This window comes from Coenobita brevimanus, chromosome 63 (assembly GCF_032717465.1).
Source record: "Coenobita brevimanus isolate Jiangsu-jjx chromosome 63, ASM3271746v2, whole genome shotgun sequence".
In the NCBI taxonomy this organism is placed as follows: domain Eukaryota; kingdom Metazoa; phylum Arthropoda; class Malacostraca; order Decapoda; family Coenobitidae; genus Coenobita; species Coenobita brevimanus.
In genome coordinates this window covers 43,706,335-43,778,423 of record NC_137016.1, presented here as the reverse complement: position 1 = coordinate 43,778,423, position 72,089 = coordinate 43,706,335, and the positions used below count along the sequence as shown (strand labels likewise).

Genomic DNA, 72,089 nt, shown 5'->3' with positions numbered 1-72,089 from the left:
AAGGATTTTGGTGTATGGTTAGGTTGGATTAGAATACAGTTTTTTAAGGGGAGTGAAAGGAGTGACCGTATTTTGGTGTTGGGTTGGGTTGAGTTATAGGTTAGGTTAAGTTATAGGTTAGGTTGGAGTAGGTTATGTTAGGCAAGAGTTAGATTCGGTTAGGTTAGATTTGATAAGGGCACATTTTGAAGTTGCAATGAAAGGATTTATTTCCGTGTGTGATGGTTAGGTGGTGATGGGAAGCTTGGTTGGGAAATTAACCTGTACCTAACTTTTACATTTTTTCCTTACTAAGTCTACCCATTTAACTCCTTCAGCCACAATATGGCATTTTTGTTTGGTTTTTGTTGGTACGAGTACGATTATATTGAGCTTGAGACAGCTCTTGTGGTTGGGAAATGGTTAATCAACGTTGTATCAAAACTCCTTTGAGGAAAATCGACGTGGGAGAGACAGATTGTAAATATCACGACCCTGGACAATAGGACTTCGTAGTGGTAACGATGGTCAGTAAAGTCAAGGTAATAGTCCTCATCAGTAATTCTTTTCATCATAACTTGGCCCAGATTTTGCCCCTTGGTAGCTTCATTCACGCATCCCAGTGACAAGCAAAGACAGTAGTCCTTTATCGTGGCTGGCATCATATTTTAGTGTTGATCTGGTTGTGGTGTGGATGTGGATGTGATAGGAAGCGTTATGAGGAACACACTGAGGTGGTTTGGCCATGTGGAGAGGATGGAGGGTGAAAGACTGACGAAGAGAGTGTATGTGAGTGAGGTGGAGGGGGGAAGAGGGAGGGGGAGGCCGAGGATGAGATGGAGGGATGGGGTGGAGAGGTATATGAGAGAGGGGGGTGTGAGTTGGGAGCAGGGCAGTGAAATGGCGGGGGACAGGGCGACTTGGAGGCGATTTGTTTGTGGCCACCCCAAACGGGATTGAGGCGTCTGGCAATAGATAGATAGATAGATAGATCTGGTGTTACAAATTAGCACTAAAAGTGGAAATTTTGGCCGGGTTAAAGTAAAATGTCTGTGCCATTTTCTTCATCCTTGGAATCCGGTGACCTGATTATTGATTTTGCAGCTTTTGGACGATTTTATTTTACTGTGAGAGGGATCTGTGAAGTGATTAATAAAGGCTGTGTCTGACCACTTCATATCGAGATAGCAATCTGGAAGGTACCCAAGATAAAAACAAAAAGATATGTAATCGCACTGAAGGGTATTGAGAGACCAATTAAAATCGATACATAATCTCATAGGTACAATATAGTCTTACAGGCCACATGCAACATGCACAGGTATACATAGTCTAGTAAAATATGGTGAATCATTATACAGGCAATTAATGGCTGAGACGATATTTCATCAGGTTTTTCTTAAGCACACCTCTTGCCACCTTTACACTTGAGGGTAAGGCTTTCCATAATTTAGGACCCATGACTAAATCATTGTGAACTATAAATAGTACTGGTTCTTGGTTCACAGTGAATGTTTTGTTGCTTTGTGTTTACATCATAAATGTTCTTTTGACAGTAGGAAGCCAGTTAGGAAATCTCTCTCTCTCTCTCTCTCTCTCTCTCTCTCTCTCTCTCTCTCAATAAGTTAGGAATCATTATACGTTGCTCAAAAACACATTTCTGAGATACTTTTAACGTTATAGTTTATCAAAGAGTGAAATAACGTTGCCAAACTTAGCTGTTCCACCCACTGCTCTTCTAGCAGCAAAGTTTTGTGGTTTGTGTACTGTACTCGCATTAGTTGGACCCCAAGTTGTCATTTCATAATTAATAATTAGCCTGAAAGCCTGTCTTCTAACTAATGAAATTCTAGTTTTCTTGATTACTGTAGCTTCACAAAAAAATTTCATTCCAGCAAAAGTTATGACAAAGAGCTTCGGTGATAGCAAACAATCCTCTTACGATGAGATGAGATGAGATAAGGTAAAGAGATCATGCTTCGTCAGATTAATGCTCTCAGGTAAAAGAAGTTGTGAAAGAGAGGGAGAGGAGAAGGAAGGAGGAGACTGCAAAAGAGAGGAAGAGGAAGAGGAGGTTATAGAAGAGGAAGAAAAGAGAGGGAAGGTGAGGTAATAAAAGAGAGGTGGAGAAGAAGGTAGTTATAGAAGAGTCAAAAAGGAGGAGGAGGCTATAAAAGAGGAAGAGGAGGAGAAGTAGGTAGAGGAAGAGGAGGAGGAGGTAAAGAATTTAGACGCCTTGAAGCTACATGGACCTGAAATAAGGGTGGAAAAATGTAGTATTAAAGTTTATTGGGAAAAGGGAGGTGAATGGAGCACTATTTGAGGAGGAGGAGGAGGAGGAGGAGGAGGAGGAGCTTGCAAAAAAGAGGAAGGAAAGAGTGAGAGGAGGTTGTAAAAGAGGAGGACGATTAAGGGCGAGAGCAGGTTGTTTATAAAAAGAGGAAGAGAAAAAGAGTGAACGGAGGATATATAAAAGACTGAGGAATAAGGGGTTGCTGTGAAAAGGGGAAAACGAAGAGAGTAGGTTGTAAGAAAAGTGGAGGAGGAGAAACTAGGTTAAAGAGGAGGAGGAAGAGGATCAAGTTTAAGAAAAATGGGGATAATTAAGGGTGAGAGGAAGTAAGAGTGAGTAAGAGGAGATGAGGGTATGTAAGAGAGGAGGAGGAGGAGGAGGAGGAGGAGCAAGAGTGAGACGAGGTTGAGGAAGAGGATTAGGAGTGAGGGATCAAGAAAAAGAGAGGATGAGGATCAAGTGTGAGAGAGGTTATATGAAAGAGGAGTGGAGTATTAAGAGTGAGAGGAGGGTGTAAAAGAGAGGAGGAGGAGTAAGAGCGAGAGGAAATTATATGCAAGTGAGGAAGAGGATTTAGATAAGGGTAGATTATGTAAAAGATGAAGATTTAAAGTAAGAGAAGGTTAAATGAAAGAGGGGGAAGAATAAGAGTAGGAGGAGGATATTTGAGAGAGAGGGGAAGGATTAAGAATAAGAGGAGGATAGTAAAAGTAGAGGATGAAGAAGAGTGAGAGGAGGTTAAATGAAAGAGAGGAAGCTATATGAAGAAGAGCAGGATTGAGAGTGAGAGGAGACTAAAAGAAAAGAGAAGGGAGATTGAGGGTGGGAGGAGGTTATTATGAAAGAAAGGAGGATTAAGAGTGAGAGGAGGAGAAGGATTTGGAATGAGAGGAGGTTATAAGAAAGAAAGGAGGAACAATAAGAGTGAAAGGAGGTTCTTTGAAAGAGAGGAGGAGGAGGAAAATTAAGAGTGAGAGGAGGTTATAAAAGAGAGGAGGAGGAGAATAAAGTAAGAGAGAGAGAGAGAGAGAGAGAGAGAGAGAGAGAGAGAGAGAGAGAGAGAGAGAGAGAGAGAGGATGATTAAGAGCGAATCATAAGAAAATGAGGAGGGGAGGAGAGAAAAGTTATATGAAGGAGTGAGGAGGATGTAAAGGAAAGGTAGCAAAAATATACTATGTGACGTATAGTGATTGAAAATAAGGGAACGGAAGGAATGGAAGAGTGACAGGTGCAGACAAAGCAAGAAGCGGTGCCAAGGCACAGCAGACCCGTCCCGGGCTGTCATTTTCGTGCTGACGTATAAACACAACAGGATATCTAGTCAGAGGTGTCACATATCAAATATGGAGTAAATCGGGTGAAAATTGACGATTTTATGCCCATTTGAAATTTTAGGCCCGACCCACCTGATATTGACCCCCCTGCCGCTAAGTAGGGGGTGACGCCCCTGATGTAATGAGGCATGTTATAGGATTTAGAATTTGAAAGAATCATCTTTAGGTTTTGGTTTCAAGTCGATATGACGAATTTGAAAGTTTTCTTTTTTTTTTTTCTTTTTTTCTTTTTTTGTGTGGCCTTCCGCCCAGTTTGGCCCAAAATTTAACCAGACGATCAGAAGGCCATAGCCCATCATCTCTGTAATGTTAGTCAAAATCGCACCACTAGTTTTCGCGTAAAGTTGTTAACAGACAGACACAAACAGACAGACAGACATACCAAGTGAGAACAATACCCGTCCCCGAGCGCCTCCGGAGCGGGGCCGGGTAAAAATGACAAGCGACTGGAGAGAAAAAAGAAAGATGAAATGGAGAGGCTTATGGAAGGGGAAAAGAAAAGGGAGGCAGGAAAATAGAATGATTAGAACAGTAAAAACGTAAATAAACCAGAGAAACATATGATTTCAGAAGGAAATGTAAATAAGTGTAGAAGAAAGGGAGCCGAGTTGTTTACATTTTAGCTGATCAGACCAGGGAGGGGAATACAAGAGAGAAAAGAAAATATGCGAAAGAGATGACAGAAAAAAATACGTGGATGGACGACAAAGAGAAAAAGGAGAGGAAATGATACAGATAGAATGAGAGAGAGAGAGAGAGAGAGAAACTCATATAGTACACAACCTTTTGTTTTGATTTAAAGACGTAGAAAGGGGAGGATGGGAAGAGTCAGCTGGAGAGAGAGAGAGAGAGAGAGAGAGAGAGAGAGGGAGGGAGGGAGGGAGGGAGGGAGGGAGGGAGAGAGAGAGAGAGAGAGAGAGAGAGAGAGAGAAGAAGAACAAGAAGAGCAAGAGGAAGAGGATGATTCTGAGAGTTGGTTGGATTAAAAGCTGGTAATATGAAGCCCTGGAAGATTATACTTCTCACAACAGAGCCAATAATCCCGGTATTTACAGCTTCCCTCCCTCCCCCGCTCCCTCGTTTTCCCCACCTGCTCTCCTCCCTCCCTCTCTCCCCCACACCTTCTTTCCCTCCCTCCCGTCCTCTCTACCATTTTCTCCTCTCCCCTCACGCTTTATTCTCCTCTTACCCCTGCCTTCCCTCCTCTTCCCCATCTGCTATCCCTCCCTCTCTGTCGTTCCCTTCACCCGCTTTCTTCCCCTCCTTCTTCCCACATTCTTCCTCTGCCGCTTCCCCCTCCTTGTCTTTCTTCTCAGTGTCTCCTTCCTCTTCCTCCCTACATACCTTCCTTTCCTTACCCCCTCTTCTCCCATTCCCCACTCTCTTTCCCGTCCTCTCTTCTCATGAATCTCCACCCTTTTTCTCCACTCCCTCCCCATGCTGTATCCAACTCCTCCCTACTGGTTTTTCTCGTCTCATTATCATACTCTTTTCTTTGTCTGTCGCTTCCTTTCTCGCTGTTTTCCTCTCTGTTTTTATCTGTCTCTTCCTCTCTCTCTCTGTCATCCACTTTTCCTCCTGTAGTATCCCCCTTTTCTTCTTGCCTCTCTTTGTTTCATCCATACCAAGTCACTTTTCTGCAGTTGCTCTCCTCTTTCGAACACTTACTCTTCGCTCTTTTTTATCACTCATTTCTCTCTCAGCTTCAGTTACTTTGTTCAGCTTTTGTTCTTTAATTGCTCTTCTGTGTTCTTCAGTTACTCTTCTGTGTTCTTCAGTTACTCTTCTGTGTTCTTCAGTTACTCTTCTCTGTTCTTCAGTTATTCTTCTCCTTTCTTCAGTTACTCTTGTGTCTGTGCTTCAGTTGCCTTTTATCCTTTCTTAGGTTACTCCTCTCTGTTTTCTTCATTTACTCATGTTTCTTTTTCAGTTACTTTTCTCCCTCCCTTAGTTACCTTTTACTCTTCAGTTACCCACCTTTCTCTTCTTCATTTACAGTCCTCTCATGCCCTCAAGTTTTCTTAATGCTGTTGTGTTTATACCAATCCTCTGAGAGTCTGACTTTCTTACAGAATTTCCCTTTGGCATTTAATCATATTTGGTGCACCTCTTCCCTCTCCTCCGGTTATCTTGTCGACAGAAGGGGAGGTAGATTGAGAACATCTTACTATTATGTATGTATGTGTGTGTGTGTGTGTGTGTGTGTGTGTGTGTGTGTGTGTGTGTGTGTGTGTGTGTGTGTGTGTGTGCGTTGCATTTACGAATGAACTCATTCCCGTCAATGTTGCCACAGACGGACGATTTCATTCAGCGTAGGGTCGACATATCAAAGTTTTGATGTAAGAGTCAGGATTCATTAACACATTTACTATGAGAGTCCTTTGCTGTCTTAAGTAAAATTGTTTGGATTTAATTGTGTTGGTATGGTTGGTGTTGTTTTTGTTGCTTAACCCTTATGTTTGACTGGGCAGACCCATTGACCACAGGTAAGCAAGTGCTTCTATTGGAAAGTGTTACCGTGCAGTACATACATTGTGTAGGTATCCGTGGCCCTCTTTCAGTAGACAGCACCTCACATGGGAAGGACCAGGGCCCGTCCCATGGCAAACCAGTGAAATGGGGCTTCGCTTTGGGTGGATGCTGCAGCTGCTGAGCATCCAGGGTGCACAGCGCCACTGTCTGTAGGTTTCTTGTCAGCGCCTGGGGTTGATGTTATTAATTTTATACGTACCCACTGGCAGTCGTACAAAAATTCCCTTTCCAACATTTTAGTTGTCGGGTGGGTGTAGAAGGCGTACCGTTACCCTGTGTTGTGTACCTGGGGACACTCTCTTCTTCACCTCAAATTAAGGCCGACCCACCTCAAAGGGAGTACGGTTTGTGTGGCGTGTGTATCTGTAACGTAATCCTACTGAAACCCTATGCATCGCCCGTTTTGTGGCTTTTCGTTTTCTCTGCCACGCTTTTCCTTGTCTACTCACCTACATGTCAGTTTCTTTCTTTCTTCGTCTACTCTTTTGTCTTCATTTAGCCTGCACCCCCCCCCCCCTCTCTCTCTCTCTCTCTCTCAAATTTCTGCTCTCCATCCCACTACCCCTTCTTTCTTGTTCACACTAACAGCTTTTCTTTACCCTATCACTACTTTCCTCATAACTCTATTTTCATCTTCCGTTTCCTCCTCCTTTTTCCCTGTTTCCCTATTACAATTTCTCCTCCCTTTCTTTTTCCTTCATGTTTCGTTTTTGCCTCCCTACTCTGTCTTTCTCGACTCATACTTTTATCACCATTTGTTTCATCAAACCCTCTTTGCCTCCATTTTTCTTTCCCTCTCTTACGTTTTTCTATACAATTTCTCCTACGTTCCTCTCTCTCCATTATTCATTTTTCATCCCTTCATCTTATTTTCTACCCTTATGTTTCTCCAATCTTATCTCCACTCGTCTCATTAATCCCTCTCCATCACCCCATTTCTTTCATCTTTTCCTTTATTTTTCCAACAGTTTCTCCTTCCTTCTTTCCTCTTTTTTTCTCTTTTGATTCATCCGTCAGTCTCTTCATTCAGTTAGCATTTCTCTTTCATTTATCTCCTCTTTTGTATTTCTTATTTCCTCCCCCCCTTTAAATTTTTCACCCACCCTTCTTTGTAACGTCTTTTCTCTCTCTCTCTGTACCACTTCAGTCTGTATAGGTACGCCATCTTTGTTTCTGTAGTCTTGATTTGTGTCCTCCTCACTTAATTTATTTTACTGGACTCTCCTTTCACTCATTTAATTTGTAACTCCTAACTTTTTTCTGTCTGAACTTTTCAATGTTCTCGTCGCCCTCGCTTCCAATGTGTGTGTGTGTGTGTGTGTGTGTGTGTGTGTGTGTGTGTGTGTGTGTGTGTGTGTTTACCTCTATCTTCTCCCCTTATCCGTTTCCCCTTCCCCCTATTCTTCATTCTCTTTCTCTGCGTTGCATATAACTAACTTCTCATTTTTCTCTGTCCCGTCTTCTTTCTCCTCCTCCACATTTCTCTTGTTTTCTTTGCCTCCTCGTCCTCGTACATTTTCTTTTGCCTCACCTATTTCTTTCACGCCTACATCGGGTATCCGTCTTTCTGCCCTTATTCCACTTCAGTGTCCCTTCTTTCCTCCCTCACTCTTTCTTTTCCTCCTCCCTCTCCCCTCCCATTCCCGTACTGCACCCATCCCTCTCCCTATTCATCTTTTTTTCAGTCCTTCTCTCTTCCCCCTTCCCACTATACCTCTCCCCCATCCCATCTCCCTGTGCCTTCCCTCCAGCTCTTTTAGGTCATCCCTTCTCTATGTACCCCTTTCTTTTCCATCTCTCCCCTCCTTGTCCTTCCCCCTCCCATCCATTCCCCTCTCACCCCATTCCTCTCTTCATCCCTTCTCTTTGTACTCCCTCCTCTCCCATCTCTCACCTCCCCTTCCATCTTCCTCCCATCCATTCCCTCTCCCACCCCATTTCCCCCTTACCTTCCTCCACCCAGGCCTCCCCCTTTCAATATTACTGCCAGACAATATGAGAAACAAACGCCATTAAAGTTTGCTCTCAGACGACATCAGGACCTATTTTTTCTCTCCTTTTTCTCTCTCCTCCGTTACCAGTTTCTGTTTGTCTCCTCCGTTACTTCTGTTGGTCTTCCCTCTCAGTCGTCCGTGGGGGCAGGAGTTTTACTGTTTTATTTTTCGTGTTTTTCTTTGGTTTTATTTACTTGATTTGGGGTTGTGATAGTGATTTTTTTTTTTTTTTTTTTATCTAGGTAATTTTGTGCGATGTATTCTCTTGATGCTGCATTAGAAAAAGAATCTCTCTCTCTCTCTCTCTCTCTCTCTCTCTCTCTCTCTGGAAGGGACAGTCTTTTGCCGGCGTTGAAGCTTTTTTTTTTTTTTTTAATGCATATTACAAGATGGTTCAATAGTAGTAATCATAGTAGTAATCATACAACTGTACCTTTCATTAACATAAATCCCGCTGTGTATAAAAACCAAGACGCATTCCCCATTTTTGTTTTAAGATTGTACAGTATTTTTGGCGGCTTGGGAGGCTTCGGAGCACTTCTACAGCGATCTGTTGCATATTACACCTTTTCTTTGTATGCTATATAGATCGTTTTAAAATCATCATAGTTTGTATCAGTAAGAGAAATCCTGAAGTATATATTGTTCGGAATAAGTGACTGAGGAGTAAGTGTTACGAAATTTCCAAAACTACTTAAAACTTCAGATACTTGACGCCCAAAGCTAAATGCAGTCAAGTCCATCTCGATATTAGATTTGGCTACTGAGAGAGCCAACGAGGTCTGGCCCTACAGTATGTATTGTGACCCGTTTTCTATGTTGTCTCCACTCCAGACCTATATATGCGTGGGGTTAGAAGGCTCCCTAACACCCCTTCCTTACTGGGTTCATCCCGTTTATAGCACGTTAATACATTCTTACGTGCCATATATACAAATTATGCTGGTGATAAAAGCAGACATACGTTGATATTTAAAACAGGAAATTAGGGATAAGGGATACGAATATATTAAGGTGTAGTACCGTTTGTAGAATAAACGTTAAAAATTGAGCCGTAATTTAGTAGGTATTCGAGTCTTGGTAGTGCCTCTTCCTCAGCGATTTTTTTTTTTTTTTTTTTTTTTTTTTTTTTTTTTTGCATATCACACCCTATGATACATTTTTAATATCGACGTTGGACCTCCACCCCCCCAAAAAAAAAAAAAAATCGAGTGGATATTGTGAATTAAACAGAATAAACAGCTTAGAAAGGGGTGTCAAGGAATTCTGAAACTGCTTAGAGTACGACCCACAGAGTTTCTTTTAAGTCCACGAGAATACGACCCTTTCTTGTCGTCCTCCTCCAGACGCCATTTCTCGACCGTAGCTGGGTTGAGACAGGCCCATTTGAGGTAAACAAAGCCGGAGAGAGGAGGAGGGACAGTCTGGGCTCGGGGACGGCACTTAAGTAGGAGAGTAATGGCTGAGAGAGAGAGAGAGAGAGAGAGAATGCTGACTATAAAATGTACATAAACCAAGAAAAAGAAAGCATACGAGAAATACATTAACGCAGCAGAGAAAGCTAACGAAGAGCAGGAAATGATAAAGTTAGAAAATAAAAGATAAAAGGTAGAGATTTGATAGAGTCGTGGGTAAAGAAAGTATGTTGTAGAATGGTGATGCTAGGAATAAGAAAGAAAGCAGAGACTTGAAGATAAATGACCGAATGAAGAGTGGAATGGGCAGTGAGGTGATAGGAGCAGATATTGGCAAAAAAATAGTAATGAGAGTCGAGAGGAGCTGATGTGGGTATAAAGTTGAGATGTAAAAAAAATAAATAATAGTCACAGTGAGGGCGGGTGATATGATGGACCCAAATGAAAAAAGAGAAGAGCGGATGAGACGAGAAAATTAGACATAATAATAATAATAATAATAATAATTATAATAATAATAATAAGGCTGAAATGTGATGAAGTTTGTCACGGATGAAGTAGTAGAGACAAAGACAAACACTGAGGAAGAAAATGCCAGAGGAAGGGAGGGAGAGAGGGAGGAAAAAGATAAGAGAAGAATGAGAAAACGGGAATTGGAGATAATATGCCGAAACGATGATGATGATGATGATGATGATGTAGTATTATAACAAAGGAAGGAACAGGTTTAGGCAGTGATGAAAAGGGAGACGTGTTTAACCTCTTCATTGCGATAACACATGTAAAAGAATCTTACTGTTAGGTGCCACGAGTCGCCTTTACTTACCTTAGAAGAAAGTAAGGTAATAACAGGCTGGGAAGAAAGGTAGGGATGGGGAGAAAGGAAGGAATGAGCACAAAAATCACAATAAGAAAGAAGGAAGGAAATCAGTAGGTAAGAGGGAACAGCGGATAATGGAGGGAGAAAAGGAAGGTAGGAGTAAATGATTAAAAAGAAAAGAAGGAGGGAGTAGAGATAATATGAGAATTAAAGATGGAAAGGAAGGGAAGAATAAATGAAGAGGGAGAAGAAAAGGAGAGCGGAAGGTAAGAGGGGAGGAGAAGACAGTGAGGAGAGGAGGGAAACAAGGAGGAAACTTATCTGGATGTCCGACTCGCAGAGAGGGAAAAAAGAGGGGAAAAATCTAAGCAGCAAGAGCAATAAACCCCAGATAACTCCTTTCCCCCCCCTCCCCTCTCTCTCTCTCTTCCTCCTCCTTCCCCTCTTTCATACTCTCTCCCTCCGTTCCTTCGTCTCCCTTTTCTCGCTTCTCACTCCCTTCCCGCATCTCTTCATTCTCACTCCATCCTCTCCTTGTTTCCTCCCCCTCACTACATCCTGTCCTTCATTCTTTCCTCCTCCCCTTTCCCTCCCTACCCAGCTTCCCTCGTTCCCCTTTTCCCCCTCTCCCTCTCCTTGTATTTTCATCCCCCCCTCGCTTTCCTCCTTTCTCCTTTCTCTTCGTCTCTCACCTTCTCACTCACCTCCTAATTTTTCTTCGTCAGTCTCCCTCAGTTATTCTTTTCCCATTTTCTTCATTGTATTTTTTATCCTTTATTCTTTTTCCACCTCGTATATATATATCTCTTAATCCTCCTCCTCCATTCCCATTTCCCTTTCCACCCACTCCATTTCCCCTCATTCCTTTCGTCCTCGTTCCCATTTCTTTTGGTTTAAACCTTTTCCTTCCATCCTCTTCTAGCTTTATCGTTCTGTCTTCCCATTTTAATCTCAGTCAATCTCTCTTGCCTCTCAATTTCCCTTTTCTTCCCCTTCTCTTTCCTATATTCCTCTTTTCCTTTCGCCCTTTATGCGTCCCTTTTTTCCTTCCCCTCTTCTGACTTCACCCATGTCTCCACCTTTTTTAACTCTCTCCTTACATTTATCGGCCACCTCCTTCATGTCTCCTTCCCTGTCTTCTTATTTCACTCCCTGCTTCTTTCTTCCATCCCTCCCCTTTTCCCTTCTTCCCTCCTTGTCCCCATTACTTTTCCCTTTTCTCCATATTATCCTCAGTTTCACCTTTTTTTTTTTTTTTTTTTTTTTTTTTGCTGTCCATGTATTCCTTAGTCCCTCCTTCCTTCTGTCTTCCTCTTTTGTCCTTTGTCTCATCCTTTCTTTTCCACTTCTCTCATTTCCCTCCTCTCTTCTTGTATCCCTCAATCTCCATGTCATTTCCTTTCATAATGTCTCCCTCAATCCCTTCCTTATGTCCTTTTCTCCATAATGCCTCCCTCAGTCCCTGCCTCATTTCCTTTTTTTTTTTTTTTTTTTTTTTTTTTTTTTTTTTTTCCATATATGTCTCCCCCAATCCCTACCTCATTTCCTTTTTTCCATAATGTCTTAATCAGTCCGTCCTCCGTCCATTCCATCAGCACTTCTTTCCCTCCACTCTCCATGTATCCCTCAATCCCTCCTGCCTCCCATTTTTCCTCTTTTCCTCCTCTCTCCTTGCCAGTCCTTCCTCCCATTTTTTTCTCCTCTCTCGTGTCTCCTCAGTCTCTCCCACATCTTTCCCTCTCTACTGTATATATACGGTATCCCTCAGTTCTTCTCCATCCTTTCCTTCTCTTCATATCTCCCTCAGTCTTCCTCCCTCCTTTTCATCTTTCCATCTCTCCTTCAATACCTCCTTCTTCCTTTCCTTCTCTCCATATCTCCCTCAGTCCCTCCTCCCTCCTTTCCCTCTTCTCTCCCTCAATCCCCCTCCGCCCCCCACACCTCCCTCTTTTTCCCCCATTCCTTCCGACAGATGAAACTTTAAAACTCTTGGAGGCGGATCATTGTTGAGGAGAGGAGGGGAGGGATGGAGGGACGGAGAGGTAGAGAAATTGTGAAGTTATAAGAAATGGGGGGAAGGAGAGAATGAGAAAGGAGGGAGAGAGGGAAAGAAGAGAGTGAGAATGGGGTGATGGGGAAAGATGAAGAATGAATGGAGGAGGGGAAAATGTACTTATATGATTAGTGAATGGAGTATTAGCGTTAGATTAAATGTATAAAATTAACTCAGAGTTTTAAGATTTACAGGTGTTTATTCTAGGCCCTTTAGGGAGACTCTACGAAAGGCGTGATCTATTCAAAAGGGTCGAAGGTCACTTACTATCTGTTTATAAATTATACTCTTAACTCAAAAGATAAATTATACTCCAATTAGTTAAAAATAAATCACTCAGCACTCAAACCTAGAAGCACATACAGGCCATTAAAATCGAGGTAGAGAGGGAAAGGAGGAAGGAAAGAGGAGGGAGAAGAGAGGGAGGGAAAATGTGGAATATCTGTGGAAACATGAGAGGGGAAAGTCAAGGAGGGGTAAAAGAAGGGGGAAAGAGGGGACGGGAAGAGGGTAGAAGGTAGGAGAAGAGGGGAGTCAAGGGGAGGCGAGGATGGAGTGATGACGAGAAAGATGAAGAAAGAAAGCTTGAAGGATGGAGCGGAGAAAGGGGAGGAGAAAGCAGAGAAACTAGAAGGAAGAGGAGGATGAGGAGCAGAAAAGAGAAAAATAATGAAGAAGGCGAAGGTGAACATAGAAGGAAGGGGAGAGGGAGAGGGGAAAAAAAAAGAGGAATTAAAAACAAGGAAGAAGAAATAGAAGCTGGAATGGTGTAAAGACAAAAATAATAATAATAATAATAATAATAATAATAATAATAAACAGTGGAAGGAGGAGCTGAAAACGTGCCTAACCCCTTAAGTCATATGATGTTACACTTATTTTTATTCTTGCTACTGCTAAAGACAGTATGAAGATTTTGAAAGTATCCAAGGGGGAGGGGTTAATGATGGCTGTATCAAACCTGTCAAGTACGGGGAAAAAAAAATGAATAATAAAATCGTCTGCTGGTAATCTAAATAAAAATATAAATGAGGTACTTGAGGTAAAGAGGTTAATGGAGATTGTCAAGGTCCATCTCCACAAAAGGTCTGTCCAAGGCTGAATATATCCTTTGGTGGTAGCTTGAAGAAAATGAAGAGGAAGTTACTTGTGCTGAAGAGTTAAGTTAGTGAAATAGCTGAGAGAGAGAGAGAGAGATTGGGGGGGTTGTAATGTAGGAAAGGGAATGGAAGAGTGAGAAGTGATAGAGAAGAGGGAGAGCATATTTTCTATCATGTGATGAAGAGGGGTAAGACATGACAAAGGAAGAAAGGAGAGAAGAAAAAAGACGGAACAGAGAGAAAGCGATTATAATGAGTGAGGAGCAAGGAGACAAAGAATGAAGGAAGAGAGGAAGGGAAAAGAGGAAAAGAAGGAAGAATGGAGAAGAAAAGAAGGATTGAAGGATGCAAGGAGAGGAAAAGAAGGGTGGAAAGAGGAAAAAGAAGGGTGGGACAAAAGGAAGAATTGGTGGTAAGAATGAGGGAAAAAGGAAACCGTATTGATAAGAAGTAAATAGAAAGTGAGGAGAGGAGTAGAGGGGAGAAAAAGAGAGGAGAGGTGAGAAAGGAAGGGAAGAGGGGATCTGCAGAGGGGAGAAGAAGGAAGGGAGAAACGAGAAGGAAAGGGAGGAAAAGAGGAGGAGGAGGGAAGAGAGAGAAAGATGAGAAAGGAAGGGAGATAGGAGAGAGGGCTGAATTAAAGAAAAAAGAGAAGTAAACGAAGAAGGTAGATGAGCAAGACAGGGGCAGATGAAATTAAAGAAAGGAAGGAGGGATGGAGCGCTGGGAAGAGGGAAATCAAGAGGAAGAGGAGGGAGGGAGAGAAAGGGAAGATGGATGAAAGGAGGAGGAGGAGGAGGAGCACTGCAACAAAGAATGGGGAAGGCAGGGAGAGCAAGAGGAAGATATGCGAAGAAAGGTAGGAGGAGGGGCAGGAGATATGGAGTTGGCCACGAAGAGGGAGGTGGAAGTGAGGGGAGGGAAGGAAGAAAAAGGGAAGGGGGAGGAGGGAACGAGTTAAGGGAAAGCGTGCAGTGGGAGAAGAGAAAGGAAAGGGAAAGTAGGGAGAGCAGAGTAAGGAAAGGGAAGGGGAGGGGGAAATAGGAGGCGAAGAAGAGGAAAGGAAGCAAAGAAAGAGAGGAGGAAGGAAGTAAATGAGAGTAGAGAAGAGGGAGGGAGGGAGGGAAGGGAGAACGCAGAGGGCTAAGCTGGTCCCTCAATGACAAGTCCCTCCTTAAGCCAGCAAGTGCTAGCGATCTCTCCACGTCTCTCCCTCCCTCCTCTCCACGTCTCTCCATCCCTCCTTTCCACGTCTCCATCCCTTTCCTATTTCTCCCTCCCCTCCACGTCTCTCCCTCCCCTCCACGTCTCTTCCCTCCATCGCTTCCTCCTCTCTCAGTCCCTGGCCTCCACGTCTTTCAGTCCCTAGCCTCAGTCTCTCCAGCCACGGTCTCTTTCCTGTAGCATCTTTCATCAGTTTCCCTCTGTTTGTCTCGTGGTCTCTGTAGGTCTCTTTTTTCTTTCCCCTACACTCGTACATTACCAAAACTTAATTTTCTTACTGCGTATTTCTATATATATATATATATATATATATATATATATATATATATATATATATATATATGTATATATATATATGTGTGTGTGTGTGTGTGTGTGTGTGTGTGTGTGTGTGTGCAAATAGGCCAATGAAATTATAAATATATATATATATATATATATATATATATATATATATATATATATATATATATATATATATATATATACACCTCCCTTTCCTTGGGGGAAGCAGCCTAGGTATATATATATATATATATATATATATATATATATATATATATATATATATATATGTATATATATATATATATATATATATATATATATGTATATATATATATGTGTGTGTGTGTGTGTGTGTGTGTCTATGTGTGTGTGTGCAAATAGGCCAATGAAATTATAAATATATATATATATATATATATATATATATATATATATATATATATATATATATATATATACACCTCCCTTTCCTTGGGGGAAGCAGCCTAGGTATATATATATATATATATATATATATATATATATATATATATATATGAAATACACACATACATAGATATATACGTACATACATACATTCACACATACACATCTCTCTCTCTCTCTCTCTCTCTCTCTCTCTCTCTCTCTCACACACACACACACACACAGCCACTCAAAAATGTCAGACGTATAGAAACTCCGCCTAATATTGAACTTGTCCTCGGCCGCTCAAGAGTGAAGGAGGCCAGAAGAGAGGGAGAAAAAGGGGGGGGGGGAGTGAGGAGGGAGGGAGAAAGAAGGGAGGATGCAAGAGGGAGAGGGAAGGAGAAATGTAGGGAGGAAGGAAGGAGGATGAGACTGAGCGTGTGTTGTAGAAGCGAAAGAAATAAGAATAAATGTACTAAAAATTAAACAAAAAGAGACAAGTAAGATACGAAAGATACGGGTTATGGAAAAGGCGGGAAAGTGGAGTAGGAGGAAGGAAAGAGGAAGAGACTAAGGAAGTAGGAGAGAAATACGAGGAGGAGGGGATATAATAAAGGAGTAATGTAGGAAATAGCTTAACACTGAAAAAGAGGAAGAGAGATTTAAATGGAAAATTAGGGAGGAAGGGGGAGAGATTGAGGAAACAGAGAGTGAAGAGAAAATAAATATAATAGAGAAGAAATGAGATGAGTAATGTAGGAAAGTGACTAATGATGAAGAGGAAATACGAAAGAAGAGAAAGGATGGAAGAAGAGAGTGAGATGTGACTAGGATAGAGAGGAACAAGTAAAAATACCGTTACAGACAACGAATGAAGGATTGTAATGGTGGGGAGAAGGAAAAGAGGAAGGAAGAAGGAAATGCTGACGAAGAAGGAGAGAAGATGGAATAAAATATGACCATTAACATGAGTAAGATAAATATGAGGATGGAGGAAAAGATAGATTGAGTAGGTAGAAGAGAGAGAAATATGATAAATACAAGAGAACATAAGAGTTAATGAAGAGAAGATGTGAAGCGGGGAGGATAAACGGAGATAGGAGGAAGGAAGGAGAGATGAGACAAAGGAGGAAGAGGGAGAGAGAGGCGGGGGGGCAGCGAGAGGAAGAAGGAAGGGAGGAGAGAGGGGGGAAGGAGGTAAGGGGATTAAGGTATTGTCTTGAAAATTGGGTGTTTTAGATTACTCAGAGGGGGAGATGAAAGTGTGTGTGTGTGTGTGTGTGTGTGTGTGTGTGTGTGTGTGTGTGTGTATTGGTGAATTTAGGCGTGTGTAAGTGACTGACGTAGACATGCTTATATGTACTGTAGGTGTGCATGTAAGCTTTTCTGTCAACATATGCGTGACATTATGCTATTAGAGATATTAAGTGTGTATGTATGTTGGAACATGTATGGTTTCATGATGCCACCTCGAACATGTGGAAGGTACATGTAAGATGCTGCTGACGATAGCTTGGATGTCGCTGTGTGAGTGTATAATTGGGTACATATCTGCACACCTAAGTTAATCCGTTTTACTCGATTGCATCTGTGTATAGTATATGCTACCCACGGACGACTATATTTAGTAGGAGTGCCTCATGAGTTGAATATCTCTGTACTTAGTTTGACTCTGTCCGATTACTTTTTTTTTTTTTCTATGACAGACGATTTCTTCAGCCTTGGGGAGACCACACAGTGACGGGGTTAGAAATAATTTTTTCCCCCTTGGCCCAATGGCGTATTTTCTATTTTGCTCTTTCAGTTTTCGGACTTGTATTTTAGACTTTACGCAATGGAGGCGTTAAATGTAGCCACAGCTTTCATATACTTATGTTCAAGGAGGAGCTGAATTAAATCACCTGGTAGCAGCAACAATAAATCCTAAAAGTTAAAAATAAAATACAAAATAAAACATCATACTGAACAGATTTAATATTTGAGTATATGTCGACGGTTTATTTTTTTTTTCTTCGTTTCTCCAGACTAAATTTAATCAGAGTACGGGAGACGTTTAATATTGAATAGTTAGTGCACTTAACCTCGTCAGTCCGGGGTCATGTATTTTATTTCATTCTTGCTTCCGCTACATGATTTTATTAACTCTTGGGAGGCTATGTTCGAAGGCTTGAATGATTTTTATGACTCATTTCACTGTTTTTGTTGATTGCTTCATTCTTGCTACCTCCAGATGATTTTGTGTAATTCGTAGGAGACAATATTTCGAAGCCTTGAATGATTATGTGCCCCATTTCATTGTGCTCTCTCTTCAGAATTCTACTTTAGTGCCATCTCTCTTCTGTGTTTGAATACTAACTACCTGACTTCTTACGGTAATGGGTGTACGGTGATGATACCGATGATGAGGATGAGGAGGATGAAAACACTTTATGGATACTCATAAATAACTAGAAAGTACTCAGAGAGCCCATACCTCCACCAATGCCGTTGTTATTAAAAAGGATCCGGATCCTTGGAGGTACTGTGGAATACATAGGATCTGGATCCGCTCCAAAATTTAATTAATTGTTCCTTGATTCATGGCCCACTCTTCCACAAAATGTTACTGAAATTCATTGAGGTCTTTTGGAGATATACGTAGGATCCATATCCACCTCAAAATTTTATCAATTCTTTCTTGGCCCTTGGTCCACCCTTCCACTATATTTCATTGAAATTCATTGAGAACTTTTACAGATAGCGTCTGGACAAACAGACAGACAGACAGACATAAATGAATTCATAGCCTCTTCTAATTTTGTTGGCGGAGGTAAATATTAAGGAAAGATGTACAGTATGTAATCCACAGTTATGTATGCAAGTATAGTACGGAGGAGGGGAAGGCAGGATTGGAGAGAAAACTGATGCAAAGGATTAACAGGGGTTTGGGATGGAGGGGGGACGTAAATGAAATTGAGAAATATACGAGACTCGGCACAATTACACCAAGAAACACATAAATAAACACACAACAGGCACAGCTCCTAAAGCCATCACAGGTATCATTCCACAACAACAAACAGCCTTCACCTTTTTTTTTTCATACCTCGCTCTCATTATTTTACTCACTTCTGTGGACTCAAGTTACGTCTCTTTAAAAGGGCCACAAGTCCCACTAAGCTTTAATCCCAATGGAAGGGACGGAAAAAAAATCTGAGCTCCTTAATCCCGGACCAATGCGATTCTCGTCTGTCAGAAGCGGGTGGCTGTGATTGGCTGGCTTCCTCACTACGCCCACAACAAAGAGGGTAATTGGATAATGTATGGGGACGGAGGAGGCTGGGGAGGGAAGGGGTAGCAGGAGAGGAGGGGGAGGGAACGGGTTTGGGGGAGAGGAACGATGGAGGTAGGGGTAGAAGGAAGAGAAGAGGGGAGAGGGAGGGAAGGGGTAGGTGGATAAGAGTGGGAAGGAAGGGGTAGAAAGAGAGGAGGGGGAGGTAAGGCTTTGGAGGAAGTGAAAGGTTAGGTGGGTGGAGGGTTGGTGTGATACGACTAATGGATTGGGAAGGGAAGAGTGGAGGAGGAGATGGAGGAGGAGGGGAAAAACTGAAGGGTGGAGATGGGATGGAAGAGAGGAGGGGGAGAGCAGGGGTAGCAGGAGGAAAGGAAGGGGAGGGAATGGGAAGGAGTGGGAGAGTGAAAGGATGGGTGGGTGGAGGATGGTGTGAAACGACTGCTAGGTTAGGAAGGGACGAGGAGAGTAGCAGGAAGAGAAACAAGGAAGGGAGGAGAGGAATGGAACGGATAGGAGGAGGAGGAGGAGGAGGAGAGTGAAAGGTTAGGTAAGTTGGTGAGACAGGAAGGGATGAGGCAGGAGGAGGAAGAAGGAAGAGAGGAGGTGGGATGGAGAAGAGAAAGATGGGTAGGGTATGGGTAAAAAGAATGAAAGAATAGGTGTGATGGAGGAGGATGGGACGACTAATGGGTTGGGAAGGGATGAGTGGAGGAGGAGGAAGAGGAGAAAGGATAAAAAGAAGATAAAAGAGCAGGAGGCGAAGAAGTACTTATAAATGGGAGTGGGGAGAAAAGCAAAGGTAGATGGGTAGAGGATGGGCTTGGGGAGATAAATAGAACGGGAAGGGAAGAGTAGAGAAGCAGCAGGAAGGGAAGGGATAGGAGGGAATGAGGGAAAGACAGAAGTAGGTGAAACAGGGACAGGAACTGCTGAAAATGTGTGCATACGACGAAGGAAAAAAGGGCATGGATAGAGAAAGGAGTAATAGATAAAATCAGACAAAACACTGATAGAAAGAAAAAAAATAGGCAAGGGATGAAGAGGGAAAGAATGTTAGAAAAAGGGTCGTAGGAGGAAGAACAGGGTAACAATGATAGAAAAATTGAAGGGAGTGAAAAGGGCGCTGAGGATGAGGAGGAAAAGAATGTTAGTAGAAAGACTGAAGAAGAAAGAAGGGAGAATAACGACGAGGAGGAAAAAAAAATGAAGAGGGTGAAAAGGGTGTTGAAAGGCCATAAGGGCGCGGGTGATGGGTTGATGGTTTAAGCAGTGTGTCTGGGAAGGTGGAGGCTGTAACGGGAGGAGAGATGAACGGAGACTGGAATGTGGAAGAAGAATGGGGGTCTTTTAATTGGTGTTTTGGGCCTCGTAGCACCTGTTTCTTTGCGATTTATTTTGCCAGTTACTCCTTTATATTCTGTCTTATTATCGGGGGAGGCGGTGGCTGAATCGGTAGAGAGGTGGCCTGCAGTCCTGATGGACCCATGTTCGAATCCCGGCTGGGGCAGGGAACAGTTTGTGAATTTGAATTTCACTGATGTACCAGAAGACCCGCCGACATGTCATGAAAGTACCCCCGCTAATACCAGTACACCAGTCCTGTATGAGACAGCCCTAGCATGTAATCAATATGGACGGTCGGTGTTAGCGCCGAAGTGGTGACATGTGGAGGCGTAGGAGGACTACTGGGCCCGAAAGAGGACAACTGGGACTTAGGGATAGGCCCTGAAGCCTTTGCCCAGAATCAGAGATGTAAAAAAAAAAAAAAAAATCTATGTATAGTTTAATACTGACGTAGTTTGCCTCTGAAAAACACAAGAAAATGAAAAGATGTACTATTATGCCTATCACACGTGTATATTATCGTGTTATTTATATATTTTAAATACGAATATAGTTTGCATTTACAAGGTACAAGTTGATGTAATCGTTTAATATACAAAATAAATCGCTTAGAAAGAGACGCTACGAAGCTTCCTGTACCACTGAGGATGCGGGCCTGAGTAGGATGGCTCTGGAAAGGGAAGATACATTTGGATATGTTGAAATTACGACTTAGGTGGATTAGGGATTAAAGTGTGGCTTTTGAAGAGATAAAGTGCAAGGAAGTAGAACAGAAAGTGAGTAAGACGGCAGGAGAATAGAAAAGAAGAAGAGAAATGAACAAAGAGAGACTGCAGGGAAGAGTAACAAATATTTAAGAAAAGTAAGTGTGAAATAGAGTCACAGAATACTCGAGGATGTAGTTGTCAGTGTGTAGAAGGTGGGTGGGAGATAAAGCCATGAGAGTGAGTGTAAAGTGCTGATAAAAACTTGATACCTACCTTTTGGGACGAACCAAACAGTGATAGATCAGATGCCAAGAAGCTGTACACAGTTAGTGATGGGCGAATATAAATGGAGGGGTTAGTACGGGTCCTTTGAATGTAGTGGGTTGTTTTGAAGTACCAGGAGGAGCAGTGGTCGTAGTTGTAGTCCCAGGTTCATCTGAAACGCGAACACGGTGGACTGCAGACTGATTCTGATTGTGTGTGGTTCACTATTCTCCTTCCGGATGATAGAGAGGGAATTAAGGGACGTTTATGTAACCAGTCATTGGAGCTGCTGGGCTTTATCGGTGCCACCACGTGAAGGCGTCTCTCTTTAGCACTACGGGAAGACGATAATGCATAGCGAGTGAGGGGCCTGTCAGGAGTTAGATGTAGCCATTAATAATCCTTTATTGTAAGAGCGCTGTTGTAAACTAGTTAAAATCATACATACAGTAGTTTTTACGCTAACTTGGCCCAAATTTCGGCCCTTTTCCTACGTTTTCATGAATCTCAGTGACAGATAGAGATGACGCTGTGGCACGACATCATTTCCAGTTTCCACAGCACTTTTTCGTGACTAGGATCATAGTCTAGTGCTGTATTATTATACTGCAACATTAAAGAAGGAGAGATGGCAATTTTGGGCCAAGTTCATGTAAAATAGGTATGGCAGTAGCAGCAGTGAACTAAGGAAAGGCGTCATCGTACGGATCCACGGACAAGAAAATACGGTTCCAAGTTCGTGTGGTCCCGGAGGAGTGGTGAAGCCGAGGTATTACAAGAAGAAATGGTTGGGAATACCTCAAGGGAGCGAGGAGTGGAGTAGAGGCTTTTCTCTCCACTCGACTCGCATTGATGGGAACCAGGCCACTGGAGAATATTATCAACGGAGTGGGAAATGTAAAGGTGATGGACGATGCAGGGGTACGAGTGGGAAAAGAAGTAAGAAATGGCTAAGAATAAATGGATCTGATGGAAGAAGAAATGAGATGTAATGGAATAGGAAGCAGGAAGTGAAACGATACTGGGGTGCGAGGTAGAAAGTGAGATAAGAGGTGAGTAAGGGTAAAGGGAAGTGATGAAAGAAGAAGTGGGATGAAATGGGATAGGAAACAGGAAATGAATAGGAAACAAACAGGAACTACTGATGAACTTATGAAGATAAGAGTAGTACAGATCAGAAACTGGGATAGGAAGTACGAGATGGATAAGAAATCATTCGAAACGACGTGATCGATTGAGAAATATAAGAAAGTGGGGCATGAAACACGAACTAAATAGTAAGTAAAAGAAGGAATTAAAGATACTAGTTAGAAACGTGAATAAGAGGTAAGTATGAGAGAGAGAGAGAGAGAGAGAGAGAGAGAGAGAGAGGGAGGGAGGGAGGGAGGGAAGGAAGGGAGGGAGGGAATGTGATAGGAAAATCAGAATCAAGGAAGAGAAAAGGAGTAATGGTAAGTGATGTTGACTACTTCAACGAGAACTTATTTTTCATTATATTTTTATTCTCAAGATCATGCTGCTCAGGTTTTTGAAGATGCCTGCCTGGTCGTTGAGCGATTAACGAAGTATTTATATAAGCTGTAAATATCGAACAGTCTCTACTAAGCTGAAAAAAAGCCTCAGAAAATAATAAAAATATGAAATACCATCTGAGTGAAGTGGTGAAAAGGAGTGATGTAAATATGTATAAAAATTGTCACCCCCCCCCCATTCCTTCTTCCTGAGGAAAAACCGAGTACAAGAGGTGAGGGAGTGTAGGATCGAGTGGAAGAGACTCAGGGGAGGGAGGAACATAGGAGAGGATCGGGCGCGGAGGGAGGAGGAGGAGACGGGAAGGGGGAAGAAAGGAAGGGGAGGAGGCTGAGGGAAGGAGAACGTTGCGTGGGGAGTGGAGGAAGAAAGAAGGTAGAGGGGATGTGATGAAGAAGAGAACCGGTATATGGGGAGGGGAGGGAGGGAGAAGGGAGAGGGAATGGGAAGAAGAAAAGGAAGATTTTATGGGGAAGGGAAAATGGTGGCAGGGAGGAGCAACAAAGTATGGAAAATGGGAGTGTAGAGGAGAAAATGAGAGAGGGGAAACTGGAAAAGACGGCCGACTAAGAGTAAGGAAGTGCAGGATGAAGTGGAAGAGATAGGAGAGGGAAGAAGGTTGGAGGAGAATAGGTGGGGAGGGATTTAGAGGACAGGAGGGTGGGGGGGGGTAGGAGGAGGAAAGAAGAGCAAAATTTGGAGGTATGAAGGAAGACTTCAATAGGTATGGGAGAGGAACGGGGATTGGAGAAGTGAAATATTGGGAAGAGAATGCTGAAGGAAGGGGTGTGGAGGAAAGCAGGGAGAAGGGAGATAGGGAGGAGAGAAAGGGAGGAAAGTTAGAAAAAAGCATGTGATAAGAAACAGAAGAACAATAAGACGTGGGTACACATAAAATTTAGCCAGTGTGTATGTATGTATGTATTGAAGGAGAAACGGAAGATAAAGTTACCCAGCCACCCCCACCCCTGGGAAGGCGGAGGATTAGAGGTGAGGGAGTGTAGGATGGAGGGAAAGAGACTCAGGGGAGGGAGCAACATCGAAGGGATTTAGGTGGGGAGGGAACTGGAGGTGGGGGGAGGGAAAGGAGGAGAAGTGGAGTACGGAGGGAGAAAATGGGGTGGGAAAAAAATGATTATGGGAGAGAATTTAAGTAAGGAAGGGAGAGGGAGGAGTAAGAGTAGGGAGGGAGGAAGTGGGATGGTGGAAGAGATGAATAAATAGGAAGAGGAGGAGTACATGAAGGAAGGGACGACGAAAGGGAGAAAGGAGCAGGTTGAAGAAGGGGAGAGGAGACAAGGATTTTGAGAAGGGTGGAAGAGAGTAGAGAAGGGAGGAGAATCAAGGGAGGGGAATCAAGGGAGAGAGAGAGAGAGAGAGAGAGAGAGAATGAGGAAGAAGTAGAGGGTCGTGGGGGAGGAGACAGGGATTTTGGAGGGAGAGAGAGAGAGAAAGAGAAGGAGAGAGAGAGAGAGAGAGCGGAGGTAGCACAAAATTTAAACAAAAACGCCATAAAAATCAGTATATGTAGTACCAAGGGTTGAACGCTGTTATTAAGAACAGATTAATTTTTTTGTCCTTCAATTATTTCCCCACTTTTTCGACCTTTCATCATCTTCCCCTTCCACTTTGTGCACGTCTTATAATTAATTTATTTTCTTAATTATCTTCATTTCCTCTTGTCTCCTTTCTCACACTGTAGTTCATTACGTTTCTTCATTTTCCTCTTCGTCCTCCTCTCTCTCTCTCTCTCTCTCTCTCTCTCTCTCTCTCTCTCTCTCTCTCTCTCTCTCTCTCTCTCCTTATTTCCTTTCCTCATTATTTTCTTTACGCTCAATTTCCTTTCTCCTCCCTACCCATCTTTGTATTTTCTTCGTTTCCGCCTTACTCATTTACCTTTTCCTCCCAGTACGGCCCTTTTCATCATTTGTTTTCTCCTTCTCTTCCTCCTACGCCTTCATCCCCTTCTTTTCACTACCTCCTTTCCTCTCCTGGATCAGTGCCCATCTTCCCCGACCCTCCTTTCCCTCTCTCCGGCGCCACCTCTTTTCTTCCTCTTCAGTTTCTCTTCCTTTTCCTCCTCTCCAGCTTGTCCCTTCCTTCTCTGCATCCTCTCCAGCTCCCCGTCTTTCCCTTTTCCCTATTGTCCTCTTACTCCTCATTTCCCTGTACTTCCTCTCTTCCTCTCCTTGATATTATTTTCTCTTCTTTTTGTCAGACCTCCTCCCTCCTTTTTTTTATTTTCTACTTACTCATCTTTTCCCTCCTCTCTTTTACCTTGATCGTCTCCTTTTCAGCTCCTTCCTCCTTTTCTTCCTGCTTCCCCTTCCTCTCATATCTGCCAGAATTAGCGAGTTTGGCAGACATTCCTCTTAAATTGAATACTTTCCTCATATTTGGCTCTCTGTTCTCTTCCCCCCCCCCTCCCCTTGTTCTTATCTATATCTTCCTCTTTTCCTTCTTTCTTCTTTACCTTCTCTTCCTCTACAGCCCCTTCCTCCTGTCCCTCCTTCTTTCTCTCTCTCATACCTTTTCTTCACTCCTATCTTTACCACGTTTTCCTGTACTTTCTTTTCCATTGTAGATCTTTTTTTCATTTCTCTTTTTTCTTCTTTCATACCTTTTCATCACTCGTCTCTTTCCTACGTTTTCCTTTATCTTTTCCTTCTCTACAGGTCCCATCTTCCATTCCTTTCGCCTCTCATACCTTTCCTTCGCTCTTTTCTACGTTTTCCTGTGCTTTCTCTTCTTTTGTAGCTTCTTCCTCCTGTCCTTCCTTCCTTTCTTCTCCCTCAGTCCTTTTCATTACTCCTCTCTTTCCCACGTTTTCCTTTACCTTCTCTTCCTTTATAGCTCCTCCCTCCTTTCCTCCTCTTTTCCATCACTCCTTTCTCCTTTTTTTCCCCCCTACCATCTCCTGTCCTTCCTTCCTCCTCTCGTACCTTTCATCACTCCTCTCTTCTCGTTTTCCCCTTACCCTCTCCTTTCCTTCCTTATTCCTCGTCTCAACATTTCATCACTCCTCACCCTTTTCCCTTTACCCTTTTCTTTCCTTCCTTCTTCCTCGTCTCAACTATTCATCACCCCTCTCTTCTCCTTTTTCCCTTTACCCTCTCCTTTCTTCCTTCTTCTCGTCTCCAACCTTCATCACTCCTCACCTTTTTCTCTTTACCCTTTTCTTTCCTTCCTTCTTCCTCGTCTCCAACCTTTCATCACCCCTCTCTTCTTCTTTTCCCCTTTACCTTCTCCTCTTCTTCCTTCTTCCTCGTCTCCAACCTTTCATCAGTCCTCGCCTATTTCCCTTTACCCTCTCCTTTCCTTCCTTCCCTCCTGAATTAGTGAGTTTGGCCAACATTCCTCTTAAATCGAGTACTGCTTGTCCCTGCCCCTTGCAAACTGTCGCCATTATGCAAATCCGCCCCACCGCACGGGGGGGGGGAGGAGGAAAAATATATATATACAGATTACGTACCGGCGGGAGAGAAAAATTTGCCCCGCCGGAAAACTCTCGATTACTTGACCCGGAAAAGACGTGGGGGAGATATTTGAACCCCCCCCATTTCCCCCTCCCCTTCATTCTCTCCTTATCCCCCCCTCCCCACATCCTTACTCTGCCCCTTATCCTCCTCATCCATACTCCACCCCTTATTTCTTCCACTCCCTCTCCCCTTACTGTGCCTGTTTATTCCCTGATTTAACCCACTTTCCATTTATTATCCCCCCTTACCCCTATTCTGCCCCTTATCCCCCTATTCCTCCCCTTATCCCCATTCCCTCATCCCTGACTCACCTTATTCCATCCTATTCCCATCTCTTCGCCACTCTTTGCTCCCCACACGCACATCACTACCTCTCACCCTGACCCACCTCTCCCCACTCTTCACTCACAGCTTCCAGATTCCCCTTCGCTCATCCGTCGCATTTATTTTCCCACCGCTCACCCACTCCTTCACATCCCCACCCCACTCGCTATTTACTCACCCCATCGCTTTCTCCACCCCTCACTCACACCCTTCGATTCCTGCCCCCTCGCCCCATCTAAAATCCCTCTCCTTAACTCCCCTGCCCCCCTCAAAAAAAAAATAAATAAATAAAAAATAACCCCAAGGGATGTAAAAGTGAGTCTGCCCAACCATCCTGGAAAATCCTCTCTTGGCTCCCTAACATGGATATATATACACCACTTTTCTTTACCTTCATCCCCATTTTCTTTCCCATCAGTCCCCTCCTTCCCTCTCCCCTCCTCCATTTCCTCTTCCCTTCTTTTTCTCCCCTCTGCCACCCCTCGTACTCCTCCCTCTCCCCATTTTCTCTTTCGCCTGTTCCCCACTTTATATCCCCTCTCACCCACCACCACCACTTTCTCTTCCCTCCCTTTCTTGTTCCTCTCTCTTCTTGTTATCTTCCCTCATTCCCACCAACTTCTCTTTCCCCTCCCACTCGTCCGATACCCTGCCTCCACCCATCAACCCACCCTCTTTACCTCCACCCATCCACACCCAACCTCCATTCCATCACCCATCCACCTAACCTCCCAACCTCCATTCACTCACATAACTTCTTTACTTGCACCTATCCACTAAACATCTTTTCTTCCCATTTGCACCATTTTCCCTCCATCAACTCACCCATCCCCAACACCCACCCACCCCACTCACGCACTGAGGGAGGAAACTAATCTCTACGGCCTTTCTTCCTTCCTCTCGTATAAACATTCCTCTCAAACACAGCCCTGAAGATTATCTGTTACTCAGCTTGGAAAGACGAAATTCTACCTCTCCCCAGAGAAATGTCTACGAGCTGTACGGGCCTACAAAGAAAAATGTAATGGGAGTCCTTACACACACACACACACACACACACACACACACACACACACACACACACACACACACACACACACGAGAGAGAGAGAGAGAGAGAGAGAGAGAAAGAGAGCACAGAGCAAAGGGAAATTGATACGAAAGAAAAAGAAAAAGGTATAACTACAGCAAAAATGACACTCTTCAAAACTCCCAGCAACATAACACAGAAGTAAGCTTCAGCCCGACCCCCAGAGAGGCTGCTATGTACGGGTTACGTAATTGAGAGCTGTAGGCAGGAGGAGAGGGGTGAGTACCGGGAGGAGGAATGGTAAGGGAAGGAAAGGGGGAGGGGATGGAGATCGTAGAGAAGAGGAGAGGGAGGGGATAGAAATACTGGGGAATAGGAGAGGGAGGGAATGGAAATATTAGGGACTGGGAGAGGGAGGTGATGGAAGTTTAGAGAAGAGGAGAGGGAGGTGTTGGAAATATTAGGGAAGAGGAGAGGGAGGAGGGAAAGGTTGATAGGGGAAAGGGAGGAGAGATAGTAAGAAGAAGGGAATGGGGAGGAGGGGTAGCAGGGGGAAGGGAAGGGAAGGGAGAGGAGAGGTAGTAAAGAGAAGGGAGGAGAAATAAGAGTGCACTATAGGGTGACGGGAAGGAGTGATAGTGTGGGATGGGAAGGGGAGGGGGGAAGGGAGAGGGAGGAGGAATAGTAGGGGGAAGGGAAGGAAAAGGGGAAGAGGGTTAGTAGGAGGAAGGGGAGGAGGAATTATAGTGTAAGGTGATGGGGAGGAAGGAGAGTATGGGAGGGGAAGGGGAAGGGGGATAGTAGGAGGAGAGAGAGGGAGGAGGGGTAGTAGGAAAAAGGGAGAGGAGGGAGATAGTAAGGAAAGCAGAGAGGAGGAGGATAGTAGAGGAAAGGAGGAGGAGGAGGAGGAGGAGTAGGGGAAGGGACGGTGGAGGAGGGGTAGTAGGGGAGAAACAACGAGAGGAGGGGTTGAAAGGAAAGGGGAGGGGAGGGGAATAATAAGGAAAACAAGAGGGGAGGCGGATAGTAGGAGAAAGCGAGAGGAGGAGGAAAGGGAGAGGGAACGGGAGAAAGGATACTAGGAAAAGGGGAGGGGAGGAAGAATGATAGGGGAAAGGGAGTCAGAGGAGTACTCATAATAAGAGAAAGGAGGGGGAGGAGGGATGGTAGGGGGAGGGGAAGGGAGGAAGAAAGGACTGTAGGCCCTGAGAGATTATATAAAGGGAAATTAATAGGCTGAGGTTTTAATGCCCCCCAGTGAAAAGAGGGGAGTGATTGTTACGAGGAGGAGGAGGAGGAGGAAGAGTGGGAAATTAGTGGAGGAATTGGAGATACAGAAGATAAGACGGCAGAGGAGGAAGAAGAGGACGAGGTGAAGAAGAGAAGGCAGGGACGGTTCGAGGTTCAGAAGAGGAGGAAACATTGGAAAGGAGGAGGAGGAGGAGGAGTACAAAGGAGGAAGAGGTGAAAGAGGAGAAGGAAGCAGGGGAAAAGGGAGGAAAGATGAGAAGGAGGAGGAATTTGACGTGTGGCTTTTGTGAATGTTTATGTATGGAACGGAGGAGCACTTGTTGAGCAGAAGGATAAATGGAGTGTGTACAGGAGATGGCGAAATTATGCAGTCATTTGTGTTGTCATTTTTATCCTTATAATTTCTACCTAGTTCATATTTCTGTGTGTGTGTGTGTGTGTGTGTGTGTGTACTTACATGGACACACAAACGCTTTGAGGCGTACACGCGAACTAGAGTGTGTGCAGAGAGCAGAGCTGCCACATTCGAACATTGACCTTACCTATGACCTTCATCTCTGATCAGTCTTCAAAATCCCTCTTCCGATTCCTGCTTATTATTATTATTATTATTATTATTTTTGGCCGGATCTGGCACTTATGAGATAAAGCCACACCTTGGCCCGTGACCTGCGATCGATTTGTACTCAGATCGAATAATTTCTTTCCAGACTCAGTTTCTATGCCAGTTTAGATCCAGACCGGAGCATGCGCTGGTGATGCATACATACTTAGGTATTTTAGGGATCCTTTGTGTTTTTTCTTGGAGGGAACAGTCTTGCGAGCTTCTGGCCTTTGGCTCCTTCTTCTTTGCGCAGAAAAACACTTGCATACTTTACAGTCGATGGGAAAAAAAAAAAAAAATCGATGCACGTTTGGCTTGAAACAGTTTGACACCAGGAACGATGGCTGCTGAAAATGCTTGACAATCTTCCCCACTAGCCAAGTGTGCCATAAATAGCTTGCGTGTGGCTTTTTCTGGTGGCTCTTGTTTTTGTATGCATATTTAAATGACAGTCGATTAATCTTCCCGGAACTTCACCAGATATGTTGATAATTTTGGATATCATCGTACCTTTCCTGCGCGATACTTTTGATTGAGTCTGCTAGAATACATAAATGAATCAATATTTACACAAAAACCAAGTATACATACATATACAGTACATACATAAATGTTTGCATAAAAACTAACTCGATCATAATAGCTACAACTTCTACGCGACCAGTGTTCTTCTGCCAGCACTGACTCGCGGAAGCACACACTCTTGGCTAAGGAGCAAAGATATTACCATATGAAAAGGGTGACAAAAGGATATATAAATGTAAGTCTCTGTTCACCCCGAAAATCCTCAGTACCCAGCCTGAAAAATAAGCTAGAGACCGACCCCAGAGAGGCCACTATGTATGAGTTATATAATGGAGAGTGGGGGGGGAGGGGGGATGGAGAAAGAACTGTGCCGTAAGAGATTACATAAAGGGAGATTAATACGCCGAGGCTTTAATGTCCCGTAGTGAAAAGAGGAGAGTGAGTGCTGGGGAGGGAGAGGAGAAAGGACGCTGGAATTGGGTTTGTGGCGTTTGTGAATGTGGTTATATGGAGCGGAGGAACACCTGTTGAGTCAGAGGTGAATGTTTATACCAGGTTGGATTACAGACTTACCCATGTATCAGAGGGATTTAATGTACTACATAGAGAATCTTTATCGTCGTTGTCTTCGCCGTCACTCACCGTCTTCGTCATCACCTTCTTCATCGCCATCTGCCTTTGAATTGACATAGGGTTATTCTGCCATTTGACGATTTTGGTGTAAATTTAGTCAAAGCTACTGTGACTAAGAGAGAGTCGTGAAACAGGCGCTTTCTTTCTCCTTTGACTCATGACTGGAAGTAAATGAAAGCGGTTGTAAGTAGCCAGAATAAACTATAAAAGGTTGCAATCTCCCTACCACCCCAGACCTCAGGAATATACATCACTGCCAGGGGGACAAGAAAATCAACCTCTTCAGACCAAGAAGACTTTTAATATTCTGTGTCCCCAGATGAATATTTACCGTAAGGAGAGCACCCTAGTAGTTAAAATGTTACTGAAGGCCGTAGTATATTATGACTCCTCCAGCTGGAAAAGTCTCTCCGGAACAAGAATGAAATGAAAAGGCGTCTTAGGATTCAGGGAGTTAATCTTTAGTCCCAGAGAAAAACCAGTCTACAGTCTCCTCTCCACCCCTCCCACCGACCCCCATCAGTCCGGAAAGTCTCTCAGAGGATGAAAAGAATCGTCTGTTCATAGTATTAAAAAAAAAAAAAAAAAAAAAAAAAAAAAAGTCTGAAAAAACTAGGCTGCCGTTTCCCTAAGGCTCAGGAAGAAAGTAGGCCATGCAACACTGCCCCCCCCCACCCACACAAAAAAAAAAAAAAAAAACCACCACCCGGGAACTCCTCAATTACCTAACTTGGAAAGTCGCCACAACCCAACCCGGAAAGAAGAAACTCAACCCTCTGCAAAAAAAAAAATAAATAAAAAAAAATAAAAATAAAAGCTTCACCATTCAGCCTGGAATGAGTATATTGAGCCTCCCCCCCCCCGTACTTCATCTCTCTCTCTCTCTCTCCTTCTTTTTCTTTCCATTACTCATTCCGCTGTTTCATTACTCTTCGTTGCCCCCCCCTCCACACACACACTCTCTCTCTCTCTCTCTCTCTCTCTCTCTCTCTCTTTCTTTCTCTACCCCACATTCTTTTTTCCCCTCCCTCCCTCTCCGTCACTCCTTCACCCCATTTCCCTCACCCCCTCTTTCTTTTCTGCGTCACATTCTCCCCCGCACCCCTCCCTCTCACTGTTGCTCCCATCTTTACACCCAGTTTTTCTTTTCTCCTTACCTCCACTTTTTCTCCCTCTCACTCTTCCCCCCTCCTCTCTGTCTCCCCCCCTTTTTCCTCGTCCCCCTCTTTTTCCCTCTCATTCTTCTCCACTCTCTCCCCTCCCTGTCCCCCCCCCTTCTTTCTCCTCGCTCCCCCTGTACATCTATCTCCCCCTCTGTCCTTTTCCTTCCAGTCTCTCTCTCTCTCTCTCTCTCTCTCTCTCTCTCTCTCTCTCTCTCTCTCTCTCTCTCTCTCGCCCCTTTCTCCTCCTTTTGTCTCTCCTCATCACCCTCTCGTCATCTTTTTTTTCTTTCTTGTCTAACCATATCATAATCTCTCCTGTACCCAACCCGGACATACGATGGAGCAGGCACCCACCCATATACACCACTATACACGGGTTACGTAATCCAGACGAACTCAGCGTCGGGACGAAAGAGTGCAGGGAGCTGACCTAACAAGATAAATGCGCTGTAAAGTTTTAATTTTTTGCCGTCTGGAGAGAAAAGTGTAAAGACTGTAAAATTCCTGCTTGTTGTGAAATTTGCCTCAGTAGTCGTGAAATATTGCTTAGTTTTTTTGTAGTTGGTATGTGTATCGGCGTGACCCATCGACAGTCTTTATCACCTTAACATGTGGACTACTTTGACGTATTATTTTTGTCTATGCTTACTTCCGACAGACGATTTGACTCACTATAAGCAAATCCTTGTATTGAAGACAAAATGTAACGCCTTCAGATCAAAACGACTGAGCTTTGAAATCATATCTGGATAAGAATATAATAAAAATAATCAAGCCATCTTACTGAAACGGTTAATCCAGTATTTTTCAGAGCACTGTTGGACACAGATATGAAAGATGGAACTCTCCGAAATATCAGATTCAGAAGCTTAGAGCCGGAATTTAGAGATTTTTCAGTGCCGCGACCAGTTTCATCGTCCTTAGTCAGACTTAAACCCTTTGGATGCGAATTACCTACCTGGCACTTTCTTACGGGTAACGCATGTGAGTTCAGATTCTATATTATTACAGTACTGCCTTTATCAACATCCTTAGACTGCCCTTTCTCACCATCAGCCGTGGATAGAACCGCACTTCTGTCTTGATATAACGTTATGTAAGTAGAGACCCATATATTTAGTCTCTTCATTTTTTATTTTTTATAGATTTGGTCCTGTAAACACACACACACACACACACACACACACACACACACACACAGACAATTTCCTGCATATCATCAGGATCTCACATTTGTCTGTATCTCATAAGTTTTTCTCCCACAAACTCCTCTCCAGAGTACGAAAATTCCCTACATATTCATGAGACGTACTCTCTCCAACGCACGCACGCACTTACACACGTACACATACATTGGGCCACACATGAGTATGTGTATGTATGTATGTATATATGTATGTACGTCTATTTTCTTATTTAGCCAGATGCACTCATTCCGTAAGGGGTGGCCACAAACGACTCTCCTACATGCCAACCTCTCCTCTGTCATCAGACTGCCATTTCTCCAGCTCACACCCGCTTTTCTCTTATATCTCTCCACACCATCCCCCATCTCATCCTGGGTGTATAGGTGCCTGTATGATTGCATGTATATAAGGGTGTGTATATAATGTACTGGGCACGGTGGCTCTGTGGTAGTACCGCGTTCGTTTTCGATTTGCATGTTCCCTGCGTGGGTTCTGAATCCAGTCATGGCGGACACTTTAAGTAGGTATTGGTAGTAGCATGTGTTTTCATGATTTGGCATATCTTTGCACGCTGTCGGTTCATACACTGCTGATCTAACACACACACACAGGCATGGGCGGTGCAATGTGTGGACTTTCACAGGTACCGAATTAACTGCAGACACCACTTCCTATATAGTTCGCACTTGGTCAGCGTGGGGAGAGGTAAATTCTAAATATCACTCCGCTGAGATGGTCCAGTCCAACGGTTGATCTCATGTAGACTGGTGTAGGTACAGACGTATGGTACTGATGTTTATGACTTACTCGTATATTCGCACACGAGCGCAGACTTGTACTGTGTATCTATATATATATATATATATATATATATATATATATATATATATATAATTTCTCTCTCTCTCTCTCTCTCTCTCTCTCTCTCACACACACACACACACACACACACACACACACACACACACACACACACACACACACACACACACACACACACACACACACACACACACACACACCGCGCACGTGCGCTTTTTTGCAAAATGGATATGTACCCCTCAGTCAGCTAACACAAACTCACTAAAACATGCAAAAACATTCCTCGCAGAAACACACTTTAAATTCTGGATGGGGCAGAGAACAGTTTGACGATGCAGATTTCGTTACGGCAGTATTGACTGATCTTGCGTAAGAGCCACTGATTTTTCATTTATAAAGCACGCTATGACCATCACATAAATAAAATAACCTTAGCAGTTTTCAGCGTAGACGGTTCCGTGATATAGCCCAACCGGTCACGTGTGTATGCGTGAGCACCATCTGTTGGTTTTTGTTGTTGCTTAACCACTTTCTGTCTGACCGAACAGAACCATCGTGCACAGGTCTGTGGGGGCCGTCGTATGGTTACAGTACAGTACTTACACCGTGTAGGGAGCGAGCACTTCCCAGTTGTACACAGCACCTCACTTGGGTCTGACCAGGGTCCTTCCAAACGGTGTGGTGCAAGGAAATATGAGCAGGCCCGGCTCCTGAGTGGGTGCCGGAACTACTCTGCTCCTCCTTGAGTTTACAGCGCCACCACGTGTAGGGTCCACGTTACCGCCCCATCTATTGGTGCGTGGGAATGGACTTAGTCAACAGCTGTTAGGTTATAGAAACACACACACACACACACACACACACACACACACACACACACACACACACACACACACACACACACACACACACACACACACACACACACACACACACACACACACACACACACACACACACACACACACACACACACAAGCAAGCAAGCAAGCAATTTCACAATACAATCTCCTACACATAAACTTCCCCAATGACAAGGACATACAGTATGCTCTAACAATAATTCTCTCTCTCTCTCTCTCTCTCTCTCTCTCTCTCTCACACACACACACACACACACACACACACACACACACACACACACACACACACACGAGAGGACTGTGAGTGTGGGATCCAAGTGCCTTTGTTATGTTAAGAGCAGTTTACCAAGGCGTTAAAGTTAAGGAATACCTATTGTTGAGGAGTCGGAGGAAGGGAGGAGGAGGAAAGGCGGAGAGAGAGAGAAGATGGAGGGAGAGATGGGGAAGATCGGAGGGAAGTAGAGGGTACGTGGAGGATGAGAAGGGAAGAGAGTATTTGGAAGAAGGGAGGGGGAAGAATAGAGGGGAGGAGGGTTGAGAGTTTTTGGGAGGATGGGTTAGGGAAGAAAGGCAGGGAGAAGAGTTATTGGGGAAAAGTATGAGGAAGAAAGGAGAGGAAGATGGGGTATTTGGAGGAGGAAAGGAGGGGACAAAAGGAGTATGATAGGAGAAGATGGACACAGAGTTGTAAAATGGAATGAGAAATTAAAACATTAAGGGGGAAAGAGAGAGAGAGAGTAGGGAAGGGGGGAAGGTGATACGAGAGGTGCTATTGGACTTTCGAAGCTGACGGCACGTACTAACAGCACCCACTTTTAATATCTACCACGGCTTAGGGTATGGAAAGGGAGTTAGTGGCGTTCAAGTGGACTGAGAGAGTGTATTTGAGGTGTAGGTGGAGTCGTATACATGAAGGATTTTAGCCAGTTTTTACAGTAAGCAAATCTCCATGGTATTTAGGTATTATCATTAATCATTGAGTTTCGTTGTATTTTTCATGTTATTATTCAGTATAGTGTAGTTGTACAGTGTTTGGTAGGTCTGTGTATGAAGGTGAAATTAAAAACATATTATATGCTCATGCTCAAGAATGTTTTTTAATACGGTCCCTGGAGATAGAATAAAAGAGAGTGAAAACGGTAAGAAGTTAGAGGGGGAAAGAGAGAGAACTGAGGAAGAAATAAGAGAGGGAAAGGTCAGGTGCAGATGAGATAAAAGATTGGAAGAGACGGGGAAAAAAGCAAGTTTATAGGATAGAAATATTGTGGTAGGTAAAAAAATCGAAAACACTAATGAGCGTCCAGAGAAACCGACACCTGTACCAACTAATTCGTCAAAGGGCCGCACATTGCTTTGCCCTGTGACTGTAGCTCCAACCGATTGCTCCCAAAATCTGTTTACTTCGGCCTTGTCTGACCCTCTGCACTTTCAGCGAGTGTGGTTTGACTAGGATGGGAAGTGCTTAATTTGACCCTTCCCTGAAACCTCGACCTCTGACCAGGTATTCTCAGAATCGAATTCCATTACCATGCCCTACCTTGGAGCCGTCCACAAAGTTTGGTCTAAATCGGAAAAAAAAAAGTTGTCCTTGCAGTGTTACCATGACGTTTGGCCAATTTTCAAAGAAAAAATGAACGGTAAATGGAGGAAATAAGTAAGTGGTGTGAGTAAAGAAACGTCGAAAGAAGAGGGAAATGTTGGTAAAAATACAACTGAACAAGAGTAGGTCCAAGTCCAGAAGGGATTGTAAGGCGAGTGGGGAAAGAAAATATTGGAGGAGGGATTGAAAAGAAGGAAGGAGGAGGAGAGGAGGCAAGATGTGGCTGGTAATAGGGAAGTGGAGAGAAGGGAAAGGGGAAGGAAGGAAGAAAGGAGGAGGGAGAGGAGGAATAAGGAGGTAGGGGGAGAAAGGAGTGATGAGAAACAGGAGGCAAGGAAGAAGAAGCTACAGCAGACAAAGGAGAAAGTTATGGAAAGAAGAAGAAAGGAAAATAGGAGCAGGAGGGCGGCAAGGAACTACAGCAGAAAAAGGGAAAGTGATGGAAAGAGGAGAAAGAAGAAAGAAGATCTTGGGAAGGAGGAAGAAAGCGGTAAATGAAGAAAAGAGGAGGTGGAGGAAGAATAGGAACTCTGGAAAGAAATTAGGCAGGAGGAAGGGCACAGAGACTAGGAGTATGGCGAGGAGGAGGAAGATCGTTGGTAGAAGGTGAGAAAAAAGTGGGAAAGAGGAAGAGTATGGGGAGGAGGAAGAATGAAGTGGGAGGGAAAAAGAATGAGTGAAGGAGGAAGACGGGAAGGAGACCAGGAATGTGGAAGAAAGAAAAACGTGTAGAATAGGAACATCAGAGGGAGAAACTAAAAGGGAGAGGAAACTGATGTAAACACCAACAAGAATAAGAGAAAAAAAAATAGGAAAAGCGTAGGATAATAGGAAAACGCGGTAAAAATTAGGTGAGAAGAGAGATAAAGGTGAGAAAATAATGTAAACAGCATATTGATAATACATGAATGAGAAGAACGAGGAAAGGGAGACGAAGAAAAGGAAAAACATGAAAGGGAGATAGAAAGGAGAAATTTTAAAGAATAATGTAAGGAAAAGAGGTGTAAATGAAGCTACAAATCAGAGGGAAAATTAATGGGAAGAATAAAGTAATGGAGAGTAACACGGTAATACAGAGGAAAAGCCAAACGGAAAATGTGGAAGAAGAATGAATAAAAAGGAGTATTAATGGTAAAAAAAAAAAAAAAAGGAAGGAAAATAACAGGATAATATGTGAAGAAGAGAAGAGAAATAGAAAATAATAAAGAGGCCGAGAAAAGGGAAATCATAAGAGGGTAGGGTAACGACGAAATGTAAATGAATTAACTGTGAGAAAAGAGAGAGGTGTTGGTGGAGAATATTAAAAGCAACAAGAAAGAGGAAAAGATGGGAATTAGAAGAATAATGAAAGGAATAAGAATACAGTGAGTCAAGAGAGGCATGAGAGGGAAAAATAAAGCAGTGGAGGGAAATAAAATGTTAGAAGTAAATGTGGGAAAATTAGAAAATCAGTGAAATAGACGACAAGATGTGAATGAGAAAAAAACAAGAACACAGCGAGAGAGAGAGAGAGAGAGAGAGAGAGAGAGGGAGAAGAAGAAGCTTGAGGGAAGGATAAAGAAGAAAGGATAAAAAAAAAAAAGCTGAAAGAAGTAATGATAGAAAAATCAACAAAAGTATTAAGAAGAGGACAAGACTTCAGTTGCTAGTGGGGAAAAAAAAAAAAAAACAGCGAGACAGCTGAAAAAGCAAGAAATCGTAACCGAAAACATGAGAAAATAACAGGAAAAAGTAACACAAACTAAGGGAAAAGACATGATTAAGAAAAAAAAAATGATTTACGACATAAGGGAAACAAGCAGGAGAGCGAAAAATAAGAAAAATGAAAATTGTGTGTGTGTGTGTGTGTGTGTGTGTGTGTGTGTGTGTGTGTGTGAGGTAGGTAGGAAAAATCAGAAAAGCAACAAAATAGAGGGTAGATGAGAAACGCAGGTGGCAGCAAAAATGACAAAGGGACAGAATTAGGATTTATGATAGTATTGTGCGAAAACTTGCCCGCCCTTTTTGGCCCGTACGAAAGTCCGTTTTCTCACATTGTTCGCCAAAAGAAGCAAGCACCGAAAAAACATATAGAAATAAAACTCAGATTCGTACGAAGACAATATTAACCTCCCTCAGTCCGAGTTGCTGTTTTCTCACATCGCTTGAGAGAGAGAGAGAGAGAGAGAGAGAGAGAGAGAATATAACGAAAGATATAGAGGAAATTTAGTTACAGAAATAAATAATAATAAAAATGAAGCTTAAATTCATATGAACACACTTAACTTACCTGCGTTCCTATGGCACTCTCAGGTGAATGAAATCGTTAGCTGTAATAGAATGCCTGAGTTGTCCTTGTCATGAGAGGGCTAATGACTATATTTTTAACTCAGGCTCCTGTGACCCCCTCTTAGCTGAACATAATCGTCTGGCGTTAGCTGTAACACAATTCTAGAGTAGTCCCAATCACTAGAGGGTTTTTGATAGTGAAAGATACCCAAATGAAACTGCATAAATCAGCATAAGTACAACCATGAGTATATATGTGTTGGTACTGGAAAAAAAAAAAAAAAAAAAAAAAAAAAACTTCAATCCGAGGACGTGTTACGTATTTTATTCGTGTTATCCAAACATAGGATTTTTCGAACTGGGGGGAAGGGGGCTTAGAGACGACGTGTATTAACCCCCTCAGTACGAGAGTCTGCTGAATAAAAGCGTCTGATGGTGACAAAAATAAACTAAACTACTAGTCAGACGCAACCAAACTGACCACAAAACGCTCATGAAGGGTCTAGGTGAGTGGAGAGAGAGAGAGAGAGAGAGAGAGAGAGAGAGAGAGAGAGAGAGAAGGGGGGGGTCCCGGTCATGTCCGAAACGAGCGAAAAATAATCGACTCTGGCCATCACATCTATAAGGCACGCATTTATATTCTTTTATTCCTTCATTATACCTGGAGTGACGGTATCTGATTCCACTCAACCACCCGGCAGGAAAAAAAAGAAAAAAGAAAAGTTATGGCTGGGTGTGGACGCGTTAAGGAATCAAGGAGGATAGGATAGGATGGTAGGATAGTAGGAGTATATAGTGTGATAGGATCGAGTCCTTATATTTAACGGGTTGGATAGTAGGGTAGTAAGATCGGATTATACATGAAAAGGAAAAAAAATGAAGCAGGGTGGAGACGCGTAACCAGGAAGGATAAGAGAAGATAGTAGGACTGGATAGTAGGATAGTAGGGTCGGATTTGACATTAAGAAGGTAGGATAGTAAAAGTGTGGGGTAGTTTAAGGAAAAGGAAGTGTCGACGTAGTGGGGACGCGTTAAGGAATCGGGTAGGATAGGATAGGATAGGATGATATGATAGTAGGCTCGAATTTTACGTTATTAGGATCGAATAGTCTGATAATAGAATTTAATTTTACATTACAGAAAAAATAAGAAGTAAAGGATGGGTGGAGGCATGTTAAGGAATCAAGGAGGGTAGGATTGGATAGAAGGATAGTAGGGTTGGATAGAAGGATAGTAGGGTTGGATAGGATAGTAAGGTCGAGTATTACATTAGGTGGATCGGAATGTACAATACTGTGATCGGATTTTATTTTACGTAAAAAGAAAATAGAAAAGATACGGCTGGGTGGAGACGCTGAAAGGAATCAAGAAAAGGATAGGATTGGATGGTAGGGTCGAATTTTACATTAGGCTTGATAGAGAGGCCCTGTCAAATTGGAGAGGATAAGGGACGATCCATTTGCAAATTAGAATCGAGGGATGGGTGGGGGAAGGGCAGAGAAGAGGAGGAGGAGAAGTTAACATATAAAACCAGCACTTTAGATGGCGCTGGAAAAGGAGAGGGCAGAGTCCCGATTGGGTGTTATGGACGGTTCTTCAACTATAGAGAATAATGGAGGGTTCGTTTGCATGTTGGAGTAGCTGGGATTGATTCGGGGAACTAACATTAATCTGTGCGGTGCGATGACGCCTTTTTTCATTTTCATTTTTTTTCTATTCGAGAATTTGGTTCAAGGGAAGTTTTCAAGATGGTGGGGGTTTGCTATAGGCATATTTTTTTCCTCTCCTAAACTGAATGCAATCGTGCTGTAGTATTAAGAATGAAATATGTAGAGAGGTTGATCAGACATTAAATGCAAAGTACATCCCGGGTCTGAACCGATTAATAATAATACAACAACAACAACAATAATAATAATAATAATAATAATAATGAACAGTCCAGATTCGGAATTATAGAGGGTCTCACAAATATAGGGAATGAAAGGAGGCTCATTTTGAAGGTAAAGAGTTTCCCGGGATTAAATCACTGGGATTTTCGTTAACCCCGTCAACCCGAGCACGTCATTTATGTGTTACTATTGCTACCACCTGACGATTTTGATCAGCATTTTGAAGAACCTCTTGTCATAGATTTAATTTCCTGCAGTACCATGATATCTTCTATGATTCATTCTCTTTACCACCAGACAGTTTCATTCGGGTTAAGAAAGACCGTTTGGGACTGAAAATTATTAACTCCATAAGGCTTAGCTCACGAAATGGGTAAAAATTGAAACCACTGAAATATAACGGAGGAATGATTGGAGCAAAACACAGTGATAAAGAGAGAAAGAAATGGAGAATGTAGCAGTAACACAGAGAAAAGAGTTAAAAGGGAAGAAGGCACATCCGAATTGGGGGATTTAGTTGCACCTTGAAATGTAGAGAAAAACGGGAAGCTACTTTGTCAGATAGAAGAGCTGGGGGAAATTATTTACGGAGATTTATGTTTTGTTATGATACCACAAGATGTTTATAATCAGTTTGGAGGAGACGTACCTGGCTAGAGGGGTTAGGTGTACAGGTAGCGTTCATTAATCCCTGTACTGAATGATATCGTCTGGTATATTTTTCTTGTACCTTAACTTGACTCAGATTTTCGTCTTTTTGCAACTTATTTCACGTAGCCAACTAACAGTATGATAATGCTACGGTTCTAAATGCCTTCCAGAGCTCTTCTTCGTGACTAGCACCACATTCTAACGTCAGTCTTTTGCCGTAGGTCAGTATTCGAGATGGAGAGATGACAATTTTAGGCCAAGTTACGGTAAAAAGAGTATAGTAGCAAAAAATTAACAAAAGAGACATCAGCGTGTTTGAGAGTGTAATCTTTTTTCATTGAACGTCTCTTCTGAGATGAATATAATGGTCTGGCAATTTCAGAGACAGTATGGAATAAATTACATCATATTTTCTATAGTCCTTGGGTGTCTCGAGAACCTGAGAAAATCGTCTGGCGTCATGGGATAATATGCAAAGAACTTCCTTGGTCTTGATTCAGTGCTTTGAACGGTCTTTCAGATATGGTAAGTATGAGAAAGATCACTTGCTGAATAAAATCGTACTACATTAACCGGAATGAAGTATAATGTGCTTTTCTAGCCGAGTCTTGATTAGAGGTAATGGACGGTCCTTCGATTATAGAGGATTAATGGAAGCTCATTTGCAAGGTAGAGTAGCAGGGGGATTTAGCCTTGGAGGGGGGGGGGGGTTATCTTAAGGGGAAGTGTACTCAAATTTACACTCAGTTATTTGGAACGGGAGACTTACTTTAGATTTACACTGAGATACACTTTAGATGTACACAGAGATACACTTTGGATTTATATTAAGGCATTAGGAACGGAAGATATATTTTCGACTTACATTAAGGCATTTGGGACGGGAGATATACTTTAGATGTGAGGCGATAGGGAGGCAGGACCTTTCGAGTGGTAGAAGGCAGGTCCATTTGCAAATTAGAATCGGGAGGAGCTATTTGAAGAAGGCCACTTAGGTATTCGAGGCGTTGGGTGAGGAGGTTTGTGGTGGTGTGAAGGAGTGAACCGGTAGAAGGGTGGACCGTGGGTGGACCAAGAGAGAAGGGGAGAGGGGACTTGAGGTAATGTGAGAGGGACGACTGTGGATTGTCCAGAAGGAAAATTTATGTGACCGTGGATGTACCAGTCGGGGTGAACCAGTATATGAAATTAAAAGATAACTGTGAGTGAAACTGGTGATATTTTATTGGACCGGGGAAGTATAATGGACCGTGGTTGAACCAAGGGCAGTATAGTGGACCGTGGGTGGACAGGGAAACTATATTGGACTGTGGATGGTGCAGGGGAATATCGTGGACCGTGGCTGGACCGGGAGATAATTTAGGGAACCGTGGTTGGACCGGGAGAAAATATAGGGGACCGTAGTGGGACCAGGAGATAATATAGCGGACCGTGACTGGACCATGAGGGAGAGAGGTAGGAGTGATGTGAGGGGGGAACCACATTTGATGGACCGAGCGGGAATAGTGTTGTGGATCTGCGTGGACCAGGAGAATTGGACCAGAAGGGGACAGTATGGATGGGACTATGGGTGGACCAAGAGAGGAGCGGGGAGGGGGGGGAAGGACACTAGCACCCCGGACACCATAATAGACGCAAATGAATGTCGACACTGCTGCGGTCACCTCTACCCTCCCTTCCTCCCTCCCTTGGTGTTCTCTCCCTTTTGTACCCTCTGCTCTCTCCTTCTCATCTCTCTCCTGTCTCTCCGTACTCTCTCCTGTCCCTCCCGTCTCTCTCCCGTTCCTCTTCCCTCCTCCTTCACCTTTCTTCTCTCTCCAGTCTCCTCTCCATTTGTGCCGCTTTTCTCTCATCCATCTCCCCCTTTACTTCTTTCCTTTCTCCCTCTCTCTGTGAATCCTGTACACTCTTCATGTGTTCTTTCCTCCTCCTTTCTTCTCCCCCTCCCCCGTCCTTCCTCCCTTCTTTGGTCCTCTTTCCATTCTCCTCTTGTCCCTCCTATCCCACTCTGACCTGCCCCTATGTTCTCTCCATTAACCCCCCCCCCCTCTCTCTCATTTTTTGCGCCAATACCTACTCTCTTGCCTAAGCCCTTTATGGTTAAACCTCTTTTCGCTCTTATTTCAGCTCTTTTCATAATATTGATTCCCTATTGTTTCTTTTTTCTCCATTTTTTTTTTCGAAATTCTTCCTTTTCTCCCAATTATTTCTTTTCCATTATCCTAGTTTCGATCATTTCCCCAATATGCCATCTTATTTACCTCATAATCCATATCGGAACTCATTGCTTCTCATTTTACTTCCATCTTTTCTCATTATCCATTTTCTCTCGTCTATCGTGTCTTTCAATATAATTTCACGTGTTTCTTCTTTCTTTTTCCCTTTTCTTCCTTACACTTTTTTCTCCCCGTTATTTTTTGTTCATCAGAGGAACTTCACATCTATCTTCCTTTCCTCCCTCTTCCTATCCTCACTTTTTTTTTTTCCCCTATTGTCTCTCCTGTTATTCCTCTCTCTTACCACCCCCGAATTTCCCTCCTTCCTTCTCTTCTTCTCCTCTCACATTTTCGCCCTCACTTTCTCCATATTTTTCTTTCATCAGAGTTACTCCTGTTTCGTCCTTCCTGTCCTCCTTCCTTGTGACACATTAATTTTCTCCCCTCTTCCTCGTTATCTTTGTTTTCTCCCCTCTTTTTTTGCCTTTATTTTCTTCCCTCTTCTCCCTTATCTTTATTTTCTTCCCTCTTCTTCCTTATCTTTATTCTCCTTTCTTCTTCCTTATCTTTATTTTCTCCCCTCCTCTTTTTTGTCTTCCTTGTTTCAATCCAAATCACATCATGTGTGTCTGCTTCCTCTCCTTCCCTTCTCATTTGTCACTTTCCCTTTGAATCCTTTTTTTTTGTCTTATATCTCACTTTTATCAGAAATACTCTGCGTATTATATCCTATTCTGTTGTCTTCTCTCCTCTTCTCTGATCTCCTCGTCTCTCCTCTCCTCTCCTCTCTCCTCTCCTGTCCCGTATCATTTTTCACCTGTATCACCATCGTTCTTTCCTTCCTTCCCTCCTCCCATCTTTCCATATTCTTTCTCTCCCCTCTTCTCCACGTCCTTACCTGACCAGCTCAGAGGTTAACTAGATATATATCGTACCTGGACTCACCTGTCGCCCCTCCTAGTTAAGTCTGATTGCGATTTATCCACGTTAAGAGGTGACGGGGTGGCCAGGGTGAGAGGTGAGAGGTAAGGGGGAGAGAGAAGGAGATGGAGAAAGAGGGAGAGAGAGAGAGAGAGAGAGAGAGAGAGGGGGGGGGGAGGTATGTGATATGTGAGGGAGGGAAGCCTGAGAGGAGAGGGAGGGGGTGCGCGAGGAGGATGTGGAGTTGAACGAAAAAAAAAAACATAGAAAGCAAACACCAACAGATTTATTGATCCTTTACGAGGCCATTTATTGTAGGGCAGGACATGACCATTGCGTCTGCTGTGTCAGAGGAAGAAAAGGATAGTAAAGCAGAGAGCCACTTCAACCTACCAAACCTTTTAGCGGAACCTAGCAATAGAGAATAGTACCAGAAAATTGCCATGGACGCCTGATAGCAAAGATCAGTTAGGGAAATAAACAGATCATTATTTATTAGGGGAAAATACAGGAAGGAATAGTTCTTGCTACATTTGCCTTCCTGTATATCCCATGTGATTTATATTATCGGCGACAAATGTTCCGTCGCCCTTCCCGCGTTTCTCTCCATGGACTCTGAAAATTAGTCTCGTCACTCCATTGCAGACGACACCGATGACACTGATCTGTGGCCAAAGAAAGTCATCAGGGTCAGGTACTATGAATTTACCGGACTGATTTTAAAAGTCCATGGAGGGAGAAGCACGAGAGGCCCCCGGACTCTGGCTGCCGATAGCGCAGTGGAAAGAATAATTGAAAACTGGTCAGAGACGAAGTTACGCCCTCCGCTTCCTATGGCGTAAATCTGCCGAGCTGGGGATCCATGCTCGGATACGTCCAGGCAGTTTTTAAAAGACAATAAGAGTGCTTGTATATATAAAACTATGTATATCAGTTTTGTTTCATAAATTTGTAACTTGATCAGAGTAGAAATACTCTGTTTCATTAGACTAGTAAAATTTGGTAGCTATCTTTCATTAGAATTAAACTATTCTGTTAATGAATTTGTCGACCTCCATAAATAATTGCCAGTACATGTTGGGAATAGTTGAAGCAGATCTTCCTTATAGTTTTGATAAATAAGATTTAATTTTTTTAATTACTCATTATGTTTATTCCGTGATACGGGTGCAATCTTGATTGCAGTTCTCAAAATGAGGACATGGTTAATTTTAAAACAGATTTTTTTGTAGACGACATTTAGGAGGGCGATAAATGAAAACTGAAGAGGCTGAGTGAAATGGGAAGGAATGTGCGTCAGGAGGAGACAGAGAGAGGAGAGGGGAAGGGACGAGACATGAAAGGGGGCGATAAGAGATAGGGAGGGGACTGTGAGATGGACAAGTGGGAGTGTCGGAGGGGGAAAGGGTGAGGTGAGGGTGAAATATACAGGGTGAGGGGTGGGCCACGTCAGAGATGGGAGATGGAGGAGGAAAATAGAGGGTCCATGGAGGGAGCTTTATAACCCCCCTCCTCCCCTTACTTGGTGGGCTGGAGCGGTAAAAGAACAGAATGAAGAAGATATCCTGTGGGTGAATTGAACATACTTGGTGCAGGAAAATATAGGGTTAATGGAGAGTGTCTTTAATTCCTTTACAAATGACATTTTTATTTCTGGCGTAACTAAAATCCGCAACCTACTTTTGCTATGTTGATGGTTAGGTGTAATCAGATTGGAGGTTAGATTTCTTTAGTAACCAAGGAGACTTATTCCAAACTCATAACTAAAGCCTATGGATTTTCATACAGTCACGACATATTCAGGGTGTTGGAGTGGTCCGGTTCCTTTACGTGAAAACAAGTAGATTATAATAGACTTGCGATTGCCAGAATAACAAGTTTGATGTTTTTTAACTGAAGGGAAACTGTGAAAAGCGGAATAAATGAATAATTTGATAAACCGAGGGCGGGAAAAACAGGAGAGAGCCATTTGAGTACGAGACCGTCTCTTATACTTTATTCTTGCATCCGACGAATAACATTTTTATTCAACTCAGAGAGAATCACCAGTTATGTAAAGGTTAATCATAGCTATATCTAACCCTCGTAATTCCTAAAGTATCCCCTAAGCTGATTACAGCAGTTTGGAGATAGCACGAATGAAAAAAAATTAACGTTCTTACGATAAAAACGTTTACTTCTTTATTATTCTAGCATTTCGGACACAGAGACTACAAAGGCAAGCAAACAACAACAAACCATTTCGAGGTTATTTGCGATAGGGTTAATTATGACTAAGGTAACTTATGTGAATCAAATACAAGTGTGGCAAAGCAGAAGCTACCATTCCTTCGACCCAGTATAAACACCTGTCCTATTGAACCAGTGACATTAAATGGATAAGACGACAGGTGTTCGGGGTGACAGGTGAAAGTAGGAGACTGAGATAGATGAAGTGGATAGGGTCAGGTGGGGAGAGAGAGAGAGAGAGAGAGAGGAAAAGGAGAAGGAAGAGATGCGAGTGAGATGGATAGGATGGGGCCGTGAGGGAGAATGAAATGAAGATGGGGGGATAGGGGGAAGGTAAGGGATGAGAGGGAGGGGGATGAAAGAGCAGGGGACTGGAACGAATATGAGGTGGGAGGGGGATGGTTGGGGTGAAGGGTAGGGAAAGTAAGAGAGGGGAGAATGAGACTAGGTTAAGTAAGGTGTCATAAGGAAAGAGTGAATAAAGGGGTGAACAAAATTCTTAAGTGAGTTAAATACGAGGGGAGAGAATTTGGAAACAGAAAAATGCAAGTGAGATAAATAAGATGAGGACGAGAAGTTAGAAAAGGGAGGAGAGGAAACCATGGGAGAAAAGGTGATGTGGAAGTTAGGATGAGAGGATTAATTTAGAGAGAAGAAGCTGTAGGTGAGATGGACAGGTTGTGGAATGAAAATATGATGGGAGGAGAAATAATAAGGGATAAATAGGAATGAGATGAATATGGTGGGCTTCAGGGAATAGGAATAGAAGGAGGAGGAAGAGTGAGAGTACGTAAAGAGAGAATGAGGGATAAAAGAGATAGACGGAGTGAAGGACAAAGTATGAAGGAAGAGGGAAACAGGAAATGAGAGATGCACGTGTGATGAATAGGATGAGACTAAGAGATATATTAGGTGAGGGAGGGAAAGGTAGGCGAGTGGGAATTTGGCGAAACGAGGTGCAAATGAGATGACGAGAAATGAAATATGAGAGGAGGGGAAGTGTGGGATAAGAGATACAGGTTAGAGGTTAAGAAAGTGGGGTGATTAGGGAAAAAAAATAGAAGTTGGTTGAGTGAGAGGTGAAAGGTGAGGTGGGGGGGGGGGGAGGAGGAGGCGACAATAGACGAGAGAATATAGGGAAAGTGTAGTGAGGTGGATCGAATGAGAGATGAAGTAGGGATGGAGAAAAAGGGGAAGGTGGTGACGTTGGTACATTGGGGTGAGGCAATTAAACGGGGGATGCAGTAACAGGGAGCGGTAAAAAGGGAAAGGTGGCGAGGAAAGGGGAGAGTGGGGCAATGAAATATTAAACATGTGTTGGAGAGGGGAAGGTGGAGATGCTGATGAGGTAAAATTGGGCGAAGGTGGGACGAGAGAGAGAGAGAGGTGATGACGTGAGATGCGCTACAGTAAAGCTGGGTTAGGGTGGGGAGAAGCACTGATTTTGATAAGGAGACGGTATGGAATGGAAGAGGGTAGTTTAGGAAGGGTATAATGAAGTGGATTTAGTGAGAGATGAAATAGGAGAGGAGAAAAAAGGGGGCGCTGGAAATGCTGGTGAGGTAAGGTGAGGTGATGTACGGTAAGGTAAGGTTGGGTAAGACAAGGTAAAGTAAGGTGAGGGTGGAGCGAAGTGGGTAGTGTGAGAGGTGGTGGGCAGGGTCTGTGGTGGGAGGGAGTAGAGAATGAGAGGCGGAGTGAGAGGTGGCATGAAATATGGGGTAGGATAAGGGCTGGACAGTGGGTTTGCTTGCGTGGGGCGGGATATCGATGGCTGGTGTCTGGAGCAGCGGGCGGTAGATAGGGACACAGGACGGGCGAAAGGGCACTGGAGGAGGGGCTTAGACCTGGGTACGAATATAGACACATAAATTCACCGATTGACCGATAGGAGTACAAAGGAGTGTAAAGGAAAACATACAGAGACAGGCGTAGTGTTCCTTTCGAGGCTGTTGGTTTCCGAGAAGACTGTGACTATGGTATCTGATTCTGTGAGCTGAAAACAAGGATAGCAAAATAAGAAGTTCTTCCCCTCCTTCCACCAAACCTTCCAGCCGAAGCCGGCAGGAAAATGAGGTAGACCACCATGCAGCCTAGAAAAACTGCCAGAGAGGTCGTGGAAAAGAGTATAGACGTGAGTAAACAAACAGCTAAACTGAAGCAAACAATAGAATAGGCAAGGTTGTGGAAAAGGAAGACTTCAACTGACTGATACAAAAAGAAAAAAGGGAAGGCACTGATATGGGTACTGGTACGTGTGTTTAGGCGGATAAATTTGCGAATGAACCAATTAAATAACTGACTAAAGGAGTTGATTGATTGATTGCATTAAGATCATGGCAACATAACAACAGATGTCATTGGCGGTGTAGAATACAGTAGATGGTTATTAAACTGAGAAAATGAAAATGTAGTTTGACAGATTCTCAACTAACTTTTAAGGTTTCAAATAAAGCACCAAAAGGAATGGGAGGGAGTGGAGGCCAAGAAATGCGAGAACCATGTATAATCGCAAGGACTATTTGGCTAAATTGGATATACCCCTATGCCTTTTTTCAGGAATTTACAGTAGTTAGAATGATGCCCTGTTTACGAAAAGTGCAAAACTGCACTACAGACTTTGATTTTATTCCATTTTAACCTGCCCTCTGATTGGTTAGTGACGTTAGTTCCGTCAGTCCAATTTCTCTCTCTCTCTCTCTCTCTCTCTCTCTCTCTCTCTGTATATATACTAGGTGTGTATATATATATATATATATATATATATATATATATATATATATATATATATATATATATATATACTCATTACCTGCAGATTTTACTGAACTTACTGGAGACCTCTTTTAGTGAAGAAGGTGATAGTAAATGCTAAAGCTGTCCTGTGCAGTTGGAAAAGTCTTTCTTAAGCTGAATGAAATTGTCTAGTGGTAGGTCTAGTAACAATGAAATAAAAAAAATCAGATTGAAGAGGTTAAAAGTAAAAATCATACCACCATTTTCATCCCTGTTTTATTTCTTTTTCAGAGGAAGCGGTTATGTACCATGAACGCTGTTGTAAAAGGTAAGTGACTTTAATGATTAATGATTTCAAAGATTACAGTAAGAGGCAGAATAGTGTAAGGTAAAGAGAAGAAAAAAAAATCACATGTTCAGTAACTACAACCAGAAGTTTAGTCATACGTTAATCCTGGGAGTATATCGATAAGAATAAGAAAGATGAGAGGCGCGTGTGGGTGTGTTAGAGAGAGAGAGAGAGAGAGAGAGAGAGAGAGAGAGAGACTGCCTTATAGTAAGACAGAAGGAAAACGTTTACAAAGAAAGAAACTAAGCAAGGAAGGGAATTGAGGTCGAGTTAGTGAGCCAGTGAGTGAGTGAGAGTCGGTGTAAGCTGGGAAGAAAGCTTTTGAGGGATAGTGTGAGAGAAGCAGGATAGATGACGGGATGATATGCTAGGCAGAGTGTGAAAAATGTGGGGCGTGGGATGGGGTGAGGGGTGTGTTAGGGTGCGGTGTGAGGGCGGCGACACGGAGGGGGAGAGAAGTGTGTGTGGGCCGAGGGAGTGTGTATGTGTGTGGGCAGGGAGAGTGACGAAGGTGAGGGTGAGTAAGAGAGACATCCTGGAGTGGGTGTGGGCAGGAGGAACGAGTTGGCAATCAAGGAAAGTGATACAGCAAGGGCTCGGCGTCGTCATCGTCGTCGTCATTCTCCTCTCCTCGCCCTTCCCCCCCCCTCCCATTTCTAGCAAATATCTTGAGTGGGTAGGATGACGGAAATGGGAGAAGGAGAGCACAAAAATAGTACTATTAACAGAGTGCCCAGTGAAATGGAAATTCTTGACTCCATCTCACAGGGGAAACCGTCCACACAATTTATCATTTTCTCTTATAAATTCATATGTGATAAAAACCATTCTGTTGACTGCCAAAGGAAAACAGATATTTAACCATCATCACCATCATCATCTTGGTTATCCATATCTCCTTCTTTCCTCAAATTTACTCATATACCTTGTCCTTTCCACCACTCTCTACATATCCATTTCTCAAAAAAAAAGAAAAAAAAAAAAGCCGTCAAATCACATTCTTTTCCGCCCTTTAATGAATACGTTTTTCCTTATTACGCATATGCACGAATCGGTTTCCCATGGTTATTCTTACGTAAACCATATTCGTTCCTTATCGCCACTTTTCCTCAGTTCATTTGATTTATTCTCATTTTATTCCAGTGCCTCACACCCATAAATGTGTGTGTTTAGAGAGAGAGAGAACGTGAATAGGTGTGTGACCCATTTTCTCAGCGTATTCTAGTATAGAGATGATGCTGAAGATGGCGAAAATGATGGCAGTGTTGGAGATGGTGACAGCGACGATGATGATGATGGTTCAAGAAATGTTAAGAGGAGTGGCGCGAGGAGTGAACGACCGTAGACAAGGGCTGTAAATGAGTGAGAGCTGAGAAAGTGGGACAGTGTGGGCAGGAAGATTGAAGCGTGTGGGTGAAAAACGGTGGGATGTAGAGAGAGATTGTTAAGGGACAGAGTTGAAGGCGTGAACGAGGAGCATGAGAGGGTGAAGGCAGGGAGAGCTGGTGAAGACGTGGACAGGGAAAATGAGGTGTAGGCAGAAACAGTGAGTGAGAAGGTGTGAGTTGGAAGAGTAAGTGATGGAATGTGGGTGAGAGAGAGAGAGAGAGAGAGAGAGAGAGTGGTGGATAGGGAAAATGAAGTGTAGGCAGAAACAGTGAGTGTTGGAAGAGTAAGTGATGGAATGTGGGTTTTAGAGAGAGAGAGAGAGAGAGAGAGAGAGAGAGCAGAAACAGTGAGTGACAAGGTATGGGTTGGAAGAGTAAGTAATGGAATGTGTGTTTTAGAGAGAGACAGAGAGAGAGAGAGGGTGGGGCGACTGAGATAGGGTTAGTCGTGGGCAGAGTGAAAGAAAAAGTGTGAACATAAAAACGTAAACGAGCATAGGTCTGAAAATTAAGATTGTGCGTGTGGGCGTAAGAGGTCAAGAGGAAGGTGTGTGCGGGAAGAATTAGAGGGTGCTTACAGAATCTAGACAGCGGCGGATGAAGAGTGAGGCCAGTTTAGATAAGACAAATTGAGCAAAAAACAAAATTGAGTACATGAGAGGAAGAAGTTAAGGAAATGTTTCGTGTAGTTCTCGCTCTCCCTTTTCGTACACTTTAAATTTCTACTTCCTCGTTTAGATGAGAGATAAGAAAAGTTGAGCAGAATGATGAGAAAGTGCTGGAAGGAGACGTTACCCACTTGGCAACGAGATACAAACTTTCTCTAATATTTTACCGAGCTGAGAAACACACCAAGGCCTAATGATTAAAACCTATATCGTGACTAATGTTTTCGCTAAGACTCGATAGCTGTGTTGTATTCTCGCTACCAGCAAACTATGTTTTTCACGTTAAGCTCACCTTTAGCAGCAGAGGTCTTGTCTAAGCGTTAGGTAGAGTGAAATAGGTAAATGGCGGCATGTTCTAGAAGTGTTAAGAAGTATGGACAGGAAAAGCAACACTCAGTGAAATATTGCCCATAATAACTTGACCAGGGGTAGGCAGGCATGGAGGTGTGGGGAGGGGGTGGAGGGTATTGATGCTCGGGCAGCGTGTTTGGAACCGTGTCTAGATATACGAGTATAAAAATCTGGGGATAGATAGTCGTAAAGTGACCATCTAGCCCCGAATTTTTATGACTAAAATCTATATTTTCAATTTCAGTGATTGTCTTTAAAACTTAGCATTATTTTTAGCGTTTTGTGGAGTTCTAGCGCCTTTCGATTTTACAGCGCTTTGGGGGGTTGGGGTGGATGGGGACCTGGGGTGAGATGGGATGGGTAATGGGCAAGGGGTAATGTTGAGGGGCGTGGGCAGGGTGGTGGGAAGGAGGGTGGAACCGGAGCATAAAAGAGGGCGTTGGTGTAGCATCATTCCACGGACGGGGAGGCCAACAAAGAGAAGGGCGGGGACAGGGAAAAATTTGTGGGCATAAGAAGAACAATGCGTGAATAAGCTGAGTAACTTTGTGCTCTGAGGAAGGGAGAATAGCCTGGGCTGGGCTTAATTGCTGGTTGGGTGATTAGCAGGGCGTGAACAAGATCAGTTACATTGTGCTTAAACCCTTTCATTTCGATGACGTCTTTCGGTGCTGCAGAGGACGCCTACGTGTGATGGCATCGATATAACCAGGCGGCTCAACTGCTTGGTTATACAGTCGTCCCTCAGCTGCTTCGCTATCCCCCAAAAGGAGTATGCAGGGGAGGAGCAGTCCTGCAGTCCACCGGGTCTTTTCTCATTTTAATCTGACCACCATCCTGCACTCTTATTCAACATTAGTACAGAAGGGGTCCGTTAAGAATATGCCTAACCTCTCCATTGCGAGAAAATTCCCCAGGGCCTAACCAAGTCGTCTGGCAGTGAGAGGAATGCTGCGAAGAGGACGTCACCGGATTAACCATTTCGCTCCGTTGAGGTATTTTTCATAGTTACTGCCCATCAGACGATTTGGTTTGGCCTGGGCTTTTCGAAATGCTGGTGCTACATCTCTCTCCGGTAATCCGTTGTGTACGAGAGGTCTGTCGTAAGTTGAATAAAATCATCTGGAGACAGCTAGAATAAACTGTAGTAGTAGTAGTAGCTGGTAGTAGTAGTAGTAGTGGCGGCGGCGGCGGCGGCGGCGGTGGTGGTGGTGGTGGTGGTGGTGTTCATCTAAAACTTGAACCCAGTAAACTGCAGGCTGATGTAGTCCTTCTCCAACAGTCCACCATCCTCCTTTCGGGGATGGGGAGGGAGCTGAGGGACGTCTGTATAACCTAGCAGAGAAACCCCTCGGCAGTTAAATCGGTACTACCACCCAAAGGCGTCCCTCTCCAGCACCAGAATAAGCTTAAAAAAGACATTACCTGCTGAATTCAAAGGGTTGAGCAAGCGTGGGCGGGGGTTAATTGCTGGTTACGTGATTAGCAGGGCGTGAACCTGATGAGTAATACCTTGGCCAGTATTCTCATGGGCGTAGCAGTCTTTAATCTTTACCACCTCCTCTATAATTTTTATTTCTGCTTGTAGTACAGTACATTAATTTTCGCTTTGGCGTATAAAACTCAGGTTTATACCCCCTCTTCTGTACATGTTTATTTCTGGATATAATACACTTAGAAAAATGTGGTCGATAGTGTCATACTGAGCGTTGCTGGTGTTCCTGTTTATTCTAAAGGCTTGTATTTATGAATGGAGTGTGTATTACTTGTATTGTATAAGTTCATTGGTGTAGAGAATATTGACAAGCACAGGCAGCAGACGCAGACATGAGAAATTAATGGAGATGATTTTCAAAGTCCATTGCCTCAAAATGCAAAGACGGAAGACTGTCTTGTTGATGCTTTGATCGCCTTTTGATACATATCGCAGTTTCGTCCACGGAAATTACATTGCCTTCCTTCATACTGAAACTGTTTATTGTGAAGGCCGTCGTATGTACCCAGCTAACACATTTCAGTATTTGAGTTTATTTTTTTATATGAACAGTGTACGGAACTGTGACATGCACGCATTATAGTATGTGAAGTGCGCAGCGTATATAGGTGTTTTTAAAAAGACCAGATAATTTGTACTCTAATACTAAGGTGTTTATGCAGTAAATAAAAATCGATGAAGAAAGGAAAAAAATAGCATACGATAATACTAATGTGTAATATACAATAAATACAGGTCGCTGAAGAGGAGGTGATAGGAGTCTCTGTGTGTTAGGAGAATACGATTCCGTAAAGGTGTTAGTTGTTATAGACGTAGGATATTTATTCCCAGCTTGTCTTTCATCTAATCCGTAGTTCCCCTCTTGACCCTATTCCCTTACCACATAATTACATTGTTTGAAGTCTGACTCAGTGCCACACCCCAGTCGCCCTTTTCAGCTACGAGTCTTTCTCCCGTAATGAATCATGGAAGGGTGAGATCAGCAGGGATTAGATGCAGCCTTCTTTAGTCTCTTCAGTACGAGAGATCTTTCCTGTGATAAAAACAATCATCTGGAGATAGCAAGAATAGTAGTACTATTTGTAGCCCCAGGTTCATATGCTTGTGAACTCTGTGGACAGGCGGCTGAAGTTGCATCTCTTTTGCAGTCCACTATCCTCCTGTGGAAGAGTAAGGAAGGAGGTGAGGGGCGTTTTCGTGGCCAGACACAACCGCCGCAAAGCTATATAGATGTCACCACGTGAAGGCGTCCCACTCCAGCATCAGATAGCATAGCATAAATATTTTAAAGCATGTCCTGGGATTCAAGGGGTTAAGATCCTCCACGAATCCATGCCTAGGAGTTAGTGGGGAAAGGGTAGCATAGGGTGTCTTTGTTTTATTCTTGCTGCTTTCAGGCGATATTATTCAGCTTATTAAGGACCTTTGTTCTTGAAGGGTTACTGAAGGCTATATCTGATTCTTAGTGCCCAAAGTCTCTCCTTAACTGAGTGTAATCTTTTGATGATAAGAAGAAAAAATAAAAATTACTGGAATTGGATGGGTTTAAAATAGAATATGAATTTCTCTCCTAAGCTGAATAAAATCGTCAGAGCCAAAATATTAAATATAACAGGTGTATATAGTGGGACTGAAGGGCTATGACATTATCTTTGAGTTCTGTCTATGAGTTATGGAGAGAGAACTATAAGAGGGAGGTTGGGGGTTGGAGGCTGGAGGTGGAGGGAAGAGGATTCATGGCTTACAGGGTACAGCTTATACCACCCACGACGGTACTCTGATGAAAGGTACCACACACAAACACATGCAGGAGCGACACACACACACACACACACACACACACACACACACACACACACACACACACACACACACACACACACACACACACACACACACACACACACACACACACACACACACACACACACACACACACACACACACACACACACACACACACACACACACACACACACACACACACACACACACACACACACACACACACACACACACACACACACACACACACAGAATGAGGATACTCTGAATAGATTGGCAGGAACGGAATATTCCGTAGCACTGCGAAGTGACCAGTGTATACGTGTGGTCCAGAGGAGATATCAGTAGACAGAAGTGATTGGTCCGTAGGAGATTGGCAGAGAGAATTTATAAGTACTCACAGTATTTTGGTATAGAGAAGATATTAGACCACAAAGGCGACTAGTCCATAATGGATTGACAGAGGGGATAAATGTGCACAGAAGCGGTGGTTACTCAGCGAATAGGTACAGAGAGACACCGGTACACAGAAACGATTTACATACACAGAGGCCGTTTGTAAAGCACCCGATACGCGCACAGAAAGGTCCATCCACAGCAGCAACGGTCGGTACACATGGTTGATAGGTACACAGGAAGCGATTTGTATCGGAGGGACCCAGAGTACCAGAATTATGTACGATATTATTCACGCACAAGACGCCCTGATTACAAAAGCTACTTGGTAAATTCCCTGACTGAGTGTGGCGACTTACATTTAATCCGGTATTCAGTCAACGGGTTTAATGTAACACGGCACGGCTGATGTACGTACGTGTAATGGGAAGGGAGGTTAGGTACGGGTCTGGTCTGGGTACGGCTGGGTCTTAGGGTCACTTCTTCCTTAGCTATTTATTTATTTTGTGCTTTACAGAAAATTTCGTTCTTGTATGTTATTGGTTCACAGTGTTCTGGTATTAAAAGAACGCAAGAAAATGAACTCTGATAACCCAAATAAATCGCTATGCAAGAGGCGTTACGAAGCCTCTTATGCCATTTAGGGTACGGCCATTAGTTTCATAATATCGTAGGTTTTGGAGTCAATCTCTTCTCTCTGTCGCAGTGATTTATTTTGGATATTGTACCGTAATGTTCTCTCGTTAGTTATATCTAATATTGCCAATGTTGAGTCCAGGTGTTCAGTTACCGGTATACTTTTTACATGTTTAGATACACTTTTGCGTCTGGATACACTTTATCGCCTTGGGATACACTTTTTCGCGTTGGGATACACTTTACAGTTTGGATACACCTCACTTGTTTGGGTGTATTTTCACTTCACTTCCATTTGTATTTGTATTGGATGTATTTTTGCATGACACGTGTTTACATTTATTTTCGCCCTTTAAGATACATTTCCCTTTGTGTTTAGGTATAATTTCCATTGCTTTTGGATCTGTTCTCCTTGGTGATGGGATTCAGTTTTCCATGTAGTTGGAGACGATTCTTCACGTCCCTTGTGTTTGGGTGCGCATTCCTTTCCCTTGTGTTTACATGCATTTCCCCTTGTACTTAGACACATTTTCCCGGTAAAAATTTAGCGTTTACTCGACAACTTACACATTTTGTCATTTATCATTATGGAGGAGGGAGAACTTTGGTAATTTTGCTCATTTTCTTCTTATATGTTCATTTTCACGCTGATCTGGGTAGCTTTTCACCACCTGCATCATTGTTACCTGTAACCTAACTCACCCTCTTCCTTAGTTCAGTGTCTCATTTCTCGTCTGTGGAAATTTTGCACGGTTTCACCTTGATCTGGGTACATTTTTACGTTGAATAACATCATACCGTAAAACACCCATATATGTGTGGAACTCGAACCCACCTCGCCTCTGCAGGTCTTAGAGATGTGTGGCCGTCACTTAACTATATATATATATATATATATATATATATATATATATATATATATTGCTATTGAATCCGCATACTTTACGGCAATGTAGGTGACAATGGATTTAAGCTCTTTAAGTCACGGTGGTTGACAAGTTGTATATATATTAACAACAGACAGAACAGTGTCGCACAGCCATTCGTTAATATATACATGTACATTTCTACCTTGATCTGTGTACATTTAAATCAGAATCAGCTCATGTTTACCTTGATCTGGGTATATTTTGATCATATAAGTCATTTTTATCTGTAACTTGACTCACCTTTCACCTAAGCTCAGTGTCTCGTTTTTCTTGACTATGGCTGCAATATTTCATGGGCTGGGTTCAGTTTTCATCTAATCTTGAAGATACTTAGACTTTGAGTACGTTTGAGTCTTGTATATGGAGCGAACGTGTCTTTTGTCATCGTTAGAGAGAGAGAGAGAGAGAGAGAGAGAGAGAGAGCGTAGATTTATCAGTGTGTTTTTATTGTATTTCTGTGGTTATGTAACTTATGTTCGTGTGTGTTTAATATATACTGGTAGATATGTACGTAGATAGATATAGATAGGTAGATAGGTACTTAAACGGATAGATATTGTGTGTGTGTGTGTGTGTGTGTGTGTGTGTGTGTGTGTGTAAAGGTCAAAACTCGACTTGATCCCTGCACACACATACCCCACCCCTCCACCAGCCAGTATACCACTCGCCATCATCCCTCCATTGTCCTCTCCTCCCCTTTGTCCTCCCAAGCATGTGTCATTCTTATCTCTTACTCTTCTCTCCTGCCTCTTCATTATTGCTATTATTTTACTCTTTCGCTCTGCGCTTTTGCTTTCATTACGCTTTTGTTTTCATACTTTTCGCTGTTATTTGTTATTTTTATATTTATAGCCAGTGTTTTCCGTGTATCTTTATTTTTCTTCTCGTCACCCTTTGCAGTATTGGTCTTAGTGTCTTGTTTCCCTCTTCGGTTTTGTTTGTATCCTTTCTTCTTATATTTTTACTCCTTTTCTCTTCACCCTTCTCAGAATTTATCGTATTGTCTTTCCTCTCTTCGGTTTTGTGTCTTTCGTTTCGTTTCATCTCCATCCTCGTCATCATTATTATTATTTTCTTGTTTTCTTTCCTTTTCTCATTCAGTTATATTCGTCTCCCTCTCCTCTTCCTCTGATCAGTCTGTTTCCTTCATCGCTATTGTTTGTTGTTGCTTCTCATTGTTACTGTGACTTTTGCTTTTCCTTACCCATCCATTTTTCTTTAGTTCTCCCGTCTTTTTGGCTTTATTCGTGTCCATCATCATCGTACCGTAACCCATGTCTTCTTATTCTCTCCTTTCTCCTCTCCCCTTTGTCGTATCAAGCATGTGTCTTTCTCATTTTTTCTCTCGACCCTCTTCATTATTGTTCTTTTCGTCTTGTTTTCGTTTTGGCGTCAGTTTTTTTCTTCTTGTTTTTTTATCCGTCTTGTCTTTTAGTGTTTTTTTTTTTTTTACCGTCTTTCTTTTTCTGTAGTTTCTTTCATTCTTATACTTTATTCATGGTTATCAGCAACTTTATCATTTCTCTTCTTTATCCTCTCTACGTCTTCTCTCTCCTCTCCAGTCCCCTCCTCTCATCTCATGCATGTTTCTTCCTTCCCTGTCGCCCTTCTTTCTCCCTTTGTGAGTGCTATTATTGACCTTTTTTTTCTTCTTCTTTGCTTTTGTTGTATTCTTGCTTCTGATACTTGTCACTCTATTCTCAACGCTTCGCACCATTCTGACCCATCTCTTGTCCTTTCTTCCCTGCTCATTTTTCTTCTGTAACTTGTTTTTAGTTGTACTCTTCCTCCTCACCATTATCACATCATTGTGGTCACTTTCCGTTCTCTGTTCCCCTCGTCGCATCTCTCCTCTCCTCCTCCTTTCCCTTCTTCACATTCCCATTCCTCTTCTCATGTCTCCCCTCCCCTCCTCCTCCTCCTCCTCCTCCTCCTCCTCCTCCTCCTCCTCTTGTCTCTCTTCCTTATCCTCTTCTCTTTTCTTCCTCATCCTCCTCTCCTCACCTTGTCTTTTCCTGCTTCTCGCATTCTCTTCGTACCTCTCACCGTCGTTTTCTTTCTCCTTCCGTTCCTCGTTCTCATTACCTTTATTCTCTTCCTCTTTCTCTTTACCTTCTTTCTCTTCCTCCTCCATTCCCCTTCTTCTCCTTCTTCCCCTCAGCTTCATAACCTCCTCCTCCTCCTCAGTCCTTTCATCTTCTTATCTTCCACTTATTGTTTCTCCTTTCCTCTTCTTCTTCCTTTGTATTTGCTTCTACATTTCCTTTCTCTTCCTCCTCTTTCCTCTCCCCCCCCCCTCCCTGCTTCATCTCTCCATTGTGCTCTCCTTCCCATTGTCCCTCCAAGCATCTGTCTTTCCTTATCTTATATTCATCGCCGCTTACTTTCCTCCTCCTCCTCCTCCTCCTCCTCGTTCTCCTCCTCCAGATTTTTTCAGCATCACATTCTTTCCTCGTCTTCCCTTAATATTTTCCATTTCGTATTAAATAAGCTCCATTTTTTATGTATTTTCCTGTAATTACTTCCTACCTTTATTTCCCAAACCACTTTATAATTCTTTTATTCTCAGTTTTTCACTCATTTATTCTTCATCTTCATCACTGTTTCTTGTTTATATATTTATCTCCTTCTCACGTCGCTTTATATGAGGTAGTTCACCGTATCTAAACCACCAGCTTTGTCTATAACTCTTTTCAGCTTTCTTTCTCCATTCCTTCCTGCTCTTCTCTTCCCCTTCCCTTGGCATGCCTTTCCTTCATCCTTCGCTCTTTTCTTTGCACGTTACCCCATATTCTTCCTTTCTCCTCACTCCCTTTTATTTCCTCCTTGTCTCTTCATGTTCTGCCATCTTCCCCTTTCGCTTCACTCCGTACTCATTTTTGCCTTTGTGTCCTTACCTTTCCCTATCCGTCTCACCTTCCTCCTTCCGTCCTTATCCCTGCCATTATTTATATCTGTGGATTCATTTCTGTTGTATCTTCCTTTTTCTCTTCCTCTGTGTCTCGCATTTTTTCTTTCCTTCTCTCTCTCTCTCTCTCTCTCTCTCTCTCTCTCTCTCTCTCTCTCTCTCTCCTTGTCCCTGTCATCATGCGTATCCATCTTCCCATGTCTGGTTTCCTCCTTTATTCCCGTCCCATTCATTGTAATCATTTTAGTATTCTTCCCTTTTTGTTTTCCCCGTTAATTTCTTCCCCCATACCTCTTTATCTCTCCATCTGTAGCCTCTCCAGATCTCACTCTTATACCACCACCTGTCTTATCTCTTCTCTGTTTCTCATTCCCGTCTCTCATCCTTGCATTCATTTCCTTCCTGACCTTCTCCGCTCTTCAGGTTCCCTCATTCCTCTCTTTCTTTCATCTTCTCTTAATCTCCTTCTATCCCTGCCTTTCTCTCCATATCATCCTCTCTCCTTGTCTTCCTTTCTTCCCCCTCTCCCTTCCTCTCTCACCTTCTTTCCTCTCTCCCTGTCTTTCTCAGTTCTTCCCCCTCTCCCTCTCTCCTTCTCCTTTTCTTTCCCATCACCGTTTTCTCTCGTCAGGTTGGCCGAGTGGTTAAGGCGCCAGACTTAAGTTCTGGTACTCGAGAGAGTGCGTGGGTTCGAACCCCACACCTGACACGATGATGGTCTGGTTTGCCGAAGTGGGTTGCACCCGGAATACCATAGTTTTTGGAGATTTTATTAACTTTTTGACATTTTAATAATTTTTGGAGATTTTAGTAAGTTTTTGACATTTTATTCATTTGTGGAGATATTTATTTATGATGATTTTAATTTTTAGAGAGGTTAATAACGTGTGGAGTTAAATAATTTTTGGAGAGTTTATTATTTTTTGGATTTTTTAATACTTTTTGGATATTTTAATAATTTTTGAAGATTTTAGTTTACCATCAAGAAGATTGATATCAGTATCCTCACACGTTGGCAGGACTTCTATAATCGCTTGTTGAAAGTTCACTACACCACTTCGTAGAGCAGCCAACGCGTCTGCTAAATATCTCGGATCATGTATCGGGTATGTGCCAGAACACTGAGTGAAGAATGTTCTCGTAGGAAATTAATTTACTGCGAGTGATCGTTATAGAGTTGCATTTAAACTGAAATTGAGTAACAGAAGCGGAAATTCCAGTTATAACAAAGGTCAGAATACAAAAGCCTGACTTTCAACAACTCTAGACCTAGGCGGTGACAACTGGAACCCAAGTAATTATTCAGACAGCGAATGCCTATGACTCCTGGAGAATGTTTAAGAAAGTAGGTAAATAAAACTGTCAGACTATATGTATCGATGCACAGTAGGTGTCCTGCGCAAAATTTTTAACCATAGTGATGACCTACCTCGGGGATTGGTGGAATACCTCGGAATGCCCTACTGAACACATCCATGGTTCAGAAATTCGAAAAACTGACAAACTCTTTTCCTCACCTTGAGATCCTGGAGAACGCAGCGGTTGTGCGGTAGTGTGAAATTATTATTAACTTTTCTATTACAGATGAAGCCAGTGTGTCGTACAGTTTCCGCTATCAGTCTTCTGACATTTCCGTGGATGTTTTTCTTTGCTGCATCGCGGTCCTTCTCACTTTTTCCTGCCAGCCCCTGCGGGAGGGTTTAGTGGTCGGGCGATGCTTGCCTGCTTTACTATTCCTAGACAAATTGGATTTCGTTGTCATAGGTTTCTTTTTAACAAACCACCTCCAAAGGACCATTAGATCTGTTGCAGTTTGCTTTCCTATGTAATCCTTTATACTACTACTTCCTTCCTCTTCTCCGCCTTCATTCCTTCCTCCTTCCTTCCTTCCCTCCTTCCATTCCTTCCTCCCTCCCTCCCTCCCTCCTCACTCTACCTTCGTCGTTTCTCATTTACCCCCTCTTCCCTTCGTCCCCCCTTCCCTCCCCTCCCCTCTTCTCCTTCCCTTTCTTCCTGCCTCCTCTGCTTTTCTTACCCCCTACCCTCCCTCCTCTTCATTCTAGGGTCATCCTCTGCCCTGATTATCTTCGTTAAGCCTACCTTATTGCGGCCTCTCCCTTACTCCTTATTTCTCTCACGTGTTCCAGCCTCCCTCCCTCCCTCTCCTGTCCTCTGTCCCATATTCTCATCTATCTCTCCTCCCTCTCTCGCTGTTCCCCCTCCCCTTTCCCTCACACCTTTCTACCCTTCGTCATTTTGTCCTATTCCTCTCCTTCTTCTCTCTCTTTTTTTATCCCTGTCTCTCCATCGTCTTACTCCCCCTCCTCAACTCTTTCTTGTGTTTTATTCCTGCTTCCCTCCTTTATTCTCTCCGTACTTCATCTCAGTCTTCCATTTCTGATATCCCTGCCTGTTGCATTGGCGTTTTTTATTTTTGTCGTCCTCCCATTCTACCCTTCATCATCCCCGAGAAATTTTTCAGTCTCTCTCTGCCTCTTTTCAGTTCCCTTGTATCCATTTTGTTTTAATCTCTTCACTCTGGTGTCGTCTTTCATGCAACTTCCAGACGATTTTATTAAGCTTAGTAGGGACCTCAGTTGTTAAGGGTTTTGTGACGGCTGTATCTAACCCTTGTGTCTCGAAGAACTTCCTCAAGGCTGGATAATGTCGTCTAATGTTACACTAAAAGAAGAATAACGTCCTCCAGCTGAATAGATTGATATTGTTTATTCCTGTTCCTCTTCTTATCATGGTTTTTTATCGTTTTCATCATCATGGCATCACTTTTTAGCCCAGCTTCAGTTTTTCCGTGTTCCAGTCTCCCTTTTCCTAATGTCTCCAGCTTATTTCGTCCCTACATTTCCCTTTTCGTCTTTTTCCATGTGCCTTTCTTTCATCTACTTACGCATCGTTTCTCTCCTCGTCTACTTTTTTGTGCTCCCGCCTCCCGTCTTTAATATCATCGTCATTCTCATCCCTGTCTCCCATTCGCTCCGTTATTCTCAGTCTTTACTCTCTCTTTCCTCTTTCTTTTTTCCCGCAGTCTTCATCCCTTGCTTCCAGCCTCAATCTTCCTCACTTCACCCACTCTTTTCTTTTTTCCCGGCTCAGTCTTCCCCTCACCCTCTCTCTCTCTTTCTCCCGTCGCTCCCTCCCTCTCCCTATTTCCTTCTCTGCAGTCTTCCCTCTCGTGCCCGTCTCTTAAATCTCTCCTCGCCATTTCTTCTTTCTCTACCCTCCATTTTTTTTTCCCTTCTCACTCACTAACCTTCACCTTCTCTCCCCTCACCTTCAAGAGAGCACAAAGGAATACAAAGCATTGAAAAGGAAAGCAGACAGAAACGTATCTACCTCTAACTCTCGATTGGTTCTTTGAAGACCATTTCGTAAATTGTAGATTGGAACTTGTTTTTCTTCTCTATTCCGGGGACTTTTTTTGTGTTTTATTCTGGCTTACAACTGACAAAAGCGTAAGAAAGGCCTCCCGGGCATTAAGGGTACAAACACTCATTATTGTCTTCACCTCTGGGATTTTTTTCTTTTTTATATCCGGACTAACCACTGACGATTCTCTCCTGCTCAAGACTGATATCCGGAATTAATATGACTCCAAGATAAGGTTATTGAAATGAAGCCTCCATTACCCCCCTCCCTCCTCCTCAACTCACCCACCAATCCCTCATGGAGAAATCGGCTGGGAATAAAGTGAAGAGAGCTACTGTAGAAGGATGCCACGGTCGTTTAAGTGAATGGGTGACGTTAATAGTCTTATCGTAATCTGCAGTTGAAATTAACGTTAACTGCATTGCATTGTCTTTTTCCTCATGCCTTTGTTTTTATCTTTTGTTATTCCGTCACTCACCCTTTTTTGTAAAACATCTTCAGTACGATAACGTCTCTTTTTTTCATTTTGTCTTTTTTACGACCACGTGATTTTATAATATTGAAATATATTATTGTGACGGGGTGAGAAACAATTTATTAGAATTTACCGCTTCAGGATTATTGTTTTTTTCCCCAACATTTCTTGCTAAAATTAGGAAAGGTACATTTATTGAAAGGCTTTACTGTTCCGTTTATGAGAGGTCCATTGTGAGACTCCCCAACATACTCTCCCCAAATTCTCTAGACTCACCCATCCACTCCCCTACTGTACATGTATTTTCACGCACTTTCCCACTCCCCAAAACACTTCCCATGGCATAATTCCCTTTGTATTTCCCCAGTCACTTCTTAAAACAATTTTCTCGAGTCTTCTTACACTCACCCCCCTACTCCACAACATACTCATCCCTAAACTCCCCAAACGCACCACAAACTCCCTATCAACTTTCCCCACTCACTCCCCAGCATACTATTCCCCAAGCTTACCAAACACACCCACCCATACCCCATCACACTAACCCTCTCTTCCCCATCCACTCCCCAAATTGATATCTTCACACTAATCTCTTTCTCACTCCCCACACACTTCACCAAGCATTCCCCAGCCATTCCTAAAACGCCCCAACCTCAGACACTCATTCTCATGCTTTCCCACTTCCTCTCATGCCTTCCTCACCCATTCCCCAAACTCCCTCATCACCCACATACACTCCAACACACTTTCCACTCATATTTTCCCACTTATTTCCCAGTCTGTTTCCCCCCACATACTTCCCCATCCATTCCCCACCCCGATGCCGTGCTGCCCACTCCCCAACCCATTACCGGCAGCTGTAAATGGGACGCCAATTACTGTATGCAAATATTTTTTCTCTGAGTAATGGTTGGGTCAGTTTTATGGTGGGCAGGGGAAGGGAAGAGAAGGGCGAGGAGAAGAGAAGAGAGAGGGGAAATGAGGAGAGAGAGGGAAGTGAGGAGAGAGGAGAGGAGAGGAAAGGAGAGGAGGGGATAAGAGTAGGGGAGGAGAAGAAAGAAGAGTTGGGGAGAAGAGAGATGAAAGGAACACAGAGAGTTGACAGGCGAGGAGGAGAGAAGAAATGAGAATGATAGGAAAGTGCAGATGTGGAAGCAACTGGAGGAGGGGAGACGAAATAGGGGGAAGAGGAACGGAAGAGACAAGAATTAAAAAAAAAATGCATTGAGAGGATCGGAGAAGAGACGAGGGGAAATGGAGAAATTTTGGAGAGGAGAGGATTAGGGAAGAAGAGAGATGGAAGGAAATTTCAGAGGGGAAAGGAGAAGGATAGGGGAGAGGGAAGTAATATGGGCGAGGAGAGAGAGGACGGGAAGGGAAAGATGAGGAGAGGAAAGGAGAAATGGAAGAGTGGAGGGTGTGGAAAGAACAAGAAAAAACAAGGAAGTAGAGAGGAGAGAGAGAGAGAAGCAAAAAAGAATGGACAAGAAAGAAAGGGAGTGCGAAATGAGGAGGAAAAAAGAATTTTGAAGAAGGGAAACTAACTATTTATAAGGAACAGAAAGGAACGGGAAATGGAAATGGACGAGAGGGATAAAGGAGAGAGGAGAAGAGGAAGAGAGAAGAGAATATTGAAGACAGAGGGAAGGGAAGAAAATGATTAAGGTTACAAAGTTAGGAGGCAAAGTTTGTGAGCGAACAGGAGGGAAGATAATAAGGAAGAGAACAGGAAAGATGTGGATGACAGGGAGAGAAGAGGAATAGGAAGGATAAGCAAGTAGGGAAAGCAGAATTAAGGAAAAGAAAGGGATGGAAGAAGTACTAAGAAAATTGACCTTAAGCCCATTCTTTATGATAGCATATTATTTATTTTATTCCTACTGCGAACTTTTTAATTAAGATTATTAGAGCCCATTGATAGTTAATAGGCAGTTGAAGGGAAAAATGAAGGTTATATCCGAGCCTTAGTAGTTGTATTAACTCCTTCAATACGAGAACGCAACTATTCTCGTTGTAATCTACCTTGGCCTAAAAAATGCTATCTCTCCGTCTTGAATGCTGAGTAGTAAGAGTAGAATGACACGAGATTATTATGTTAGTCACGAAGAAGTGATTTGGAAAGGATTTAGAGCTATAGTGTTGCCTTATTCTGCGCTTGAGTAATGGGAAATAAGCTGCAAAAAGATAACACTCTGGGCCAGGTTAAGGTGAAAGAAGTATAGCCGTCTATTCTTGGTACCTACAGACGACGATTTTCAGCTTAGGAAGCCCTCTCGTACTGGAAAGGTTAAGGAAAGCCAAGGAAGCCCTCTCTCGTACTGGAAAGGTTAAGGAAAGCCAAGGAAGCCCTCTCTTACTGGAAAGGTTAAGGAAAGCCAAGGAAACCCTCTCTTACTGGAAAGGTTAAGGAAAGATATATATAAGCCCTGAAGTTCGAAAAATCTCTTCTAATAAAGGCCGTATCTAACTCCTCTAATTCAAGTCTCTGAAGGTAAACAAAATCGTCAGAAAATAACAACAATAATTGAAACAGCGTCATCTGTTGAATGGGATAATGCACGAATCTATAATGAAAAGAATGATATAAAGAAAAAGAAATGAGATGGGAATGAAACTAGGAAGAAGAGAAATAGGCAAGACAGAAAACAGAAAGAGGGTAAAGAAAAAGATGCCTGGAGGGGAGGATAAAAAAAAGTAAAGAGGGGAGACAGAGAAAAAGTAAAGGAAGGGAAGCTTAGAAAATAAAAGGGCGAAAGTGAGAGGTGTTGAGAGATGGGTATGGAATTTTTGATGAAGGAGAGGGAGACTGTGATATGTGTGTGTGTGTGTGTGTGTGTGTGTGTGTGTGTGAGAGAGAGAGAGAGAGAGAGAGAGAGTATTGTGTGAGCTGGGGGGGGGGGGAGAATGTATGCAGGAAAGAGATAGTTAGAGGAGGTTGATTTGTGAGTGAAAGAGAGAGAGGGAGAGAGAGGATGAAAGAGACGTCGGGTGAAGTGTGAGACAGACAAGAGTAGCGTGTGGAAAGGAAGGGAACATATAGTGTGAGAGGAGAGACTAAGAGGGAGAGAAAGGGTTAAAGGGAGTAAAGCAATGAGTTGAGATGGAGAGGGAGGATGAGAGAATCAGAGTAGAGGGTGAGAAGTAAGATAGCAGAGTATGAAAAGAAGGGTTTGGAGAGAGAGAGAGAGAGAGAGAGAGTAGAGAGTGAGAGGGGTGTAGGGAAATGTATAGACCGTGAAATTAGAAGGTAATGGGGAGGGGAGGGGAAAAGTTTGGTAGGTAAAACAGGGTAGAGGAAATGAAATATGGGCGAGAAGGAGAGGGGAAAAAAGGGGAGGAGAAAGGGAAAAAGAACGAGAGAAATGTATGAGAGAGGAGGGAGAAGGGACGCGTAAAGAAGGGGAAACTGAGGGGAAGAAGGAGGGGATAAAGAAAACGAAATATAAGAAAGGAGGAAAGAAGAAGGGAAAAAGGGAAAAACAACCTGAAAAAAAATGAAAGGGAAAGGACAAGGAAAGCATAGAGCAGGATATGGAGGGGAAGAAAGAGGGACTAGGAGGGAGGGAAGACGAGAAAAGAGGAAAGAAGGAAAGTAGGGAAGGTGAGAAGAAAGGGGAAAAATATATGAGAGGGAGGAATGAGTGTGTTAAGAACGGGAAAGAGAGAGAGAGAGAGAGAGAGAGAGAGAGTATGGGCGTTATGGACATAAGGAAAGAAAAGTGAGGGAAGACAGTAGAAAAAAGTATTAAGCAAAGAGAATAGGAATCACACACACACACACACACACACACACACACACACACACACACACACACACACACACACACACACGAAAGCAAGTAACAGATATTGTGATGATGATGATTTAAAATGCCGAGTAATTGGTAAATGGGAAAACAATAAAGGAAGTAATGCCAGTAATGAGGACAATAGAGAGAACACGAGAGGGATAAGGAGGATGAGCCGCAGTGTGGAAGAGAATATAAAGGAATGTGAAGTAGATAGACAGATAGATAGAAGTGTAAGTAGATAGGTGTAATTAGACAAACGGTACTACATAGATGTATGGAAGTGAATTGTACAGGGAGAGAGAGAGAGAGAGAGAGAGAGAGAGAGAGACTGGAGGGTAAACTGTAAAGAAAGAAGGGAATGGGACAGAGAAAAGGGAGAAGGGGAAATTAACAATATATATAAACACATAACAACATGAACAGAAAGAGAAGAAAAAAATCTTGAAGTGGAAAAGACTGTATACTATAAAAGTACAAGGAAACTAAAAATAAAAAATAAAGAAATTATCAATATAAGTAAAAGAAGAAGAAACGAAAATGTGTAAAAATAAATAGAAAATGACAAAAGTGGGTAAAAAGAGCTGTTGAAAGTTGAAGAAAAAAAGACAGACGAAAAGTAGAGTGAAGAAGAAAGTGACAAATGCAAGAGAGAGAAATCATAAGCTTCATTCTCTCACTTATCATCTTTATTGACCCTACTTTACTGCCCCTAAAACTTATCCTTCCCATCTCCCTCTCCCACAATAGCTGCTTGATTATTTTTATTATGCCTCTTCCATCCCTTTTCATGTAATCTTCTCCTCGTTATTTCCATCTCTTTTCCACCCGATCTTCCCCTCGTTATTTCTGTTCCTTTTCGTCTTTCGTGTCTCTTGTACAGTTGAAGTCAGTTCGTAGTACAGTGGATGAAACATTGAGTATTATGAAAAGTTATGAAATTTTACTCATATTTTGCTCTAACTTGGCCAAAAATTTTCAACTCCATCTTAAATGCTGAGATGTAAAAATAGATTAACACTAGATTATGATGCTTGTCGTGAAGTGCCATGGAGATGATGTAAACCCGAAGCAGTTTTTTTTTTTTTCCCCGTGGAATAAGCTGCCAAAAGACGAAAATCTGGACCAAGTTAAGGTGAAAGAAGCGTAGTAGTTAAAATGTTCCAGTCGAAGTTAGAGCCTTCCATTGACTTCACCCGTAACATGACTGGAATTTTTTTGTTTATTTTTGAGTTCACCCTTAACATGACTGGATTTTTTTTTTTTATGCCACCAAGGGAAGTGTCAGGTCATCTACCCTGAAGTGTACTAGGCTCCTGTAGCTTAACCTGTGGAGTAGCTGCTTATCTACCCTTGAATGCACTCCTGCAGCCTTGTTTCGGGTGACTGTACTTAGGAAGGATAAAACTAGGCTTGACTGTTTACCTTTACCTGTAGCTGAGTGGCCAGAAGCAACATCTTATTAGCAATGTCAGTAAATTAAGCACTGTATCTTTATCGATAAAAAGGCTGATGATTGAAGCCTATGTGCCGGGAATTTCATAGCTCTGTTGTACCAATTTGTTCGTTGTTTTATAGTTTGTTTAAATTAGGAGGGTTCGTAGCGCCACTTCAGTAGCGATTTGTTTTGCTGCTTATTAATTTTCGTATGGTATATCGACGTAGATTGCCTAACATATCGCACAGTAATACGTTAGTGCACAAGTCATAGAAATAAACTGCTAAGGAAAAGGTGCTAGGGAGCCTCCAAGGTCCACAAACCTCATCTTTCTCTTAATATTTTTACAAGATTTCGTCCTTTAAAGTTCCATAAGATCCTCTTCCTTCCTTCATTCTTCCCTAAGTTCCTCCTCCTCCCCTCATTATTCCTTTATACCTTGATTGACTTCATGCTTCATTATACTCATTTCCCCTCCCTTCTTAATTTCCTCACTTTTCCTTTCTCCCTCCATCCTCTACCAATTCACCTTTGCACTTTCTGCTTTCTCTAACCCTCTTCCTTTTTCCTCTGTCTCCATTCTCACCTCTTCCTTCTCTCCCTCCTTTCCTTGTTCTCTCTTCCACTCCTCACTACCATACTTCTCCTTTCTCTCTCCTAAATTTCCCTCCCTACCAAGTTCCTTTCATATACTTTCATCTTTCTTTCCTCTTATACCCTCTCTTCCCTTCCGTCCCTCTTGCTCACCTTCGCTTATCCTTTTCACCTATCTCTGATTTCTCTTCCCTCTCCTTTCTTCCTTCCCATTCCGCCTTCCTCTCTCTTCACTCTTTTCCTGCATTCCTTCATCCTCTCTCACCCCGCTTCCTGTTACATTCCCTCCCTCTCTCCCTTCCTCTCCATCCCTCCTTTCATTTTACCCTTTCACCCCTTGTCTTTCATGCCCTTCCTTCTCTCCCTCTCCTTCTCGCTTTTCCCTCTCTCCTTCATCCCTCACCCTCTCCCCACCCCCTTTTCACTCCTTCTCCTCCATCCTTCTTCCTCTTTTTCCCTCTTTCCTCCCTCTCTCTTTCTTTCTCCCTCTTCCCTCCCTCCTTCCCCTCTCCCTATTTACTCCCCATTTCCTCCCTCCCTCCTTCCCGTTTCCCCATTTACTTCCTCCTTCCCGTTTCCCCATTTACTTCCTCCTTCCCGTCTCCCCTTTTACTCCCTCCTTCCTCCCTCCCTTCTTCCCCTGTCCCCCAGCCTCCATGCAAGCAGAGCCTCGTGAAAACATTTAATCTCTATAATTTCTCTCGCGTCGCTGTTGGTTAATTGAAACACTTTAACGTGATGCGGAGTTAAGCTCTTGACCTCCCACCCCCCTCCTCCCTCGCCCCAACCCTACCATTCCTCTTCACCCGCCACCCGACCCCACCATTCCCCCGCCCCCCTCTTCTTCCTCCCTCCACCATTCCTACACAGCTTGCCCATTGTTTCTGTTTCCTCTTTTTATTGTACCTCTTGCCCTTTTTTTACTGGGTCATTATTCTCTTCCATCCCCGCTACCCACTCTCTTTCCTTTGGTGTTTCTGGTTTGCTTTTCCTTTTGTTTCCGTCATTTTCCTCCTCTACCCCTGCCATGCTTTTCTACATCTCTCTTTATCTGTCCTATATCCCTCTTAGTGGCTCTTCTCACTCTTCTCTCCTCATGTTTCTTAATTTTTGTCGCTCACTCGCTTCTTATTTCTCATAGTTTTCCGTCCCATACTTTCCCGCATTTTCCATCATCTCACTTTGCTTTCCCTTGTCTCATTGTTTTACGGTTCTCTTTTAGTTTTCTCTTTAGATTGCCTTCTATCTTGGTGTCATTTTTTTCGTACTGACTATCCTTCTTTTCCTGTCATCATAATGCTTCCTTGCTCTTCTTCCTTGATCATACTTGTCTTTCTTGCTCGGCGTCCTTCATCGTACTTGTCTCCTCATTGCATTTCTTCCTTCATCGTACATGTCTTCTCTTTGCTTTTCATTTTCATTCATATTACTTTTCCTTCATTATCCTTGTCTCTTCCTTGCTTTCCTTCCTTCATCATACTTGTCTCTTTCATATTCGCCGCCTTTTTGGTCCTTCAAATTGTTTTCCCATATTTACTCCACCCGTTCATCCATCCTGTTTTCCTGATTTTCTCATCCATAATCTTCCTTTTCTCCCATCATCTTTCCTAGTGTTCTTTCTTCTCTCACCCACTACCATTTTTTTTTTTCTAGTTTTCTCTCCCTTACTTCTCCTTCATTTTTGAGCTTTCTCTCCCCAACTCGATCGTCTCCCATCTTTCTTTTCCATACCCTCGCTGTTCTCTCATGATCTTTCTCTTCCTTACTCTTCCATTTCTTTAATCATCTTTCCCAATTTTGTCATCATTATTGACCCCCCCCTCTCTCTCTCTCTCTCTCTCTCTCTCTCTCTCTCTCTCTCTCTCTGTGCTTCTCCACTTCCTTATTTGTACTCCATCCTTTATTCCTTTCTCAGTTCTGTCTTATACGTTTTAAATACTTCTTTCTCAGTTCCTCAGTCCATCTTTCCTCTGCTTTACTTATTTCTCATTCCCAACTTCATATATAGTCTAAATTGAGTGAAAATGGATCGATTAATTCTCAGACGTAAATATTCAACGGCTACCTCAGAATTCACCAGTCACCCGGTCTCCATTTCCTAGGCAGCTTTGAAACTTAGAAGTCTAGCTGAAGGAAACTTGAGAAGGTGGGATGAAGCAAAGGGAGAGGAAATCCGGGGAAGGGTTAGGAAAGGAGAAAGGGAAGGAGTTAGGGAGTGAGAATAAGCAGAGAGTGAGACAGAATGATGAAGGCAGTAAGGAGGAGGTCATTGCCTTTGGTTCCTTCTTCCCCATATAAAGAAAAAAAAATTGAAATGTATTGGTGAAGTGGTTAGAACATTAAAAAAACATGATTATAGTGATAACATGATGATGATGATGATGATGGTATGATTATGACGGCAACATTAATGATAATAGTAATAGTAGTAGTAGTAATAATGATAATGACGAGGACGACGACGATAATGATAAAAATAATTATAATGATAAGAACAGGAACAATAGTAATGACAATAATAATAATAATAATAATAATAATAACAACAACA

At 42.9% G+C, this 72,089-nt stretch overlaps 1 non-coding gene across 1 annotated transcript; it reads left to right on the top strand.

Moving 5' to 3' along the window:
- The first annotated feature begins 60,485 nt into the window (after positions 1-60,485).
- TRNAL-UAA (transfer RNA leucine (anticodon UAA)) lies at positions 60,486-60,568 on the top strand. Its single transcript has one exon. It is a non-coding gene; the product is annotated as a tRNA-Leu (tRNA).
- The last annotated feature ends 11,521 nt before the right edge of the window (positions 60,569-72,089 follow it).